The sequence below is a fragment of the Pholis gunnellus genome (genome assembly GCF_910591455.1).
Source record: "Pholis gunnellus genome assembly, chromosome: 9".
Taxonomy (NCBI): Eukaryota; Metazoa; Chordata; class Actinopteri; order Perciformes; family Pholidae; genus Pholis; species Pholis gunnellus.
The window spans coordinates 6,751,781-6,818,198 of NC_136535.1; the positions used below are offsets into that span (position 1 = coordinate 6,751,781).

At 43.8% G+C, this 66,418-nt stretch overlaps 4 protein-coding genes across 11 annotated transcripts; 2 read left to right on the forward strand and 2 right to left on the reverse strand.

Annotated features, from left to right (window-relative positions):
- The first annotated feature begins 1,492 nt into the window (after window positions 1–1,492).
- Window positions 1,493–16,298, forward strand: rasgrp4 (RAS guanyl releasing protein 4). Its single transcript, XM_079166539.1, is given in 20 exon segments — window positions 1,493–1,834; window positions 7,987–8,144; window positions 9,062–9,198; window positions 9,201–9,289; window positions 9,291–9,327; window positions 9,329–9,348; window positions 9,350–9,463; window positions 9,568–9,699; window positions 9,818–9,959; window positions 10,783–10,956; window positions 11,063–11,179; window positions 11,973–12,248; window positions 12,333–12,413; window positions 12,744–12,848; window positions 12,987–13,096; window positions 13,214–13,361; window positions 13,475–13,511; window positions 13,771–13,902; window positions 14,006–14,172; window positions 15,273–16,298. Coding segments are annotated over 20 exon segments (2,304 nt in total). The 5' UTR covers window positions 1,493–1,817; the 3' UTR covers window positions 15,384–16,298.
- Window positions 16,299–16,365: 67 nt separating this feature from the next.
- On the reverse strand, window positions 16,366–27,686 carry hnrnpul1 (heterogeneous nuclear ribonucleoprotein U-like 1). Of its 3 annotated transcripts, none has more exons than XM_079166211.1 (16): window positions 27,619–27,686; window positions 26,841–27,106; window positions 25,622–26,050; window positions 24,494–24,698; window positions 24,255–24,328; window positions 23,911–24,050; window positions 23,411–23,510; window positions 23,188–23,300; window positions 22,811–23,077; window positions 22,434–22,556; window positions 21,565–21,693; window positions 19,394–19,562; window positions 18,303–18,611; window positions 17,973–18,121; window positions 17,641–17,877; window positions 16,366–17,257 (listed from the first exon to the last, which is right to left on the reverse strand). In XM_079166211.1, exons 2-16 carry the CDS (start codon window positions 27,070–27,072, stop codon window positions 17,144–17,146), a joined length of 2,790 nt encoding a protein of 929 aa, XP_079022337.1. In that variant the 5' UTR covers window positions 27,073–27,106; window positions 27,619–27,686; the 3' UTR covers window positions 16,366–17,143. The 3 variants fall into 3 exon arrangements, with proteins under 3 accessions (XP_079022337.1, XP_079022336.1, XP_079022335.1); XM_079166210.1 differs by having other exon boundaries at window positions 17,973–18,124; XM_079166209.1 differs by having other exon boundaries at window positions 18,291–18,611.
- Window positions 27,687–28,708: 1,022 nt separating this feature from the next.
- On the reverse strand, window positions 28,709–36,967 carry opa3 (outer mitochondrial membrane lipid metabolism regulator OPA3). Of its 4 annotated transcripts, none has more exons than XM_079166345.1 (3): window positions 36,895–36,967; window positions 30,956–31,189; window positions 28,709–29,851 (listed from the first exon to the last, which is right to left on the reverse strand). In XM_079166345.1, the coding sequence occupies exons 2-3, from the start codon at window positions 31,095–31,097 to the stop codon at window positions 29,523–29,525; spliced, it is 471 nt and encodes a 156-aa protein (XP_079022471.1). In that variant the 5' UTR covers window positions 31,098–31,189; window positions 36,895–36,967; the 3' UTR covers window positions 28,709–29,522. The 4 variants fall into 4 exon arrangements, with proteins under 4 accessions (XP_079022471.1, XP_079022472.1, XP_079022473.1 ...); XM_079166346.1 differs by lacking the exon at window positions 36,895–36,967 and adding an exon at window positions 32,323–32,407; XM_079166347.1 differs by lacking the exon at window positions 36,895–36,967 and adding an exon at window positions 32,116–32,130.
- Window positions 32,169–46,140, forward strand: ppp1r13l (protein phosphatase 1, regulatory subunit 13 like). Of its 3 annotated transcripts, none has more exons than XM_079166340.1 (13): window positions 32,169–32,335; window positions 38,532–38,594; window positions 38,715–38,830; window positions 39,246–39,831; window positions 40,309–40,404; window positions 40,742–40,827; window positions 41,268–41,640; window positions 41,750–42,201; window positions 42,359–42,496; window positions 43,281–43,414; window positions 43,800–43,966; window positions 44,611–44,804; window positions 44,901–46,140. In XM_079166340.1, exons 2-13 carry the CDS (start codon window positions 38,558–38,560, stop codon window positions 44,934–44,936), a joined length of 2,415 nt encoding a protein of 804 aa, XP_079022466.1. In that variant the 5' UTR covers window positions 32,169–32,335; window positions 38,532–38,557; the 3' UTR covers window positions 44,937–46,140. The 3 variants fall into 3 exon arrangements, with proteins under 3 accessions (XP_079022466.1, XP_079022467.1, XP_079022468.1); XM_079166341.1 differs by lacking the exon at window positions 32,169–32,335 and adding an exon at window positions 32,634–32,757; XM_079166342.1 differs by lacking the exon at window positions 32,169–32,335 and adding an exon at window positions 35,297–35,315.
- Window positions 46,141–66,418: the final 20,278 nt, after the last annotated feature.

Below are 66,418 nucleotides of genomic sequence, written 5' to 3' on the forward strand. Positions count from 1 at the left end.
AAACAAAGACACTGAATTAAAGAGTTACCCCATAAGAAAATAAGTCACATTTTTAAACAGATACATAATGTACTGTAATTAAACGTCCAACTCTCTCATGTCGTCTTAATGTAACGTTCCTTCTACTTTTCGTTACTGTCAATTTACGTCAAAACACAAGACTTCCGTTTTTGCGAGAATTATCAAAATAAAAGACTTTGAAGAAAATGCACAAACTAAACACGTTCGTCACACAACAAAATCACATGTGGGGAGAATGCCACAGGTTAAATTAAAATGCCGTCATCATGATGTTTAACTATAATACAAATGTGGGCCACTAGCCTGTCTGTTTTTTTCAGCATGTGTCAAATGTCTTTAGATTTACCAGCTGAGTTGATTGCAACTCTTCCTGTTTTACAGAACCATTGCTTAATATTACAGTAAGATTACCACATTGCCAGGAAATATAGCATTAAGAACTTTTTTTTTCTTCTCCTGTGACATTTCCATCTTCCCTGGTGAGTTCTTCACTGATCTACTTTCTAATTTGTTGGTGTTTGGGACTCGGCGTGCATTGACTGCAGGATTCCTGCTCGGTGCATCTTTCCCTGCTTTTGAATGCCATGTCGCCCACTCTCTCTGCCAGCCAGTCAGCTTCCTGCAGCGAAGAAGCCACCTCTGCAGACTCGGGGACATTAATGTCCCCTGTTTGGTCGCCTCTTCCTCTTGGTGCGTTAAAACAAGGATGCCATTGAGTCTCCCTGTCCAGCTGCACTGCCACATTCACAAGCACAAACACTACCTCCCTGTGTGATCGCTTGCTCCCCTGAGAAATGACAGAGAGAGTTAAAAAAAAAGAAGAAAATGAACAAATCAGGGTGATGGACGTGATTCAGGGGACGCTTGAGACCCTGGAATAAACTAATCTAGGAGGGGAGACGCGTGTCAGTATTCAACAATGTTATCAGACGTCTGATGATTTCTTTTCAGGAGCCGATTCTTTTGCCAAGTTCAGGCAATGCCCCCACAAAGACTGCATAAAAAAAAAGTGACACTGAGGTGTGGCCTATTTGTTTTGGTTTTCTGTGTTGATGCTCTGAAAAAAAAAAAAAAAAGAACCGCAGATGTCGCTTCCTGGAGTAGCCTACACTGATGGTGCTCAGATGATTGCTCATCACATCTCCCTCTTAACTCTCCTCCTCCTTCCTCTACGGGTACTGCATTTGTGTTCACTATTCTCTCTCTCCCCCCTCTCTCCCCTCCCCCTTAGGCACCCACACACACACATACAAACACCCAAACGCACACACAGAAACTGATGCGAGTTCCCCTATCTGTCAGAGCCAGTTCCTCCATTTAAGATGCTGACTTGTTTTGTTGAGGGGGCAAGTGAGTGACTTTTGTTGGCTCTTGAGCTCAACTTTTGAGGCTTTTTTTTTTTTTTACTCTCAGCATGTTGCAGGCGGAAGGAGCGTGATGTCTGATTTGTGGCTGACAGATACCTCCAGATAGAAGAGAGAGAGAGAGAGCGAGAGAGAGAGAGAGAGAGAGAGAGAGAGAGAGAGAGAGAGAGAGAGAGAGAGAGAGGCTGACTGACACAGAGCGGATTGATAAGCAGTGGAGCGGAGTCTAGTCGATGACCGGCAGGTAGGCAGCCCTCAGCCCCAGCAGCTCTCCGTCCTGTGCCCGCTCTCGCTGCCCGGGGTACATTAACACATAGAGGAGGAGGAGGAGGAGGAGGAGCGGGGTCAACCATGGAGCTGTAGGGGACACGCTCAGATGCCCGTGCGGATTACCAGTGGAGGAGGAGTGCCGCTGAGGAGAAGAGCTCTGCAATGAACAAGACCAAGAGGTAATTAAAAAGAGAGGAGAGCGAACCAAAAGTGAGAGAAGCCCGGCGCACTTGGACCCCCACTTGCAAGTCTTAGCAAGTGTTGAGTCTGAGAATGTGTCAGCAAAGCTTGTGTGCAGCCGAGACGTGTGAACCTGTGAGGTTATGAGAGGCAGTGTGGTTTGTGCAAAGGGCTCCTGGCAATGTGAAGAGAAACGAGGTGCATTTAGTTTGGTGTGTTCTCGGCCACTTTTATGAAACTTGACAGTGTGCTGTGGAGACAAGAGAGAGAGGCTCGAGTGTTCAAAGAAAGGTTCCACAGACACACATGTCACATACGCAGCGCGGCCACAGCTAATGTGTTTGACCTGTATGTCAGTGAAGAATACCAACACCTCAAAATGGTTTGTGTGTATACAACACAAGCGTGCTCTGACATTCAGCAGTTGCTCACCTTTCCATGGAAATGTGTTCTCCATTTACATGTCTGTTCTTGATGTGTATTTGGTTGTGTGTGTTTTTTTGTTTGTTGTTGCAGTAGATCTTAGATACTGATGTGTTTTCAGTGGTACTTTTTTTTCTGTACTGCTGTAGTTTTGACCGCAGCTCTTATCAGATTCCCTGGAATGACAGGGTTGGGTGTCGAATGTTAAGGTAGTCAGCTGCGTGTTATGTGTGATTCATCCACCTGAGTTTAAGGTGGACTTGGCGGAGCGGCCGCGCTGCTGTTATCTTCATACTTTCGTTTTTCTTTAAAACAATTTCAAACGCGCATTTCTCAATACCGAGTTCACTTTTTCAAAAGAAGAGTTCACACAGGCAGCACAGCAGAAGCCGATGCCTAAACGCAAACTGTTTTCTCACTCAAACAAAAAATAAAAACGCTGTTTACATACTATTATAAAACCTGTTAAATGCACATTCAAAACCATAAAAGCACCAAAATAACATGAAATGACTGTCAAATTAGACTGATAAAAAAATATACTACGTAGTGCTACATCTAAAAGACATCTAGAAATTTGATTTAAATTCTCCAAATATAACTTAATTGGGACACACAACACAGACAAAGTATTTCCATTCATCTTTGAAAGACCTGTGCCAGGTGACAGTTCAGGTGGTTTTGTAACCGTATGTGACGTTGCACCGTCCTCCCACTCACAGACTGGTTTACAGCCCTGTGCAGGATGGTGTCACCTGTGCTTCCGCCTTACTCTCCATTCCTCATCTCCACAGAGGAAATATTTTCCTCATGTTGGTGGGCAGTTGATTACTCCCCCAACCACATCATGGGATGTCCCCACGGGACGCAATACATGCTGGATGTCTGGACATAATCTGCTAAAGATTGCCGGTGATGGATCAGAAATATTCTTTCCCGGGTGTTTAGTGAAAGAGGACGTAAGGTGTGGATGAGAACAGGTGGCCCAATGCAAAAGACAGGGATTTATATATCTGTAGTAATTCTATTCAGTCTATATAATTATATAGTTTTGTTGTGCATTGCTGGAAATACTTTTGCTTTTTTTTTTTGCACATGCAAAAATAGCAACCAAAAACAAAAGCCCATTAAAGCATGCTGCAGCATTTCTGATTCCTTTTCTGTGAGGCGGCACAATTCGTGCAATGAAGAAGTGACCCTTTTTGTTGCAATGGAATCTTGGTTCATGCTAAATAAATAGATAAAGATAATTCAATATTGATCCATGTTGTAATGCCACCTGTTGATAGTGGGTTAGTTCATCGTGTGATGAGGGACAAAGGGATCCTGTTTTGGTTGCAGCACTGCATTATGGATGTTTTATTAACTGTTGTGCTGAATTGAATGTAGGTTAAGAGAATCAAGAAATGTGGGACAAAATGGCAAAATGCACGTCCCTATGACATGAATCGTTATATTTAAGGTTGAAGACTTGGTTTAAGGTTGGGTTAGGTTTAGGTTTAGGTTTAGTTTTAGTTTTAGGTTAATGTTAGGGTCAGAGTAAGGCTTGGGATTGACGGTTCAGGTAATACTCCAGGAAATGAATGTAAGTCAATGTAATGTCCCCAAAAGTCATGAAAACAGTACTGTGTGTGAGTGTATGTGATAGTGTGTGATAGTGTGTGTGTGTGTGACAAATGAAAGATGGAGAGAAAGCACACATTGGTACTGATAGCGGCAGAAGTTCCACAGGTATGACTTCATTGTCTAACTGATTGGTGGCTTCAGTGCCAAACAGTTTATACCTCGTGAATGTTCACTGCAATGTTCCTGATGCCAACCACAATGGTTGGTACAGTGGCTTTATTGTTGCACCAAATGCATGAACGGATCGGTGCAATAGATGCAGAGGGAACAAGAACGCAGGTTGTGAGAGAGAGAGAGAGAGAGAGAGAGAGAGAGAGTGAGAGAGAGAGAGAGAGAGAGCAGCTCACAAACAAGGCCTTCAAAGGGCCCTGGCTTCAATTAATCAATTAAGAAAAGAAAGAGAGGAATTTGCATATCCCCCCGCCAGTGTGAGAGCGAAAGAGGGAGAAAGGGGAGGAGGGGACTGGATCTGTAGCCAGGAGTCTTGACACGGATGGGAAAGGGAGTGAGGGGGGGAGGAGGGGAGGGGGGGATTTCCAAAGGGGGGAAAAAAAGGAGAAGCTGTTTCCTGAATGGCTTGAATAGAGCAAGGATGAAGGAAGAGGAAAACAAGTGGCTGAAGTGAGGAAAAAGGAGGCGTGGAAGGTCTTCCTCAAACCAAATCAGTGATATGATGGACCCAGACTCGTTCAGTAGTTCAGAGAAGAGGCTGCTCTGGGTTTTGTCCTCATTGTCATTCACAGGAGGATTTCCCATTTCCACTGTCAGCGGCGATGTGTTTCCGTGGACGCACAGTTAAACATTATTATGTTGTCTTAGGAAAAAAAGGGGAATGCAAATGGCCAGACTCCAGCACACGCTGACTGTATTTACAAACAGCTCTCTGTCTCTTAAGCCGGGCCAGGCTCATTACACAGAAAAGATAGAGCTGCGACCTGCTCGGCACTCTGGGGGAAATTCCCTGACAGACGTCGTGACATCAATAACATTTCCCCATCAGCACTTCTGTTTGTAGTAGCGAGCGTGCGTCCTCTCTTGTCAGACAGACAGATTCACTCTGAGTCAAAGGGAGAGATGACAGGTTGTAAAGGGCACTGAGATAAGAAAGCCACCGGTTTACCAAAAATGTACAGCGATGAATCAATCGTTTCAGTTTTGCACTTTATAAAACACAGACTGGCAAAAAGGTACGCACGGAGATATTCATGCGCACATTTAGAAATGGAAATGCATTCGTCAGTCAAAAATGCAAAATTGTGCACTTGTTCCAGACAAACACATGAGACTTTACCTGGAGCTCTGGGGACATACGATAGGGATGATCACAGTTTGTTGATATTTTGAATCAATTCATCATTCATTGAAAACCTACAGTCATATATTCAACGACAGAAGGACCAGCAGTGCTGCACACTGATGATTATATCTGTCCACGTTGTAAAGACGAGTCAATACATCCATGCATTTCCAACGTGAGCATTTTGCATTGAAAATCTGAACACTACTAATTCTAAATAGAATATAGTACACAGACACCAAAAAAAACATTTTGTTGGTAACTTAAAAGTAAACATGAATTACATTTTCTTTCTATTGTACGCATTTTTGAAAAGAGGCCTTTCGCTGCTCTGTTGGTTTCCATTGTTGTCGTAAAGAGGAACTCACCTGTGGTATTTTTAAAGCGCTTACATCCTGAATGACAAGTCGAAAATCAAGCAATTAGGTGTTCAGGCATGTATTTTGGTCACTTGGTCACGTGTTCAATGTTTTGGAGACTTGAACCGAGGTTTTATCTCTCTGAGTGTCAGTCTCAATAACGGTGCTTTATGTGTCATTTTAGTGTGCTTTTACAAATGACAAAAAAAAAAAAAAAAAATTTGAAATTTCTCAGAAACGAAATCCGTTTTAAGGAGCTCAGGAAAACTACAAGCTTTAGGCGTCTTAAGCCCTTTTGACATTGTTTACTGGTTGGCTAATTCTCTCAACTAACAGAGGAGTCAAGTGAAGTCAATATTATTTACACAGCCCCTAAAATCACATATTACACATTAGCCTCAAAGGGCTTTACAGTTGGGACAGAAAACTACAAGGTCTGAGGTTAGAGGGGTCTAACTAGTCCTTCCTCTCATCCTAAAGCATGGACATCACCAAGCATGCCATGAGATTCAAGAACACAAGTGTAACAGGTGGCCGAGGTATAGACAGAATGAACCAGGTCACCTCCATGTGTCGTGAGACTCGCCCTGCTGTGTTGTTTAGTGTTTTGAAGTCAGTAGCCAGCTGATGTAATGAGGCGAAGAGGAAGAGGAGGAGTTTGTGTGGTGTGACAACTGTGTGAAACGACGCGTACAGGCAGCGGAGCGGCTCGTGGCACACACAGTTCAAGTCACCACGTACGCCTGCACACACAGGGTGTCCATGTGATGAGCATGTAAAGCAAACCGTGATGCTGCATGTGTGCGATGCTGAGTTTAGGCACTACATGTGTGACAAACACACGCACACACACACACACACACACACACAAAAGAAGGGGATGCAGGTCTGGTCATTCAAGGGAACTCGTCTCCAGTTCTCTGAAGTCAAAGTGTTTCCTGTTACTATCGGGACAGTCGGCCACAGTTTCACAGCCGAGATACAAGCTGTTTCTACAAGCGCACACTGGACGCTTTTTACGACGGTTACGATGATCAGGTTTCATTTCAACTTTGGTCTCGTTACCAAACGTGGCTCACGTTTCAGACCTCTTGCCTCAAGTCTCAAATGTGCAAAAGTGAGGCAGAGATAGTTTTGAAGTTTAAGAAGCAGTATGAAAAGGGCTGGTTACTGATTATTGTGAAATGCTGTCAGATGTTGCTAAACTGAGCCCCTGATCTGAAGAGGAAGCAATCGCATCATGGAACAAAGCAGTCTCATTTGTCTTTTTAAGGGCATTTGAGAAGCCCTTAATTAAAAGAGTCAACACACTACAGGAAAGAAGCGCTGCTCCCTGATCTTCATCGGCTGAAAGTTGTTGTTTTTTTGTCCTGTCTGACCACAGTCAGCATCAATCCAGCTGCAAAGGCGTGGTCCACTTGCTATGCATGACTTTCCATCACTCCTTAGTCCAGGCTCTCCCTGTTCCCAACCCTTGAGGACTTAATATAGTGATCCCTGGGAGTTCAGCCGAGGAGTCATCGTTCCTTCTCGGATGGGCTGTTTTTAGACACCTGAGGAGGTGAAACTATATTCTGAAGTAGTTTTATTTCTCATTGTTCAGCCTCCAAACGTGCTGAGCTTTTACACGCTGTCATAGTTTTGCTTTGTGCAGCGTGTGTGTTCGTCTCCTGTGTCCTCCATGCTGTAAATCACATCGCCCCACCACGTTCGCCACAACACTCTCTCGTGTGAGCGCACGCAGGCGCGAAAAGAAACCGTTTTTTTCTGAGAAAACGCTCGAGAAAAGCAGTATCGGTGTAGATGTGTGACATATTGTAGCGCTGACCTCAGGTGTGACGCAACATTGTACTTTTTCAGCCTGACTACAGATTTCTCGTGGGTGTAAAGCAACAACTCTTTAAAGGCATGCATTAACACTAGTATCTAGTAATATTAGTACGAAAGTATCGGCAACTTTGACCAGACATTTTTCTGCTATTATCTGCTATTTCAAACCACTTGACCACTCGTGGTCATTATAACCACGTATACCCTGTAAACTAATCGCATATTGCTGTGCTCTGCACTCACATTGAAAGGAGTTTAAAAACAACAAATATATGGGCTCCGTGTTCCGAAGAGGATGGGTGTTTGTGTTGCTAGCACAGCATGCAAGAAAGACAATACACCTGTCCGTGGCCGGGCCTATTACTTCCTTCCCCTGCAGTTGTTTGCAGTTGTTTTGCCAGCGCGTTATGGTCGAGGCAGCTGCAGCGCTGCAGAACAGCTTATCAGATGTGAGGGAGCTGCGTTTCCTCAGATGCTGACCTGCACTACCTCACCACACTCTGCTCTACTTATTTCTAGGCTACTTATACTCCCTGTCTGTGTCTGACTCTCTCTCTCTCTCTCTCTCTCTCTCTCTCTCTCTCGCTCTCGCTCTCTCTCTCTCTCTCTTTTTCAGGAAGCCCAATGGAGAGAGCAGGAAGCTGGTCCAGCGGAGGAGGAACACATGTCCCAGTCCTCAGGACATCACCCGGGCCCTGCAGAGCCCCAGCTCGGCCCCCAGCGCCAGCGCCGCCAGCCTGGATGAGCTCATCCAGCGCTGCCTGAACTGCTTCGGTCAGTCTCTGTCCCAGCGTGTTTGTATTTGTTCCCAAAGTTTGTCATGTGCCTTTACCCTTTATCACAGCCAGGTTATATAAATGAGGGATGAGGGAGAGTGAGGGGGGGGGGGGGGGATCCAGGGCGAGAGAGACTGACAGGGAGGGAGGGAGGGAGGGAGACAAAGGGCAGTCTCATACAATCAAGCTTTGTTTAGTTGGGCTGCAGAGGCCAACTAGCTATTCCCATGCAATGGTAAACTATACAGATCTCTCTCCTCTCTGCTTCTCTTCACTTGGTCTCACTCTCTTCATTGGTCAGGTCATCCAAATCCCCCCAAAAATACAAAAAAACATCTAGATACCCTTAGTGGTGTCCAGCACATATGTAGTGTATGTTTAATTTGCTGAAAAATGCGATAATATTAAAGAAAAGAAAAGAAAGAGAATAATAATAAAAGAAAGTGATAGTAGAGATACCAACAGCCTTAAGACAGTGACGAACACTTGGTTGCACTCTTCAAGTCCCATTATGGTACAGTGTATGATGAAAAGGTTCTTTGTATATCAAGTAATTTAGACACATTTGTCTAGACCTTTTTTTTTTCTTTATTTGCTTATTTCTACTCTAGGTCACAGTTGGATGTATCTCATACAGTAGGCCACAGGCAGGAAAACAACCGGGGCAGGTTGTCATTTCATCGCAAGGTTAACACAGACAGACACTCACACCTACAGGAAATTAAAAACAAACAAAAAACAAACAAAGCACCTGCAGAAAACCTCGGTGAAAATCTAAAACCCACCTCAAATAGAACTAAGCGACTGACAGAATTGAACTGAAATGAACTGGACTGAGCCGCCCGACCTGAGCCGACGGTGTTTGTTGTTGTTTTTGACCGCGTTAATCCCGTTGCTGCTGTGCTTCGCTTGCAGATTCGGAGGGGAAGCTCTCCAGCTCCAGAGGGACCCAGCTGGTCCACATGACCCTGATGATGCACAGTTGGGTCGTGCCGTCTCAGATGTTCGCCCAGAAACTTCTCGCCCTATATCCTCCACTGTCGCTCAGTGCAGCGCCGCCGGTCCCCACCGGTGCACTGCTCCCCCAATCACATGTCCGCGTTCATTAATCAGATCAGGGAACAGGCATGGCTTTGTTTTGTCGGGCAAAAGCAGATTTTGAAGTACGTGTCCCTGCTGCTGGTGTTTAGTGTAACGTGCTGCCGTATCTGCACACCTTGATTCTGTGTTTGGATCCTTGACTCTGTCCCTCACTTATAAGGACTGTCCCTCGGACAAGAGGGGGCCGAAGCGGACACAGATCTGCCAACTCATCAGGTGAGTAAAGGCACCGTGTCTGTCGGGACAGAAACTGCTTCTCCTGTCTCCATCTGCGGGGTTAGTAAGCCTATTCTTTGTGTTCTGTCCTGCTTCGTGGAAAGGCAGTGGATCAGCCAGTTCCCGGCGGTGTTCGAGGCGGACCCCCTCCTTGAGCAGACCATGGGGGACCTGTGGGCGCTGGTCCGCTCAGACGGAGAGGAGACGCACTCGCAGCTCATCGACACCTCCTGCTTGTGAGCCGCGTTTTGATTTTGATTCCCCGTCACGCCCCGGAGGAATTGCACTTTGCTTATTTGGCCACAAGTCAAACAATGTCTATTTGTGTCCTGTTGCTTGGCTTTCTTTTCCTAGAGGCCCTCATGTGAACATATTCCAGGCACCCTCGCCCTCTGTGAAGAAGAGGAAGGTGTCTCTGATCTTCGACCACATGGAGCCGCACGAGATGGCCGAGCACCTCAGCTACCTGGAGTTCAAGAACTTCTGTAATGTTTCGGTGAGTTTAGAGACCAATTTCTCACTTATTGCTTTTCTTTCTTTGCTTGAAGGTGCAACGTACACATTCAGAGCATTAATGTAGCAACAAACAACCAGTATCTATGTGTAGATATATAGTGGAGTAATGTTTACCTGCATTCCTCACGGTTACAGCTGATAACGCCGTCCCTACCGTTGGTGTTGTCGCGTTTGCTCTTCCAGCACTTTTGCCGTAGTTTGCACCGTTAGCTCTGTTCGCACCGTTAGCTGCAAGTCGCCGGCTCAGCCATCGCCACGTTGAGAGGCAACAGAAATGTTTCCCAATGTGGTAGTAGCACCTCTAATGAGGCTTCATCGTGTTGCCATGACTTGTAGAGATGTTGCTGCTCTCGCAAGAGGTGACTGTGCATATCATGAAGATTAAATATCACGCTTTATCCGACCAAAACAAACTTAAAATGCCAAATGTTATATCGATATAATAACCGACCCCCTGCTGGTGACAGAGCGTTTAAGAACAACACCTTCCATTGAGTTCAGTATGATATAATAATATGTATATTATATACATCTGCACCAAAATCCATTTAGCTATCAATATTTACATGCCCAGACTCGAACCCTTTATAAAGTACATGTATACAGTACATATATTAGAAAATAGCATCCTTAAGATTCTCCTTCCAGATGTTCCAGAGAATTGTTTTCTCTTTCAGTAGAAAAGCAGTTAGGAGTAGAAAATATCATCATTTGGTGACAGATGTCCACCCTGCTCGTACACCTGAGTGAAAACAGTGCTCGAGTTGTTTTCCCTGTCTGACCGCTGCTTTCCGACCGGGCAGTTCCTGGACTACCGGAGCTACGTGGTGCGAGGCTCGGTGAGGGACAACCCCGCTCTGGAGCGCTCGGTCATGATGTGTAATGGAGTGTCCCAGTGGGTCCAGCTGATGATCCTCAGCAGACACACGGCCCAGCAGAGAGCCCAGGTCTTCACTAAGTTCATTCACGTGGCCCAGGTAAACGGGCTGAGGGAGGCTCACAGGGGGGATTTTGGTTTTCGCTGCCAAGAACTATACTCGTCTGATTATAAGGAGATAACTTCATGTGTTCTTTGCTCCGTAGAAACTCCGAGCTCTGCAAAACTTTAACACTCTAATGGCAGTGACTGGAGGCCTCTGTCACAGCTCCATCTCCCGCCTCAAAGACACCTCCAACCTGCTGCCTCCTGACATCACTAAGGTTTTTCAGATATTACACATAACCGCGAGTCGGTCGGTTGATGACTGACTCACCACAGAGATTTCGTGATTACACTTTTCTTTCTTGAATCCTTCTCCTTCTTGAACTGTGACTTTTCTTCGGGGTTCACTGACTTCATGTTTGTGGATTGAATGTATTGCATTTATTCTATCTTTTCACCGAAAACAGTGTTTCTGTTTACTTCCACCTTCTCTGTCAGTCAAGATATATCTATAGATATAGATATATCTATATATATATATACGTATGTATATTAACATTAACTGTGAAACTAGTGCAGCGTGTGTGCAGGTTTCAGAAATCAGTTAAACTTAAGGGAGGGGGATAATTCAGGTACAACAGCATTTGGTAGAGGTTTCAATTCTTGTTTCCTTTTGGGTGTCAACACTTTGTAACTCCCCTCTTGAAGTTTCTTTGTCTTGTACTGATATCAATTAGTTGTTGTAGTTGCTTTGTTACATTGTTACAAAGAATAACACCATTCACACCCTAAAAGACATAATTAACATCTAGCTTGTACCAGATTCAAGACACAAATTTGTGACTTTTGACTCAACTTGAAAAAAATCCCAAAATAAAGACTTGCAACTTGACTTGGACTTAAACACCAATGACTCACGACTTTACTCAAACTTGATCTTTGTGACTTGAAAATACTCCTTATCGTTCATATTTGTATTTGCATGGCTGTACTAAAGTCCACGTAACTTTAGAGACAAGTGGCCGCTGTCTTTATTTATCGTTTCTCTCGTGGTCTTCACCCTCTTTTCAGGCCCTGAGTGAGATGACAGAGCTGCTCTCCTCGCGCAGCAACTACATCAACTACCGGCGGATTTACAACGTGTGCAATGGCTTCAAGGTGCCCATCCTGGGCGTCCACCTGAAGGACCTGATCTCGCTGAACGAGGCCCTGCCGGACTACATCAACGAGGACAAGATCAACCTCAGCAAGCTGGAGCACCTGTACAGCAACATCAGCGACCTGGTGGCCGTCCACGGCTGCACGCCGCCCTTCGAGGCCAACAAAGACCTTCTGCATCTGCTCACGGTATACGAGACATTTTATTAAGACATTCGATGAAAGAGATTCCCACGAGGGACGTCTTTAAATGATGTTCTTTTGGTGTTTCAGCTCTCTCTAGATTTATACTACACCGAGGATGAGATATATGAACTTTCGTACGCCAAGGAGCCCAGGAACACCAAGATCCAGGTCAGTAGAGCCACATGCTCCTCTTTGAAGTTGTGCTCCATCTAACTCCGCCGGACTCACACTTGTTTTGACCTCTTCTTACGAGAGGAAGGACACTTGTGTGCTCTACCGTGTGGGTGTAACTTATTTTCTTCAACACAAAAGCACAGACTCGGTGCTGTTATACATCAGAATCGGCCACATCAAAGCGCTTGAACGTTAGAGAAGCGTGTCATGTGGTGGGCGTGCCCTTTTTTCTTCTTCTTTCCCCTCTTCTTCTTCTTCTTCTTCTTCTTGTTTCTCCCATGTTCAGTCCTTTCGTGTCTCATCCTTGCATCTGTCTGTCCACAGCCCGTAGCTCCGGTTAAAGCACCCGTAGTGGCAGAGTGGGGTTCAGGGGTCACCCCCAGGCTCGACCCCAACACCATCTCTAAACACGTCAAGCAGATGGTGGATGTGAGTATTTGACACTGTAGCAAACCCTCCCGCCTTCTTTCACTTCCTTATTACTCGGCAGGCCCAAAGCAGAACTAAACCAACCGCTCTCTGACGAGCGGGCAACCGCGTATCTGATTGCTCTGTCGCCCCCTGCAGTCCGTGATGAAGAACTACGAGCAGAGCCAGGACGGCTACATTGCACTGGAGGACTTTGAGAAAATAGCAGCCAACTTCCCCTTCTCCTTCTGCACTCACGAAACTGACAGGTGAGGAAGCCGCCCACACGCACGGAGGCCATCAAATAAAAAAAAAATCACTTACTCACTTTTTGTTGTCGCACTTTTAAAAAAAAAACACAAAAAAAACCCTTGTTGTGCGTGCAGGGAGGGACAAATCAGCCGTGAAGAAATCACGTCTTACTTCATGAGGGGAATGTCTATATGTGCCAAGCTGGGCTTCAACTTCAACGCACACAACTTCCATGAAACCACGTATAAACGGCCGACGTTTTGCGAGACGTGTGGAGGCTTTGTGAGTATCCGTTGCGTTCATTCTTATTTTTTATATATATATATATATATACAGTATATATTAATGGGCAACAAAGCTGCAATATCACATGTACCATGTCTGTCCTCTTGTAGCTGTGGGGAGTCATCAAGCAGGGCTACCACTGTAAAGGTAAGACCACATGTCATTTCATCCTGCAGCGCAATCAACTTCATCAGTTCACCTGTTTCACAAACCCGTCTTATCTGGCACGGCAGATCATTTAGGTCCAGCTTTGAGAGATATCTGTCTCTCAGGTTCCTGCTGATTTGTTTTTGCGGTGCTCCGAGCGTTAAATCTACAGAGCCTTTTGTGATTTGGGGTGAACTGATCCTTTACGTCGCAGCGCTTCCTTTAAAGCCTCAGCATTTTTGTTTCTTCTGTCTCTCAGACTGTGGGATAAACTGTCACAAACACTGCAGAGATCTGGTGGGAATGGAGTGCTTGAAGAAGCACAAAAACACGACGGGGTCCTGCCCGTGCACCCCGGCCCCCAACTCAAGAATCAAGGGTAACAGCTGGAGTACGTCCTTATCTCCATCACACTGCAGAACACACAACAGCCCTAAAAGCCCCTGCTTTTGAAATGACCCTGAACCCCTGATGTCTTACCGTTCCCCCGTCAGGTTCAGAGGAGGAGGCCTTTGTTTTCCCCCAAAGCAACGAGACAGAAAACGACGAGGGCGTGTCGGACCGCTCCACTCAGACCGATCCTGGAGTGTGGACGCCGGAGAAGAAGGACAAGAGGGGAAACCACCACAACTCTCTGGTGCACGCATCGCCGGAGAGAAGGGTGAGACAGAACGCGAGTCCCTTCATAGGGGATCACACGGGAGGACAGAGCAGCTCGACCTCTTCTGGTTTTATTGTATCACAAATGCTCATGAGCTCAGCGTCTATGGAAATATCTGTGGAGAAGCTACAGAGCAGTGAGTCACTGTCCGGTGCTACTACAGGAGCTGATCAATGAGTCTATCTAGCCTCAACGTGTGGAATCTTTCTATGAGCTTAGGATCTTTCAAAAATGATCTTGATAGCATAAGTTTGGACACATTCGACACACTGTGTCTTTGCCCTCTTAAAGCTCCTGCAGCACACGTTTTCTCTTAGGTTGGTGGCTTTGACCTCTGGTCTAAATTCCCGAACACAACACAGCAAACTAGGGCACAGAAATAATCCTTTCTGTACCCTGGTTGTCCTTTCCAAAAGTACTGATGAGTATTAGGGCCAGGCATAACCACAACAAATACATGAGCGAAGGAAGATGTTTCATTGTGTGTATTCACCCTAATAGTTTGATTTATTCACAGAAGTTCAAAATGTGTTCTCGTCTTCTCATCTTTATTCTACAAATGGTATTTCAACTTTATTCTCAAATAAAAAATATAAAAGTTTTCTTATGCCTGGCACTAATCCTGTAAGGTCAACGTTATTCTCGACATTTCCACTTTATTCTCATAATGCAAAATAATGTTCTCTTTATGCACTGCACTTATAACCTTCTATACAAAAGTCAATCTGTGTCATTTACAGTAGAGAAGCTACTGAGTCTATCGAGTTTTTAAGTTCAAAGGAGGTGAATGGAATTTTGTCTTTGCTGATCTAAGAATTGAAGAATTACATTTGACAAATTCCAAAGCAGCATCTCTCTCTAGAAACACTTCGGTAACCCACAGAGCTCACTGTCAACAGGCTTCAAAGAACTATTTCCTCCGGAGATGAAACAAACTTTGCGTGGCTCCCAACCGCCACTGTGACGTCAGAGATGAAGCAAAACTTTTCAAATAACCTTTCGCACTAGGAAGTTAAAAAAGGGGTTTTCTTCCACGATAAAACATTCTCTCTTGAGTTTGAGAAGAACTCTCTTGATTTTGTCTTTTCTCTGTCGTCCAGGTCAACACACTGCCACACAGAACCCGAGGCTGCTCCATGCCCGTCTCCTTCCTGCAGGAGAAGATGGAGGAGCTGCATCTCCACAAAGACAAGAGCAGAGAGCCGGACTGAGCGCTCTGACTGCCCCCCCCCCCCCCCCACACATCATGGACAAAAAACGCCCCAGACACCACCACCTTATCTGACACGCGCTGCCTCTGACTGGTGTTGGACTGATGACATTTTACTGGCCATTCGCATCAGAACGCCGGCAATTATGTGTATAGACTCCCTTGTGTTTCAAGTGCGATTATGACGTGTTATTTTATTTTTGTCAGTCTTGTGAGTTCAGCTGAATGTTTAGGCTTCAAGCACCGATTGTCCTGCTGTAATTTATGAACACCTCACTGTGGGTTTTTAGAACAGGTGCCTTTGTTCTCTGGTGCTAAGACTCAACCTCAATCCATTAGGTCATTTATGACCTCAGACCGGAGTTTCCTGGTCCTATTTACACATCACACATCCAGGGTAGGAAATAAACACTAACCGTTGAAATTGTCACTTTGGCAGCTATATGACAACTCTGCTCATGGATTTGGAAAGTAAGCCAGCAAGCTTTTAGAATTTCTATTTGTTTGGCTTAGTGTCGGGTGATTTGAAGATATAACATGAGACAACTTGTCGACCAGTAGATATCGCTATACTGTGTATGAGGTATCTGCTCCTTTATTATCTCTGGTTACATCAGGCCTGACAATTCAGTAAATCACTGAAGCCCTTTAAGGGCAATAACGGATTTACAGCATTCTAGCATGTGATGATAATATATGACGTTGTTCATATCGCCCATAGTGAAGTTTAATTCATAAGCCACCCTAGCTAGCAGTGGAACATGTTAATTTCCTGCCCTGTCAACATTTGGACTTTCACACAGTTCAACAGGACTGCACTGGAACGATACGGCTTTTTAAAAGCTAAATGCTTGTTTTGTTTTATCCTTTGTCTACAATGTCGATCTTGTTGAAAATAAGAAAGATACACCAGCAACGATAAATCACGCAGTTTGTGTTGTGTTTGAGTTCACATTCAGAGGGAAAAAAACAAACATCTCCAGGCGTATACAATTGCATTTATTGTATAAAGACAAGAAGACAGCTCGGGGTAATGGGTCATTATCAGATTTTCATTTTCAGGTAGAAAAAAAATGAGTTCGACAACTGGATTTAACTACATGACTCAATGAACAGCAATCACAAAGGGATAAAAAAAACTGCACATACAACTACTCAGTGGCAAAATATTCGATCAAAGACGGAATTAAACGCTTAAATACTACAGTATCAACACCTATAAAAAAAAAAGCTTCCATAATGGTTGAAGTCTATTTGGGAGTAAATAAAATGTGCTCACTCGGAAACTGAAAAATAAAGAGCAAAGACATAGGAGAGGGGGGGAGGTAAAAAGCATGCATTTTGTTCTTTGTTAAGCTTCTCAAAACAAGCAAATGTATTTAGGCCTTGCTGTATTTTTCCTGCCCCGTCACGTTTTCACACTATTGCATCCTAGAAATATACAATAACCTCTTCAATCTGTAGGAAATGTGGAGCCCACATTAAATGCATAATAGATAACATTCATTAGATGTTCTGATACCTATCATCTACCACCTCACGGTCACTGCGTAGAGTAAGACTTCATTCAGTAAAAAGAAAAGAAACTACAAACTGGCGACAGTTTGTGTGTACATTGATTGGTGAGGAATGAAGGCTGCTGTGTTAACCCAGACAGAGACGGTTATGGTTGGGGGCTTAATGTGAGACTGTACAAAAATGGATTCGCTGCAGAGGTCAGTTTAGGACACAGGTGGACGCAGGTACAGATGCAGACCAGAGCTACTGGGAACCAGATGAGCCTTGGCTGCCCTGTCCAGGGTAGCCGCCGTACTGGCTGTAATACTGGTTCCACTGGTTCTGGTTCTGGTAGTACTGCTGCCACTGCTGAGCGTACTGGAGGGAGAAACAGAAAGCAAGCGCAGCGGTGAGGGCAAGTTTTTTTCCCCCCATTTCTGTAAACATTACGGAAGACTTGGAATTTAAACACGACAGCGTTTTACGTTAATCAGAGTATATACAGCACATGCATATTAACAGGAATATGCATTTTTATTAGCCATGGTAATAGTTCAGAAGGAATGTGGAGTTTTCCCACAATTGGGGCATAAAACCGAATCTTTGAAGCATGTAAAAGTAGTCTGTGTAAACAGGGTTATCAAGCCAACTGGGGTTCTAGCAACGTAGCCTAGCGCTGATCCACAGGCCCACTGACGGCTCCCCAACTCCCCCAGCCCCTTTCACTTGATTATCAAATGTGTGTGAGAGGCATTCACTACCTGCTGATATTGCTGGTTGTAGCTGCTCTGTTGTTGCTGCTGCTGCTGAGGCTGAGGCTGCTGCTGTTGTGGCGCCTGCTGCTGCGCCTGCTGCGGCTGTTGCTGGTGGTGGTTGTACGTCTGTGCAGTGGTAGGTGTAGGTGTCTGGCTGTAGCTCTGGCTGTATCCCGGGTACTGACTGTAGCTGCCGTAGTAACTCTGGTTGTAGCTGCTCGGGTTGTACCCTTGACTGTAGCTCTGGAGGTGAAGCAAGTAGATCAGAAGATTACATTCATTCACTATTACATTCAGTCTACATTTTCTCCAGTTTCATACATTAAAAGAGTTATTACCTGGCTGTAGGCTCCCTTGTTGTAGGAGGCCGGGCGGTTGTAGCTTCCTCCTGACGGCTGGCTGCGGTTATAACTGCCGCGTGCATCAGAGCCTCCTTCGCGGTAGCTGCTGCCCCAACGGTTCTGGTTATAGCTGCCACGATTGTAGCCTGCTAAATAAACAGAAATGTTGGGTTACAATAGAGATATACGTAACTTTACTGTAAACTATATACCAGCTTTAGTTTGGGGTCTTATGCATTATTACATTCAGATCACAGAACTAACAGAAGCTATGGATTTACACGATTACGATAAATATGTAGGAGGTATGCTGACCGCTCGGCTCACCTCCTCTGTATCCGCCGCCTCCGTCCCCACTGCGGTTCTGGTAGCCACCGCGGGCTCCATCGCGGTTGTCGTACCGCTGGAAGCTACCGCCGCCTCCGCCGCCACCTCCGCCGCCGCCGCCACCACCACCGCTGCCGCCGCGGCCACGGAACCCGCCCTGCCTGTTGTCAAAGCGTTTCTCAGGGGGCGGGCCGGCCTTGCGGCCCTCCTCATTGTACTGCTTCAGCAGACTTTCGGCCTCGTCGAGCTGCAGCTCGGCGAACGTCACCGCCTCCAGGAAGTCGCAAGCCTCAGGGAGAGTAAAGTTGGCTTGGAGAGTGACAGAGGTGACCACAGGAGGAGAGAGAGACAGCCCATCCAGCGAGAGAGGGATGGAGAGGCAGAGAGAGAGAAAGAGAAAGAGGGGGAGGGGGTTGTAGTGAGGACCAGAGCAGCCACACCACCAGAAGACAAAATGAAAAAAATAATTACAACCATACAGAGGCATTGGAAATCATAAGAGAAACTAAGGTCAGATAGATGAAAGCTGATGGCAGGGTAAAAGGGGAACAAACGCCACCTCCAGGGGAACATGGAGGAAACATTTGCTGAAGCAGACAAAGGAGAGGGAGGAGTTCAGTAGAGGTGGGGAGAGGGACAAAAAGGGACAACTGGAAGGTTGGTGAGAAGAGGAAACAGCACTGCAAACCAAGGACAGCTGATGTAATGCTGTTACAAATTAACTTCCGACAACTTCAGCATGTGACTGCTTGTAAGTTTTGCTATTTGGAAACATCGTTTTCGGGGAAACAAATTGTGCAATATTATCTCTACTGTTACATTGACCTCGACGAGGCCCACGTCTCAGTTTGCAGTGCATTAGAATTAAGCTGTATGGCGAGTGGCAGATAGAGGGCAGAAATAAGGAAGAATCAAATTCATGTGGACTTTAAAAATAAAATGTCCAGGTCTGATATCTGACCAAAGAATATGATGGGGGAAAGGGGGGAGGGGAGGGGAGGGGCATCTTCCAAGTTTGATTTTAGAGACAACACATAGAAAAGTAAAAAGTAGATCTGGTGTTTTGTTTGTTGTTTCCACAGCGTTCCTACCTTTCATTTCTAAAACAGCATGATCGGGCACATCCTTCCCCTGCTCATTGGTTTGCTTTAATGTTCGTTCTTTTAAATCCTCGTCCGTGGGACAAATTACAATAGCCTTGCGTTGAAAACCTTCAAAAGGACGCATTTTTCGTCTCCTTGCTGATCCATATACATTTGTCTAGCAATGGTGACAAGAAAGAAGTAGAAGCTTGTTTGTTATTGTTTACTTGTTATGGCTTTCCACTGGAAGGAAGCTGGAACCCTGCAATAATGAAGTGAGAGAGGTTTGTCTTGGATGTCAAGTCTACGCTTTTACTCAAGTTCTAATGGCCTCTCGTCACTCCACAGACTTACCTCACGGCCTGCACATCCAGGTGTCCTAGTGGCTGCTGAAGGAGGTTAATTATCCACACAATGGGGGACCCAGCACAACCTGACTTCACTGAACATTCCCGTAGTTACTTAACAACATAGACATACGAGTTTCAGATCATTAAGAACAATAGAGCGTTGATATTTAAGTAGCTGTTGTGCTGACTCAGCTTGTAAACCGATTCTATCTGATGTAGGATGTGTGAGCATCTTGTCCTCAGTTTCTATAATCTAGATTATCATCAATGCCAAGACCTGCAGAGTTAGGATGATGAAGCGCGTGCTGCCCGGCTGTATTACCGCTTTCATGAAGTCAATATTGATTCCGCTTATTAATTCCACTTGAGAACCAGAATACTGGTTCAAACCCACTGCATATTGTTAAATTAAGACAAAAAATACGGCGAAAGCAAAAATACACCAAATTTAGGCTGCCATCATAACAAGATAGGATTTATGATGTTTACATGCTGAAGAATATTCTATATCTTGCCATGAAATGCATAAAGTAGCTACCCCAGTATTAGCCTTTACCATAGCATCATGGGGGTTGCATAAAATGCAATATTTGCCAAAAAATAGATTTGGTTCCATCACTGCTGACATTTGTCAAACTTAGCCAAACTGTCTCTGGTGCAGCGTATTGTAAAAACGATTCATATTCACCGACGCATCTGTGGTAGGTCAACGCTTTGCTTTAAGAAATCCAGAAGTGAAACTTAACGAATCCTCAGCTGTTTTAAATATGCAACTGGTTGCAATTCTGAACAGGACGTTAACAACAAACCTATAATTAGGCTAGTTTACCGGTGAGACTCAAAGTGCCACACATCTTCAGTACAAACCGATAAGAATGAAGTTAGCGTCATACTGTGTGTCATGTTATTCAGGTGAACATGCTTCATCACTCATCCCTGTTCACTTAACAGCAACCAATGATTTCAATAACGACCAACAGATAATAACATTATGCATTTCAGTATTTTAGCGCCACATCCTACTACTCTCATTCCCGATCAATTCCATAAACAATATCTACAAATCCACCACATGCGTGTTACAACTCTCTCTTTACAGAATGATCCTTTCTGACGTGAACTCACGAGAGCTAATCTGCCGGGTCCCCCCCCCCCCCCCACTCACCTGGACTCACCTGGTCTTCATACGCACTCTAGTCCCGGACAAGACAACAGACAGATATATATAACCCACCTGCACATACTCACAGTTTCCACGGAAAAGACTGTCCGCCATCAGACCCACCTACCTTTTTATACATTTGCTGAACCAAAGGATCTAAAAATCTAAAAACTGTTAGTCATTACTTACCTTCAGGGTCAATTCATTAATAAACACACTCAAAAGTTCCAAGTATCTCACTTAAAAATAGCTTTTAAAAAAGCTATCAACTCTGTCTTATGAAATTAGCAACGGAAGGTGTTTTTCTTACTCACCAGTCAGAGCTTACTTGTTTCTCAACATCTTTACAAAGTCATGGTTTACTTGTACATTGTTGAAATTCACAAGACAAAACAATACTGTATTATGACAAGAAATAGCAAGTGCAAATATACTGAGGGATGAAAACATGAAATATTCTGTCACTTATGAGAGCCATTAATCATTCGCTTTTACAGTACATGACAAGCAAGAAACAAAGAGGGTGATCAATGCTTCTTCTACTCTATAATACACAGAGCCCCCCTGAAAGATAAATAGATAGTCCATTAGAGAGAGTGATCATCAGGGCACATTGACTGACTGTGGCGAGTATCAGAGCAGAATGTGGGTGGGTGGGGGGGCAGTACCTGGTCTAGGATGTAGTTGCGTCTCTTGCGGGCAGCGATCTCGATCAGCCGGTTCAGACACTGGGTGGCCTGCTGGATCAGGACGTCCCAGCGGCCCGAGTAGTTCTTCTGGCGACGTAGACCCATGACCTGCGGGAACAAATGGTCAAATAATAATAATAGTGGTTCCTCCAGGTTGGTGGGGGGAGTTACGCCACAGCATGGAAGACTCTAAGTGTCAACGGGACATGATGTAGTGAACACATTTCTACCGTTTAAACATGTATTTGACCTTGATAATAGCATTCGTACCACAGTGGTAATAGTAGCAGTATTTTTTGGTTTTATTAAACAATTTATTCTGTTTGACGTAAGAATTTAATTTGGATTAAAGATTGTGAATAATCATCTTTAGTTTAGCTTTGAAACAATCAAACCTTCAAGCGTTCTGTAAGTAATACACTCATTTAGGTGAATAAACATTTATGAGTGTGAACAGGATATTAAAATATTTAATAGCAATGTTTCCTCTCAAACAAAGACTTCCTCTCATGCTTGTCTGTGCTTGGTGAGACAGTATTGCAGCACTGTGTTTCATTTAATACTTTTATCTTATAATTTATATTACAATCCAAATCATATCCATAAAGTTAACTACTCGTATGGAACGCAGAGCAAAGTTTTGGTGAGCAGGCATTTAGAGAACAGAGACGTCTTCATGGAAAAGAGATGACAAAATGGCTTCTGCTCCACCGGAAACATCTCTAGATGCATCTATAACATCATAGTCCTGATAGTAAGATGGCTCAAATTGCTTTAATATTGGTTATATCGTTGATATAGAAAGCGATCACCAACAGGCTGAAGCCTAGCGTGACTGTTTAGCTCACCTTCATCTTGTCCATGATGGCGTTTGTGCCCAGGATGTTGTACTTCTTCTCAGGGTTGCTCACCGCATACTTCATGGCCCAAGTGGTCTTTCCACAGGCAGGCAGGCCGACCATCATCAAGATCTGAAACACGTTAAGAAGAAAAACAGGTTCATGCTAGTCCACACCTGTTCCTTTTAAAACCAACAAAAAACGATCTGATCTAAAATGTATTTCCTGCTGATCAGTGTAATCCAATTACATACACTATGATGAATAATATAAAAGTGAATATCTTTGGCTGCAGATATACTACAACCAAATCAATCCCAACGTACCTTTTAGTGAGTGAAAAACAAACAAACGTATATTGTTGTAGAAAGTCAGCGCTGCCCTACCTCGCATTCAGATTTGATGGCGGGTCCCTTGGTGCCTCTGATCTTGTCCTCCATGCCAAGATTGTGGATGTAGGTGTATCCCTCCGGTGGGGTGAAGTACGGCTGCGGCCTCTGGCCGAAGTTGAACTCGACGGCACAATTCTTCACCAGGACGTGAGGGAACAGGGCGCGGCCTGCCAGCGCCTCCTTGGTTGTCTGGAAAGCCACGCCCAGTGACACGCCATTCTTGGAAAAGCTCATCTCCACCTCATCGCCACTGTCAAAGTCCTATCGCAAAACATTAATAATAGGAAAGCATGTTAGGAAACTGTTTTGTTATATTAAGGATGATAAATAAAAAAAATCCTGACATGATGCTATTAAAAGCAATTACTTACAATGTAACAGCCGATGACGTCGTTTTCACCAAACTTCTCCCCAAAGTCTGCAAACTTGCAGTCTGCGGATTTCTTTCCGGTTCCTCCATATCCAAAGGAAAAGGGCTCCTCACCTGAAACCAGACGGGGTGAAACGCATCGTTACTACTTTAAGCCACAGCTCCCTTTTGTTTCTGTCATGTTAAAACATCATCTCCATTGTTTAGGCGACTGCTCCTCTCACCAAGCTGAGTGCTGCAGTGGTTGAGAGACCATCCAATTCTGACTACATGGGGGTCCGGCTCACTGCTGGGAAGGTGCTTTACAGGAATCTCCTCATTGATCTGAAGAGCGAGGAGACAAACCAGGTGAAAAACAAGCCGAGAGAAGATCAACGGCAGCAAGGCATCACACTGGAAGTTATCCAACATTAATTGGTCGTAAAACCTCCTAAAATAACAAGACTGAGTTCAGGTTAGGCAATGTGGGATTTTAATTTCCCACTAAGTGTAAGTTTTCAAGAACTAAGTAAAACATTAATATGGGGTGCTGAAATGTAAAAAGATACTCTTTGTTAATATGATAAACAAAAGAACCGGTAATCCACACAAAGTAATAAATACACGGAGCCATCTCGCTCTGTAAGAACACTTGGCACCATCCTCGTATTGGTTGTATGAAGCACACGTCTGTCTAGCTTTAAAACCACCGTGACATTAGAGAAAGACACTTTCTACTCATTACCTTCATCTCATAAAACACGCGGCCCTGCGTGACCCCGTGTGTGGCTCGGGCTCCAGCCCACAGGTAGGCAAAGCCTTCGATGGTCAGAGGATAACCGCTGTAGCGATCTCGGGACACTTTGAAATGCAGATCACAGTTGTCTGAAAGGAAAGAGAGTTTTAAATGTGTCTGTGGAATCCGACAGGTCCAGGATATTAAATAAAAAACATGAGACATGCAAGGACACAATCTCAGCTGGCAACTGTATGAGGTAAGCAGATGAAGTGTCACTGCAGATAACACACAATCATGCTGTGGCTACACTTTTCACAAGTTATCGTTCCCTGGCTTATCCTCTCACTTACACGTATCGATTGTAACAAGGGTGTCATCTATGTTCTCTTCCTCGTCTTCAGCCGGGGGCTGTGGTGTGCGGGATCTGTAGAGCAGAGTATGAAGTTAACAGCCTTGACAGCCACTTTCATTGACTAAATTCATACAAACCAGACAGTGACATAACATTTCCCTCATTCTCCTGTTGTGCCGTATTGTGCTACCTACTAGAAGCCAAACGGAAAATAAAACACTTCTAGGATGTGCATACCTCTTCTCCTCGCGGTGCTCATAGTAGCTGTAGCTCCTGCTCTCCTCATAGGGTCTCTTGCGGCCGGAGTGTCCACTTCTGTCACCTTCCACTTTGATTTGCTCGGCCTGACTTTCACCGTCCTGGTGTTCTGTGCCCTGACGATCCTGCTGGGTGTCTTCATCGGCTGCCGGCTCCTCTTCCATTTTGACTTCCACTTTGATTTCTAAAATGAGAAATGACAGTGAGCTCGGGCTGGGCAATATATTGATAATATATATAAATGTCGGGATTTTGGATGTCGCAATATGGCACGAGTGTCGTCTTTTAATGGTTTTAAAGGCTACACTACGGAAAAGTGATGTAAATGTGTGAAATTATCAGCGTGTTCTAGTCTTTACCCACTTTGTCATTTATCCAAAAACCCCACTGTGTAAATATTTAGTGAAAGCACTTAAAGTCAACCCTACAATACTGTTGCAGTATCAAGGTAGTTTCAAAGCATGTTTCTATTATTCTGTCCCCTCCTGCATGTAACTTAACATGAAAAAACATGAACACCACAGCCAGCTGTGGTTGAATGAAGACCTCACGGACCGCGTCACCAAAAATGTGATATTATAAACCACCAAAACTATTAATCACTGATCTACTGCCATCCTTTAGATTTTACCTGCAACGTTACCTAATCAATTAGGATATTCAGAGTTATCACCATACACATTCCATATCAAGTTAAGAGCCCTGTCCTTGTCTCCTTTCCTGCTGACACCATATTAAAACACACACGCTGCACGAAAACACCATCATGGCAATTTAGAGGAAGCAGGCAGCCACAGAGTAAAGTAAATACCAATCAAAATATAGGCGACAATACTAACCACGGAGTCATTGTTCCACAGATGAATTGATGCGAGTCACTGTTAAATACTAGTAAAACGTTGCAGTGACTGCACAGTTCATCTCTCTCAACTGTATTTATATCCTCACTACTCTGGTGGTGAACACTTCATGAGATAACCATGAAATCAAGGTGATACTTTATAAAATAATTGAAAGTCCAAGTGACTTTACAACATTGCACAAAATGTATCAATAGGCCTATCGGTGTTATATTGCATGTCTCGCTGAAACACGTTTGGAAATCACCTGGTTTGTTCTCCTCTTTCTCCACCGGCTCTGGCACAGGCCCGGCCTGTTCCTCTGGCACAGGCCCGGCCTGTTCCTCTGGCACGTTGGATTTCTGTGTGTCGACATCTGCTGGGAATTCAGGCATGCTGTGACCCGAGTCTGAAGTTGGGCGACTCTCAAAAGGCTCGCCTTCTGCCTCCTCGTCCTCATAGTAACCACCCGAATCTCGACCCTCGTCTTCCTCTTGAGGGGCGTCATTTTCACCAACACCACCGGCTGCAGCTTCAGCATTATCGCCTTCAGCTTCATCGCCTTCATCGATATCTCCTTCGCCTTCATCGATATCGCCTTCACCTTCATCGATATCGCCTTCATCGATATCGCCTTCACCTTCATCGATATCGCCTTCGCCATCATCCTCGCCATCGTCTTCGGCTACTTCTGCATCTGAAAGGGGGGAGATCCAAAACGTTTAGGCTTGTAAGAACAGAAAAACAGAAACTCAATGCAGCTTAGAACTTGCATGATTTTTTAAAGTTGAATTTCTCATCTGAAAGTTCACTTTGACCTCTTTAATACACAGAAGGGGAAATTCTACACAACATCAGTTGGCACTTCTTTTTTGTCAAAGACGGGGTCAGAACCCACGGAATATATTGCGATGGGTTAAATAAGCTTTGTCAATAATAATTTAGTATATTTAGATTTAAAAGATGGCCCTGTTGCAAGTTACTGTTTGTATACAGATCGGACTTAACTCCAAAACATGCATAAAATGCAGGCCCCATAGTTGATTTAATGAAGCTTAACTTCAAAACAGTATTTAGATGGAAGACAATGACCAACTATTCTTAAGTTTAAATAAAACATCTGCACATGAAATGTCCCTGCCCCCAGGCTGCTGGCTCACATTGAATCAGCTGTCTATACTGCCCATATCATACCTGCTGCTGATCATTCTGTACTAATGTCTCACTATTAGCATTACTTAATTCTGAATGCACACTGGCATATTCCTTGCATTCAGATGATACTATATATATAATGGATATTCATATCCACCCCTTACTGATCACTCTACATTATATGAACAATACTGTTTTATATAAACTGCACTTCGTTGTCTCAGTACCTGTACTCTGTACAATGGCAATAAAATAAGATAAAATCTAATAATTTACTAAAGTCAATGACCGATAGAACTAAATATATATTTAAAAAGATGAATGGGGCTTACCCTGTTGCTCTTGTTCATCCTCTCCATCTCCATCCTCTTCGTTTTCTTTGAAGTCCTTGCAGTATTCATCGTCCTGCTTTCCTTGGTCTGAGGCATCCCCATGAGCATCCGCCTCCTGAGCGGCTTTCAGCCTCTCCACCAGCTCTGCCTTCAGGCCTTTGGTGTCCAGGCCGCGGCGCTGGAGCTCCTCTTTAAGTTCGTTGACTTTCAGTTTCTTCACGTCAACACTCATCGTGTCTCAGATATCGGTCGTCTTAATGTATTTGCTAGAAAACAAGAAAAATACAAAACAATGGTAAAGTAACGTTGCAGCGTACAACACTGTGTTCAACTTTCAAATCGATGACTGATGGCGCCAGAGTGACCCAGTCAACCAGGCTAACATCACATTAGCAGGTTAGCTAGGCTAGCAGCGCTAGTTTATACCTATAAGGCATATTTTACCTGGTTCCACTAATATCTGTATACCACGTAACCTTGGTTTATTACTGCCCTTACGTATATAGTTGTTTGAAAGGACATATCATTAGAATATTTGTTAAACGCTCCAAGTAGTCGCTTCGTAGCTATCGTTGGTAACTAGCCTAGCCTAGCGCTTGCTAACGTACCGACAACCGATGCAGAAGAAGTAACATTGGGTTACTTTTAACCTTGAAAGTATGCAAGATGCAAGCGTTTCTATGATTTGCACGCAAGTCCTGTAGCCAATGCATAGTTTGCTTAATTTATAATATGGTTATAATGCAGAATAAGAAAAAAAAATAAGATTGCGGCCTACCTCGTCTCACGCGAGTTGCGCGGGTCAGTCGTGATAAAAGATTGAAAGCGTCGCTGCTGCCCTCTGTGGGTCGGAACACAGACCGAAACCTACAACCGGAAGTGAACCAGACCTGCGCATATTCACAGGTTTATTCTACTACTATTTAAACACCAATGCGCATGTGTTGTGTCTAATAAACAACATGTTAGTTTATAATAATGAGTTATATTTGAACCACAGAATGTGAGGGAAACAGTCATATTAGCTTAGTTTGCGTGTAGGTTGCTCTTCATGCACTTGGAACAGTCCAAAATGGGAAGTGACGTGTATTTACATTTTAAGAGTTCTGGGTAGTGTAGTTTCAAAAACCTACCACTTCACTTCGGCCTACACGTGGAAGTAGTACATTAATGCATTATAATTATAGTGCAAACTTTTAATAAACATTATTCAGATATGAACCATTCTGTCTAACCATTACTTTTAGTACTTTAAGTAGGCCTATATATATATTTTTTTTTTGTTAATCAAATTTATTTAAAAGGGACCATGTACAGTTTAAACATAAATGTCTCCATTCGATGCACTGTACCAGATTGTAGCTTAAGCTAATTTGCATCTGCAGTCCCTTGGCAGGTCAAACAAGGACAAGACAATAACACAGTAAAAGGAAAAGACATAATACAAAGATATACCATAAAAAACATAGAAGACACTCAATACAACACTACACACAAATAACATATCAAAAATTAATGTTTGTCAATAATATATATAGGCTTTTTTCAGTGCTTTTGACACAAGTTTTCTGATAAACACATGAAGCATTTTTGGCGGTGTTTAGTGAAACTAAACTGACAAATGTGCCTAAACAACAGAACGCAGTGGCAGCGATCATCAGTGATGTAGTGATACTGTAGCTAAATATTAAATGTTTCATCTTTTCTGATAATATAGTAATTAAGTAGGCCTATGTAGACTCTGTGGCAGGAAAACTACTCGGATCTTTTACTTATGTGCAGCTGAAACAATTAAATGAATGGATTGATAGAAAATGAATGGGCTAGTATTTTGATAAAAGTGTCATCCTTTTATTTTATTGGGAAGGTGTTACTTTGGGCTCTAGGTAATTGTGAAGCCACATCTCACTTTTTACAAACCAAACCATCAATCGATTAATGAAGAATATAATAAGCAGACTAATCTATTATGAAAATAATCATTTGCAGTCATATACAAAATAGTAAAAACAGTAAAATCCTGCTTTAGCATTATTGGAAGTAATAATAATCTATTGATATAATAGCAGTAGTCATATGGGACATTTTTTTGCATCGAGTAGTTTTTTTTCAAGGCAGGCCCTTTGTATCAGAGTATTTTTTCACAGTGTACACTGCATGTGTGTTAAGTGCCAACAACTCTATTAACAGACAGCTTTTTATTTTACACCATCCTTATTACAGTTGTCACATTTAATGTACATGAACCATAAAGAAGATTTACAATGTATTTATGACATAACATGTCCATGAAACTGTAGGGGCAGACACATAACAATAATGTCCATGTTTGGCCCTCAATCAAGCGCACCAAGCCGTTATAAAATATATTAACTTCAATGTGCCATTGCATTTTATTGTAAATCCTTGTATACAGCCAAATGTATTATGAACATGCAAGATCAAGCTTAGAAATACACTATGAATATCATAGCACTCCCCCTTAACAACTGGTTGCTCAAAACATGAGCTAATGACAGCACCCAAATCCCCAGCGCACTGATTTGTTATACAAGCACCCGTTCCAGCCAACTTAATGTGCTGTGTGTGAAGCGGGGTCATTATCAAGCTGCACACATGGCAGTACTATGGGTGTGCACTCTTGTTCTTTCACACACAGACCAACACACAGGGCTTATTTCATCACTTTTTGGTGGGGACAGGATAGGACAGCAGTAGCCTATTGACCTCTCTCAGCTGAGCATCTAGAGTCTCTGTGGTAAGTGCTAGTTCTCCTAGTTGAGTCTGTAGGCTTGCGATGGTCTCGTTCTGCTCCTCTTCTTTGTGGCGAGCGTTAGCGGCCTGCCTGCTGTACTCCAGCACCATACATCCACCACCAATGATGAAGATGATCGCCTCTCCCAGCAACTCCGCACCCAGCTCTGCAGCCATATCCTCATTCAGTGGCTTGATGGTGGAGCCCCGAAAGCCCATGATCCGCATCTTTGTTTTCATCTCAACCCAGTGGTAAACTGTGAGGACAGAGAGCATACACAGTTCCAGTTAGACTTTCAATTGGACCTTTGGGTGTTGCTCACGTTTGCATTTTTGCTTCAGATGATCTCCAAGGGAACAGTTTGAAATACATGTGAGAATGCAACGAGATGAATGTGTTGACATACAGTTTTTATACGGTTTGCAACGTAGAATTGACTCAGTAGTGAGCTTAGAGCACACTAAACCTCTTAACAGTTTGTTGCTGTTCATTCAAATAAGTCAGTGAACATTTTGAGGTCTGCACCTGAGGCCGAGCCCCTAACAACCACCACCAGCTTCTAACAAACACAAGATAAGATGAGATAAGAAAAGATAGGATAGGATAGGGCAGGGCTGTATTGATCTCCAGCGGGGCAATTCGGTTGCTGTGACAGCAATACAGATAAATAGAGAAAGCAAATAAATAGTAAGAGGTATATTCCACTAATATAGGAAGAAAAAAAAATAGAACACAGGAGCATTGGAGACAGTGTTAGATGATGCAAAATATCTGTAACACTAACATAATATTGTATAGTATAAAATGGCAAATTATAATATAGTTAAAGGTGAAAGGTAGTAACAAGAAAGATTCAAATAATGTGTCTCTTCTTAATGTGCCATTGTGTCCTATTCTTTGTGTCGTTTCATTTTGTGTGAATAGTGTAAATGTTCTGAAAATGAACGGTGACCAGTTTAGAGCTAGGTGGGCTTTTTTCAGTGCTTTTGACACACGTTTTCTGATAAACACATGAAGCATTTTTGGCGGTGTTTAGTGAAACTAAACTGACAAATGTGCCTAAACAACAGAACGCAGTGGCAGCTCAAACATCTTATATTGTGCGTCAGAAGCCATTCAGACTACTGTCCTGTGCCGACACAAACGAAAGGCTACACACTGCCTGTTCAATGACACACAAAACCCGCCCTCTTCGACCTTGCCTGACTGCCATTGGTCGACAAGGTAAACCCATGAACATGATTGGGTAAGCGCTCTCGACAAGTACAATCTCATTGGTTACAGCGGCTCCTCGCCTATCCCTCGGGTGTCTGACACTGCAATCTAGCGGTCATAGCTATCCGTTAGCTCGGTTACTCACTCTGTGCGGGCGGCAGGCAGATGTACGTCTTAAAGAACTCGCTTCTCCGTGCTCCCGCTTTTATTCGGTTCGCTATAGGCTTGCCCATCTGCCTCACTCCGAGGTAGAGGAGCTTGGCGATAGGGAAGGCTCCGACAACCATCTTGGCGGAAACGCTTGACAAGCGCGGGGCGTTGCACGTAGGGGTGACGTGATTACGTTATATGATTGACACATACGCCCACGTGTTCATGTCTGCGGTTAAAAAAAGAAAAACAGTAAGGTTATCGTAATAAACATCCTTTAATTATCTTTGTTAAATGTCACATTCACAAAAGTACTTTGTATTAAATAAAGGCATTTTTAAAATAAATTAAATGCAGCAGTATACACAAACAAATAAGTAAACAATACAGCCTACTGTATGGCCCTGAACTTTTCTTTTATACTTTATTTCATTTTCTTTTTTTAAAATACTTTATTCATCCCTTAATCCTTGACATATGCCCACCTGCTCACGTGTGCAAGTGACGAGGCAAATGCTTTATTAATTGACTCTCCCTTAAAATAATGTGAACTTCTGCAACGTCTAGAAAACTTTGGTAATAGACACGTTTCATTGGAAGAGGTCAATTTGTCAGCGGTCATCATCAGTGATGTGGTGATACTGTAGCTAAATTTTAAATAATGTTTCATCTTTGTCCAATTTTGACACCACCAGCATTATTAAATAAAGAATGACATATTGATAGTTTCCCTTAACGGTCCCACCTTGTAGGCCTACAGGCATTAATGTAGAGGTCTCAGGTAAAACTAGAGCTGCTGAAACTACAAAAAAAACGGTAGTAGGATCATTAACACATAAACATCAAACATCCATTACAACCTGTAATTTGTCAACATGTATAATGCAGCTTACCATTTGTAAATCTAAATTTAGAAGTAAACATGTAAAACAACATTTGTCATAGAAATGTAGCCTGGAAAACCGTAACATTTAAGATTAGCCTACTTAGGTGTCTGTATACGAAAGGAGGTAATTGACTGCTGGGGTTATAAAGCTGTTATAAAGCTTTTACGTGCCTGTTGTAAAACATGCAGCTTGTAGGCTACCTGCTCTTTACAGAAGACGTCTAGGAAAAGAGTGAGCCCAGACGCAGTGGCATGTCTGGAAGGTTCACCTGGAACACCTGGCTCGGGTTACAGCGGCGGAGAAGGAGACAGAGGGGCAGGACTCTGAGCCAAAATAGCTGAACTCAGTGAGTTACGCAGCTATGACTACATGTCTGGAGCAATCGGCGCAAGACAGCAACACAGTCAGAGCGACCCGACTTCTTCAGGAAGACAAGAGGGCTCCGCTTTCCTCTCGAGCAGAAGAAGAAAAGTACCTGTTGGTTTGAGGTAAGGACGTTTTTATAATCGCGTGTCCTGCGCACCTATCTGCGTGGGGAGAAAAAAAAAGTTTTACAACAAGATCGCGTCTGTGTTGCGTGCGTCATTGTAGCTCTTTGAGTCTTGGTTTCGCTCCTCGAAAGTGCAATCGCGTGAAACGCCTTTTTTTTCTCCCCCTTTGAATGGTTCTTTCCATCGTTTTTCTCGTTTTTTTGGGAGAGGTCTTGGATGCGAGGAGGAGCTTGTTCTCAAAGTAATGAAAATCAGATGTTGCCACCTCTGCCTGGCATGCCTCCCAGTCTGCATCCACATAGGAAAGCTTCGGTGCAGTAGCCAGCTGCTGGACTTTGGTAGACTGCTGTGCAGCCAGCAGTAGAAGACAATAACAGACAGGCATATATATACTCTACCGCCAGAGTCACTATCTACAGGTAGGACTGGGCAAAAACTCGTTCTGATCATATATCCTCTTTTAATGGAATCATGTCATGATGAAATCATATGTCGAGTTATCGCGATATAAGTTGTTTATTTTAAAGTTCATACCATGGGGTGATTTCATATAGACCATTTATCTATTGGATGGGCAGGAAACATGCTATATCGTGATACATATCATTATCGATATCGAGAGAGAAGATTTTGGCCATATCGCTCAACCCTAACTGCAGGACTTATGAGATTTTGTGACTTCATTATTAGTGATCTTATCAGATTGAATGGTGTTTTTATGATCCATTATGTGATATTAATTACAGATGATCACCATATTGCATTGTAGATTAGCTATGATTAGGTTAAGTGTCGCTTTGATACACAAAAGCAAAACCATTAGAAACTCAAATGCGTCAGTTATTTGCTGAACTGCTAATCTAAAACATAAACCTAACCTTCCTGTCAGAGCAGGATTTAAATGGCATGTCGCCAACATGTTTGCTCCGCTCTGGGTCCAAAACCAGCTGGGCTGCATTGTCTGCTATACTGGCCGTAAAAAAAAAATGTTACAGTCACCAGCTATTCAACTTTCTCCCCAGTGATCGACTGCATGCATGCTCACACATGAAAGCAGATCCACTTGTCACTCCTTGGTAAGTAATGGCCCTGCTCTGTGCACTTTGCACCTCAGCATGAGCATGACACACTGCGGGCGTTAGACGGGTCAGTGTAACTTGTGAGAAATGTCTGTTATGTTGTGCGGCACTGACAGATTCCTGAGTCACATGCTGCGGAGAACGGCGTTGCTCTAGAAGTGAAGGGGCTAGCTGGGCTCATGCTAGAAGCCATTATCCAAAAGAAGAATGAAGGCAGGTTCAGGGATTTGTCTTTACCACCTCAGAAATATATTTTTGTCAGCGCATGAATGTACACTTCTGCACCTTGCCGAGACTGACCGCTTATCCGACGTTTGAGGAGATCGTTATAGCTGCATTGTTAAAAGGCTGTTGTCTTTGGCAATGACTTAAGCTGCTGTGAAAGGAATGTGCTATGCATGCTCGTCAATGTTTTTTGTGTCGGCAGATAGCATTTCAATCACTAACTAGGTCAGAGGTGCGGATGTCATAGAAACAAGTACTTTGGGTGGAGTTTTGTAGCTGAGGAACTTACAGTTGATGAAGTCTGTCATTATACGTGATTAATCTATGAGCAATGTATGACAGGTCATCGTTCAGCGTGGAATTCAAATGTAACTGAACAACTCATGCAATTAGGGTGAAAAAACATCAATAAAGCTTATTATAGTATATCTGTTTGGTCATAGTTTTCTATCTGAGATGATATTCTTCGGATAAACTCTTTCTGTGGTTGTGGCAGCCACCAAAGATAAAAACAACGAACTCCACAATGAACCGCCATTGAAGCGCATCGAGTCACAATGTTTTACACAATAATTACACAATACCTCCCACTTGGATTTGCGCCATGAGCCTTAATCTCCAGTCATCATCTGGATAAATTAACACCTCATTTCAAATGACTCACACAGCATGAGATAGTGATAGTGTACATAAATTTGCATGTTACCTTTGACGTTGGCATGAAACTCTGGCATCAAAATACCTTCCAGAGAATTCAGACAGATCGACATTCCGGATATTTCAAATCAAGCTGTGTGAGCCACTAAGAAAGCTTGTGGGAATAAAAAAAAAAAATGCAATCCCAGGGGTTATGTTTTTCACAGGAACCTACGAGAGGGTCTCATCATCAGCAGGTTTATTCTCCTGTGGGACATCATTTAGTTTATGATGTCTGCATGAGCCAGATTTAGCTTTTAGGACTTCATGGCAAAGAGAGATGAAAAGCAAGCCACAAAGGGAAGCGTTTAGTTGTGTCAGAGGATTTTTATTTTTTTTTTATCAGTCAGTCTCAGCCAAGTTCCCTGCCAGTGGACTGTGGACAGAGACACAGCCAGAAAGATCTGAAGGAAGGGTATGAAGGAGGAACCAACAGGAGGGGGAGGAAACAAATGGATGCCTAAATGAAAATATGGCGTTCAGCATCAACAAAAAAATGGGTTAGATGCTTAGTCTGGAATTGTTGGTGAAGGACTTAAAAGGAAAGGAAAGAGGGAGGGCCCGCTTGTAGTCTTGGTCAGACACACCCTTGCATTCTGCAAAGCTTCTGATTATTGTCTTTGAAGCTTTAATCTCCCTGCTGCTTCCTACAGGATCTCTCTGCTTATTTGAGTGTTCGTTAACAAAGTTGTTAAATTGTTTTTCAAATTTCTAAAGCTTGGTTTGCAGAGGTAGCCAGGAGTTTAGTTACTCCTTCGTGGTTTCATCTTGGCTTTACCACTTGAGAGAGCTAATTGTTGTATGTTAAAATGGTAGAACCAGCTAGTAATCATAGAACCATCGTAATCACAGCAGTGGAAAGGAACTGGACATAAAGTGCACTTGAGTTTTTCCAGGAAACTTCTCCTAAGAACGCAACCAAAGTGCCACAGCCGATCCACAAGCCTGGAATAGCAGCGCTGCAGAGGCCACAAGCTGTCAGTCCACTTTACATTTTCAGATGATTAATGTTTCTGCGCTTCAATACTTCAAGACGAACGCCCCCTTTCTACTGCGTTTGTGCTTCAAGGTGGAACAGCTGCCTCATTTGTTACTCTATGTGATGACCTCATGAATGTTGCCTGTTTCTACAAAAACATTTGTTTACTAAATGCTTCTCTTCCTGAAACCTTCATGTTACAAAGTCTGGCCATGGCTGTTGAGTTTACCTGAAAATGTATTTGCATATGCAAATTACAGACAAGATGCAAATTACCAACACTAGATGCCAAGATAAAAATATGATAAAATACGATAAAATACGATAAAATTAAATAATATTAAATTAAATTAAATTAAATTAAATTAAAAAATAAATAAAATCCACGATCTAAATGACAACAGAACACAACATGGTGGGAGGATTAGAAGGTCCTAATGGAAGTTGGGTACCGTTGGTTCAGTCTATTGTCCTGTAAATGAATAAGGCTTGAGTAATGAGAAAAATAAACATAAAGCAAGCATTACACATTCATTAAGAGGTCCAAAAGTATGTACCAAGTAAATCTAAAAGTAAAGGAAAAATGTAGTTTTGATGGTGAACTGACAGCGTAACAATAGAATAACACAACCAGTAAAAGGGTGGGATTAGGGCTGTCACAATGTCAGATTATCTACTTATCGTGGCCAAAAGAATTCACAATAACAATATTATTGCGATATAGAAAATTTGAAAAATAATAATAGTGTTAATGCTGTCAGTAAAATGAATCTGCAACTTTTATTTTTACACCCATGATACGGTAGTGTAGGAAGGTGGAGAGTCTGTAACCACAACTGTGTATCTCAAAGGACTTAAGAGGCACTGGATTACTTTCACGATACTAAATGGGTATTATTAACAGGATGTCAACCTTTCTTTGAAAACACCACGGCCATTGTCATTACTGGTATATTGTGTCACCCCTAGGCGGGGTGAGTGAATTTCTGGGCTGGAAGGGGAGAGCTCAGTGAGTGATCGACCTGACATTTGTGAGTCAATGAGTCTAATGAGTCTAATCTCTTTGTGTGTGAGCTGTCCTTGACAGAGTTACGCATCCCAGACTGTGTGTGTGTGTGTGTGTGTGAGCTGAAGGCCTCACTGGGAGGAGTGCTGAGGAATGTGAGCCTATGTGACCAGGCCTGACTCCAGTACAGTGTAGCACACAATGTGAAGAACAGCTATTATCTGGCTGTGCTGTACGCTTCAGTTTGACAACCTCACATAACACATGCTTCCCTCCGGGCCTGGCTCATGTTTAACTGGTGTTGGGATCTCATTCAGAGGTTGGTCTGATTTTAAAGGTGCACCTTTTGTATTAGGCAACAAAGATAAATGTCCCTCCCCTCTCTCTTTCTGCCAACATTTTTGAAAAGAAGCTAAAGGGAACGCTTTAGCCTTTTTCCTTTTTCTTTTGCAGTCTTTCCCAAAGTAAGATCAAAACCAATTTGAATCACTCTGTTTGTCCTGTACAGATACAAACCAAACAATCTGTGACATATTTAACACAAAGAGTGGGAGCAGGAAGAGACACTTACCTCTTAGTTTCCGGGAAATAATACTTTTCAAGCAACTACAAAACTGTCTGGAAGTTGAAAAAGTACAACCTCCAACAAACGGATGTTACTCTGTATCACTGCCTGAAGAACAAGGCATGTTAAGGGATAGCGGGCACATGCAAACAATGAATTACTCAAATATCTGAGTGATGTCTGTAAAAGCATTACACTCAACACGTTGATGGCATGTTACAGATTCAAAGTGAGTGTTGTTGTTGAAGTAGAAAACATACCGAAATAGCTCTCGCAGAAATGTCGAGTGGTCGCACAGTAGGCCGAGCACTTGAATCACCAGTGACAGTGGATTCCTTGTTTTTTCACAGGCCTATGAGAAACTGACCTCACTCTCTGTCTGCGTGTGAGGCCGTACGTGCACGGCCATTAGTAGTTAAATAGGGCAGGCTCGTAAATGTGGGACAGGTGTGTCAGGAGGGCTCAACACACTTTTATGAACATACGATTTATCCAAGACATTTTATTATCCCCAATATGCACATATTTACTGTCTAACATATTAGAATTACATGGCTGGTGTACATAAAGGCTTTCAGGACTTACTGTTGACTTTAAAAATGTATTTGCTTTACAGTACCTAAAAGAGAAAGTTGCATTTATATTGTATTATATTGTGTTTTAAATTCACGAAGAAGATGCCATGGGGTAGTTGGCTTTTCTTGTTTTATTCTAATATGTCCCCTTTAAGGAATAACCACACTGGAAAATGAATCACGGTACTGCACTTTATTTTAACGTCTATTACAATTCTTTTAATTTAACTTTTACTGACATTTGTCGTTCTTACTGCAAGACAAACAGAAGCTGACAACGTATCAGCTATTGTTGTCACACATGTCAATGAGCAGAAAATCAATCCAGAAATGTTTCATGACAAAGAATGATTTCCCGTGCAGATATTTTAAGGGATTATTAGGCATGCAGTGATTCTTTGGCATTAACACATTGTTTGAACAGCTTTGCATCCAGTCTGCACTAATTGACCTGTTGACTGGAAGTATTTGTATAATATGTCATCCACCTGACTATCAATGCACTACACCTGTCTGTCTGTCTGTCTGTAACTGGCTTTCAAACAGACCAGTCATATGTTACGTTAAGCTGGAACACCTGGCATCGCACGTAATGTGGATTAGTCAGCAAAGCAGGACAGATACTGCGAGAGAGGGCCCCACTGTGATGTCGTTTGGTGGTGTGACTCGCTGTTTCAAGCATGCCTGCAAGTGTCTGATTTGCTGTATCCAAACTAACTTGTTTGGACATGAACGGCGTTCAGGTGTGTGTGTGTGTGTGTCAGAGAGCCTGAGGGAGTGAAACTGCTTGGGAGCCCGCAGCAGGAGAGAAAGGGTAGGGTTAAACACTCAAATCTAACTTTATTGCATCAAGTAAGAGTCAACGGCTCAGTCGAATGGCATGATTGGCAACCTAGAGGGCAGACGGCAGAGCCTGTTCGTACGAAGCTGTTGCGTTTCTTTCTTTGACGGGGGGGCCCGCCGAGCCCCATACAATGGGAATCAATCCCACGAGATTGTGAAAACGTCAGTTGAAGGTGTTGTGACACTTTCCTCCTAACAGGTTTGGTGTGCTTCCATTGTTTTCAGGAGCCGAACGCTGCTTCCTCGCAGCCATGAGTTCTGAAGCGAGCATTGGCAGCAGCATGCTGTGTGAGTTTCCACAAACCTTTCACGTGTCTTCGTGTGGCTCAGTGTGTGTGTGTGTGTCGGTGCACATTGGGGTAACACGCTATGCTAATCGTCCGTGTTGCTTGTGTGGTGTGTGTCCAGTCCAGACTATAAATGACGACCTGAATGCATCGCTGGCCACAGCAGATGAGTTATCCAGAGAGTTCAACTCCCTGCTGAAGGAGGCCTCGTCCGACGACAACAACACAAAGTCTCAGGTGCGCACATACACACACCTCCAGCAGCGGTTTCCTCTTCAGTGAAGTCTCCCTCCCTCTCGTAGCTAGTCACAGCATGCCATTCTGCATGCATTCTGTCTTATGAATGTGCTCCTGAGGTTTGCCCGTCCATACTCTAAGCTGAATGGGTATCTACAACTGCACTAGCCAGTAAAGGTTAAAGACCTTGTTATATTACTTAAAATGAAACAATAGTAATGTCGTTGATATTCAAAAACAACATATTCCACGAGTCTTAGCCACTGGCGCACTGTCAAATCAGTTGTTGAATGATGACAAAAGAAGTTTTTCTTCACATCTTAAACATAAAATAAAACAATGTGCATATGTTGCTACCCAGCACAGTAGTCCTTCCTTATAATATTTATTGATAACAATTACATTTTCCCTTTAGACCAGGTCTGCCATCTTCAGAGAGTCCCCCCAGTACATCTCCACTACGACGGAGACGAGAGCCGGCAGTAATGGCAGCGTTAAGCCTTTCTCCCCAAGCACAACAACGTTCCACTCCTTGGACTCCATCTTCTCCAGCAACAAAGAAGCACCGTCGCCCCCCCCTATCTTCACCACCAGCCCACTCCCATCCCCCAAGATCCACAGGGAATCACGCTCTCCTCTCCCTCGAGCCGGATCCGATAGAACCTCGTACGGCCAGCCGAGCCCCAAACATTCGCCTCACACTCCGAAGCGCCATTCGGGTCACTCTCCGAGGCGCCATTCCCCCTCAAGTTACGACAGGAGCCCACGGGGCTCCCTCGGTTACGCCGATAGAAGCCCCTCTCCGAGCCGTACTGCTGTTTCTTCTGACCTGTCGTCTTGGTCTGCCTCGCTCCAGTCCTCCTCCAACAAGCTGAGCCCTTACGACAGCAGCACGGTGGGCCGCAGGTCACCTCGCCCGGAAAAAAGCCGCTCTCCTTTGTCGTTCAATTACCCCATGTCCAACACGCTGCCTCGGAACTTTGCCACGTCCAGGAAATCCGGTGAGTGGCTGCAGTTAGACGGAAGTTCTGGTGCAACTAAACCCAACAGAGATATGGGATTAGAATGGGATTAGATAAACTATATTCTCATTGTTGTCATTTTGAGGTAACATCACATAGATGGTGGGAAACTGAAGGAGAGGTACTTTTGGAAACAAGAGCAGTCTGGTCTTGGGGTGGATGTTTTAACTTACAGATAATAATGGCACTACTCAGTCAACATGATGGGAACGCACCATTTGAACCAGAAATTCTGAACTCTCCCTCAGTGTTGATCTTTCCTGATCTGGTGATGAATCAGGTTTTATAGATTTGGTATGAGCAGTTACAGTCAGCAATGCTAAAAATTACAGAATTACTTCATAAATAAGTCCACTGTTATGATAATGAACCCCAAAACTTTTTTTTGTTTGTATTTCTCTTTTTCTCTTATTTTCTCTCTCTCTCTCTCTCTCTCTCTCTCTCTCTCTCTGCTAGACGAGGGTGTGCAGCAGCAGCAAAAGAGCTCTGGCAAGTGGAATGAGACAGATCTGGACGTGTCCTATGAGAAGAAACCTCACCACACCTATGACAGTTGGTTGATTCCTACTACTATCTCCCAGGGCTGGGCAATTCATTCTATATGATAATTTATCTTAGTTGTGATAAAAGTAATTGTTGATTGAGTGAAGAAAAAAAGGCTTTACCATGTGGTGAATTCCATATGGACTATATAGACTACCAGAAAATATTCTATATCGTGATGTATATCGTTATCGAGATATCGCCCAGCCCCACTTTCTCAACCTTTGTTATGTATGTGAAGGTGTGGAATTAGTCCAGGGCAAACCATTTGAGTACAATACCAGAGGAGCAATGGCGCCGAGACTGTACTGTACTGTTTTCTAACTCAACACTTTTCCTGTTACAGAGACAGAGCGGCTGCGACCGTCTCTGCCAAGTAGCTGGAGAGAATCCAACCTTGATGGCCCTCCTCCAGCCCCAAGTCCCAAAAAGGTGGGTGGAATTAACAAAGAGGCTTTAGAGTAGGTACCGTGAGAGAGTGTTTTTTTTTTCTTAAGCCATTCCCTCTGGTTTGTTGCGAAGCCATAGATATCCACGGAATGGGAGTTACTGCAAGTAACAGGCTGAAGTGGGCGGGGATGAGAGTTTCACAAGCCTTGTTCAATCAAAAACTCAAGTCATAGCATTTTTAAAAAGATGCATCAGTCCATTTTGGCATCTATGGGACAGAAAACGATGCAATGCACAGTCAGCACCATAATGCTGGCTTGTAAAGTTGTCTGAAAATGAAAACAACAGGCTAAAAGAGGCTCGAAAGCTCCTTAAAGCTGCAGAGTTAGGTTATAATTCTCCGACACTTCACATTATACGGTCATCTGATTCAGTGCATTGGGATTAGATTGAAATGTATCATTCCTTTCTTTCTCTTCCAGGATTCTCGCTCTCCAGCTCACATTTATTCCCACACTTCTCTGCCCCGTAACACGCGCATAACCATGCCTCCAGATGTTTCGTCCCCAGCCCACTCCCCTTTCCACTCTCAGCCCATCATCTCCCGCATTTCCATTCCCCCGACTTCTACTCAGTCCCGCCAGCGCAAGCCCATCCCTCTCTCCGTCATTATGCGCCTCCAAAACCCCCACTGGGGAGCAATGTCAACCCGCCACCCCAGAGTCCTGGGAGGGGAAGACGACATGGCACCGTACCAACCACCTGCACCCTTCCCGAAGGATTTCTTCCACCCACGTGTGCCCCAGCCACTGCAATACCCTCCTGAGCTGAGACAGCCAGCTGTATACAGTGACGGTATAACACATTCGACATTTGCACACACACTCTGACGCTCTCTCTGTTCACAGGAACTTCGTTCGACTGACTTTGCTTAACGAATGTGGTTTGGTGTTTGTCTTTGCAGCGCTGAACTCGGGGGATATCGACGCAGAGTTGGAGCGGCTGGACTTCGTTCATAACATGCCCGTGATCTTGGAGAAGCCCAGCGTGGGAGAGGGCAGAAGGGAGGGCGTGCCCCCAGCTCCCCGGCCCCTCAGCCCCACCAGGCTACAGCCAGTGGTGGCCCCCGAGGCCCAGAGACATGAGATCCCTAACCTCGAGGAGGTGCTCCGCATGAGGGCAGAAATCCCGCGGGCCCTGAAGAGACGGGGCTCCGTGGACCAGTCCCAGCCCCTGAAGAGGGCCTCCCACTACCAGCCCAACCAGTACAAGAATCTCATCGACAAGCTCTTTCACAGGAAGGCCCGGCGCCAGAGGGGGGAGCGAGGTAGCGAGACAAGCAGCTCCTCAGACGGAGAGGAAGCTGCTCCACCTCCTGCTCCTCTACCTGCACCCACAATGCAACCTGATTTCAGAGTAAGAAATGGGTTTAGACCAACCGATGATGTAATAGAAAAGCAGAGATTGTCTAATTGTAAATACAAAAAGGCTATTAGTATGCATTCAGCGCTATGTAAAGGTACTGTACATTTCTTTCACTTTATGCAAGCTGGTATCCTGTTTGTCTCTTCAGAGCTACCATTCCATTCTGCGGCGGTCCAAGCGGGATCACAAAAGTTCTGGGAGGCGAGCTCGACTCAGCCCGCTCGTCCTGCTGCTGGACGGAGCGCTGGTCGGGGAACTGGAGATAGTGCAGAAGGCCGTGCAGGAGGTGATACCTCATTGTATATACTGTTACTGCCATGGCAACTACTGCTTTACTGCAGCCACACAACGACTACTACTCTGCAGCTGCTGCTACTCACAGTAATAGTAGTCATGCCTGAGATACTAAACCCATTACACCAATAATTACTTACAAATATTATACATATTTGAGTGAACATCAAGCTTTGATTTAATAAAGGAAGCAACACCATAAAAACTGTAGAGTGATATTAATTCACAGGAATTTGCCAAAAAATGCCAAATGTATAGACTATCAACGAGCCATAAAAACATAAACTATTGAGAATATGTAATTAAAAGAAAAGGTTGAATTAAATTCTTAAATTAAAGGCAATAATGCAGATAGTTACAATGTTTCCAATAGTGCACTTTTCTTTCAAAAACAATACATTTTTGAAGAATTACTTCTTTTTAGCTTGGCAGCCTCCATAAAAGAAAAAAGATCTATAGGGTAAAAACTTGGTCTGCACTAAGACGGTAAAGTGTAGTGCCAAAGTCTGCTCCTGGTCTGGATTTACACTTAAAAGAAGCAGAAAAAGATGTGATATTTAACTGCTGAGCCTGCATTTAGCACATCCCTGCTGCTGCTTCTTCACACAGGAATACATTTGTCTGGAAGTTGCTCATGCTGCACAACAGCTTCCAACTACATTTTAGAAGTTTGGGGGGTTAAGAGTTGTCTCAAGGTGGCAGTAGTTTTTATCTCAGAGCAGAAACTCTTGTAAGGTACTTGATTACAGTTTAGCTGTGTTAAATGTCTTCCGCAGATGAACGACCCTAGCCAACCCAACGATGAGGGCATCACTGCCCTTCACAACGGCATCTGCGGCGGCCACTACAACGTGGTGGATTTCCTGGTTCGCATTGGAGCCAATGTCAGCGCGCCAGACAGCCACGGCTGGTAAATATCTGCTTATTCTTTGCCCTCCATATCTTCTCTCCAGTGGTAGAATGTAACTAAGTACATTTACATAAGTATTGTACTTTGAGGGAACATTTACTGCACAACAAGTGCTTTTTTATATGTTAAGTGCATTTTGTAGTACGGGTTAGACTGCAGGACTTGTAGTATTATGACAGTGTGATATATTTCGCCAGCACTGCCTCTCTCCTGTGATGGATCCGTGTAACTCAGCACATTAAAGGTTGCATGTTAAGCTTAGATTTTGCCAACGTGAGGGTTTTGCTACCAGTATTGTAGTATTGTGTCTCGCAGTAATGGGACATTTTCAGCACAGCTATCTTGTGCTCCCACATGCGTTAACCGCCAGTTCTTTGGGCCGCAGGACTCCGCTGCACTGCTCCGCTTCTTGTAACGACCGTCCACTGTGTGAGTTTTTGGTGAGGAATGGAGCCGCTGTCATGGCCATGACGGAGAGCGACGGCGCCACCGCCTCCCAGAAGTGCGATCCTTACGCGGTGGGGTTTGAGGAGTGCGAGAGCTTCCTGAAGGGTGAGGTTATTACACCTACATATCTACACACACACACACACACACACAAACGCTATACGGTACCATAAAAGGCTTAAAGTCAAACAAATCATTGAATAGACACCATTTGACAGTTACTGGGGCTCTGACCTTTGCTCTTTTTACCACTTGTCTAATGTGACGGTTTCAGTTCAGTCTCCCGTCAGTCGTTCACACCATTAAACACAATATAGCTGCAGCTAAAATACCATCAGTTTACATTTATGGCTCTTAGCCAATATCCTCATTCAAGGTAACTTAAAGGGAGCAGATATGTTTCTGTTGCCTTACGCAAGCACACTGCAGCGAGACACACTGTGGTGGAAAACTTTAAATCATATGGGATTTTTGGGCTAATCTGTTGGTAGCCTAATAAATTACCATTCCATACTAAATCTGCATATTTGGCAGGCCGGAAAAGCCTTTGCAATTCTGTATAGATCACATGACACTAAAACCTTTCATGTACTGTATGTTTTTTTTTTATGTAAGAAAAATTAAGTAGCAACGCAGATAAAATACAGATTCCAGGGGTTCAAAATAAAGCTATGATTTCGTCCATATTCAGTATTATGGACTGATATTTAAGTGCAGAAAGTTTTAAACATGCATGCATATACATCCAGGTGTGGAGGCGGCGATGGGGACGGATAACGGCGGGGTGCTGTACGCTCTGTGGAGCTACCCGGCTCAGGCAGCCGACGAGCTGAGCTTCAAAGAGGGAGACATGGTCACCATCCTGCAGAAACCCGAGGGGTCGGATTGGTGGTGGGCCTCACTCTGTGGCAGGGAGGGCTTTGTTCCAAACAACTACTTTGGGGTAAGATACCAATCTCTAAATGAAGGGTTGAACAATTTTGCCCTCACCTCCTGACTACCTCACCATAATGCTGAAATGCTTTTGTTTTCTTTCCAGCTTTTCCCAAAGGTTCGACCAAAGTCTCTCTGCTAAGTGGTCTCTTGCTGATGGTCAGAGTGGTGCAGAGGACTGTGCCGAACACGAAGCTCTACAGCGTCACACTGTTGTTTGACAGGAATGTGTCTGTATGATTATGAAAAGCCTGTGTTGCTGCAGAGCATGGGAAATGGTTTTGATCTGTCAGTCAAGGAGGGTTGAAGGAGAAGTCTCAGTATTCATTTTTCGCCACACTGACAATGATACATCTTTCTAGAAGACATCATTGGTAGTGGCTCTGCTGCGGGATATATATATATATATATATATTATAGTAACGTTACATCTCTGTACTGAGCTAAACCTCTTCTATCTTAAAGGTTACAAAAGGTTCATATTACCTGCTGTGTTCCAGTCAGACGCTGACATTTGTGACTCGTTGGTTGGTCGGTAATCAGAATGCAAACAGTGGCTGTTGGTTGTTCAGTGCGTTGAGGCCAATGTAGCTGTGTGCTGTCAACAAACCCGGCCCGTGATTGCTCAATTTAGAAAACGGGCTGCTCCGATCAGAGCAACATCAAACCTACTCATTACTGAAGCAGAGTAGTGTTTATTCTTTCGTCATATTTCTAAAGTGTACTCTGTATTTTTACAAATAGTTTTATCCGAGGGATCCTAATAAAAACCACACACTGATTTTAGCAAATATTATTTTTGAAGAGTGATGTTTAAGTGTTTTTCTACCAATGTGGCTGCAGACTTTACTTGTTTTTTTTAAATCAGGCACAGCAGGAACTTAACTGCATCTGGCATGTTTCTGCTTGGCTCTAGTCCTTAAACACAATGTAGGTCTGTCATGCTGCCTTTATGAATTGACCTCTCTGGAAGAGAAAGTGGTCTCTTTTTGTGTGTGGATGTGTTCGTATTTACAGTGAATGTTTGGTGATGCATTTGTTTTTAGTTTTTTTTATCAGTTTTTAGTTTTGTTGATAGGGACTGCTGTGCACTTAACCTGTAACCCTCTAAAGGGACACACAGTGACCAAATGTTTAAATACTCAATAAATACATGAGTCATAAGTTTTTGGTTTCCAGTGAAATCGTCTGTTACAGTCGTGTGTTTGTGGCTCAAAATGAGAAATGTGAAATGTCCCTTACTGACCAGCAGATGACACTGTATAATCAAATATCAACTCAACCTATTCACATTGTCAACGCTACCGGCGAATAAAAACTAATATATAGTAAAGAACCATTTATTGAGGCTGTTTTGTGCAGTATCAGCCCTCTATGTTATGCGTTACATTAAACCTCGTTAATACTTTGTTTCTTCTTCTTTGAAGTTATATTTATTCTCATTTTCCTCCTCCCTCTCCTCTTCTTCTACACCACCGGGCACCCCGGCGACTGCTGTGATTCTTAATGAATCAATTAGCCGCACTATTATGCATAAGGGTAATTACAAAAACTACACACATGATTAATATTTTTTTTAATTAAGTCTGACTCAGGCCTTTTGATCTGCAGACTATCTCTACCCCACTGGTATTAAGAAAACACCTACGCCTGTGTGCTCCATCACAATCCCTGAGGAAGATTAGTGACAGCATTGTTTGAAGCGGTTTAATGTTTTTTCTTTTTTTTCCAATTTTATGTAGATTATAAAACGTGTAATGATGATGACATAGACAAAGACACACACACACTCACACACACACACACACACACACAATTTACTGTGGTGAGCTAACGCAGTGTTTCACATTTTCTGGTGAATAATTCAGATGGTTTAAAGTGGACCGAACTGTCCACTGGTCCGTGGCAGAATACATAATGTTGGGCTGAAACAGATCTCCTCTTGGCCTTGGCTAGAAGGCCATGGCAAAGAAAAGGAGCATACCCTGCAAAGTGCCATGTTGAGTCTCATCTTTATTCATAAAACATTATATTTCTTTAACAGCGCAATCACGGAGGTGAGGCAATGCGACTTATACCACTGTAATTTAATTCAGCGGGTTTCAAGGAAGAACACTACCTCAAAGAGAGGATGAGTCATTTCATCAGATTGAATATGATCATTTGCATGGAGGGAAATCAATTTCTTTCATTTTCATGATAGTTTTTTTTCACATATTCTGTAAAGTATTTCTTTGGTTAAGATGCTGAAAAGAGTCGCAGTCATTTGAATCAGTGGTTCCCAACATGAAGGTCACAAGATGATTAAAAAGACATAAGCAATTTCCAAAACACATAAATACATACATACAAATTATGCTCATCTTTTCTGACTTTTCTTTCTGAATGTAATTGTGACTGGAATAGATTTTGAGAGCATTTCTATTGCCTCTCAACATGGCAATGGCTGAGCAGGCAGCATGCAGCTAACAGTGCTATCAGCGTTAACAGTGCAGACGCCGGCGAAGGTGCCTGACAGAGCTAACAGTGTTACGGCTGCCGTGAGCCAACCGATGGGGCACGCTCACACACACGAGCATAAGTATGTCAAAGAATGGAGAAGCTCGGATTACAACACACACAGAGGGAGAGCGAATTCATTCTCTGCTCAGGTAGACATTACTCCACTATATCCTTACTGAGACAATAGTTTTTTGCTGCTATATTAGCACTCTGAATATCGAGTTTAGCACCTTTAAACACAGTCTAATGGAATCGACTACAACACTGTGCTACAATAACTATGTTTCTTGTTGAAACATTGCCTCTCTCCGAGAGCTATCGGAGTTGAAATTGGTGTCGCATTCGGGTTTTTTGCATCGTTTGCAGGGGTTTCTATTTTTCCGATCACCGAGTCTCGGACACGCTCCTGCCGGCAAACCACAAATGCACATTTTCCTTGGGCCCCTCTCTCCCTGTTGCCCTTTTGACAGCTCTGCCTGCACTGGAGAAAGAATTGCAGCGGTGAAGAGTTTTGTGCTGAACAGTGATTCTGTTCGAGCAGAACTCATTTGATGCCTCATTGAAACCCCATTATAACCACGGTGGAGCAAAATGAACTGCTATTGACGTCTGCAGCCAGCTGGTTCGGGGTGAGGTTACTCGCCCAGTCTGCGGCGTGGCTGCACATTTTCATTCCCATCTTATTCTCATTCTCCTCGCTGTTTCCAATTCTGCTTCACTGCCCTCCTCACACCATCACCACCAGCCCCACCTACACACATACACACTGCGATTTCAGCAATGGTGGCCATTATCGGAGCCAGACTGTTTGGCCCATCAGGGTCTGTAAACCTTCACTTGACATGACGGGCCGGCCCTCGAACGCTGCTGCTGTCAAATAAAAACATAAGAGCGCTGCGAGCAGATGGGCTTTACAGACATGAGGAGAAGAACAGAGCTGGGGAGGCTCTACAGAGAGATAGGAGGGCTGAGACAACCACATAGCAGGATGGCAAAATTGAAAGAAGAGAAATAAAGAGTGTGATAGAGGGAATGGAAATACCTTTTCTGAGCACCCCTCGCAATTTTCTGTTTGGTGAGATACGTGCCAGAGGAATGCAAGGATAATCTATAAACCACTCAACTGTGTCAAATGTGCTCCATTACACCTGCCTTGGCTGACAGCGAGTAGAATAAACTATTACGACCTGAAATCTCTGCTGATGGTGACAAAAAGAGGGAGGAAGATTATTTAAAAGGAGTTCATTTCATTGAAATATACAAACAAAATTGGAAATACCCTGGTTATATCCACGCAGATATTGTTGCAGACATGACTGGAGGTTTACGATGCCTCTGTGTTAAGATGGCAACCAGTGGACCCACAAGTCATCAATGTTGTATGTTTTTTGCTTTTTAAGTATTGAACAGACTCCCCTCTCAGTTATACTTCTGAAGAGATTGGTTCTGTCAGACCTGCGGCAGGAAAGTATCTTCTAATGTGATCTCAGCATGGAGCTGTGCTTCTATATCATTTAGGGACAACAAACAAGAGTGTGTATGTCAGTGGTGGGCCGTCAGAGCCTTCTAGGCCTTCTCTGCTGGCCTAACCAGAATCACAAAGTTATAGCTATTTTATAATTTAATAATTTTTCATAAATACACTACATGTATTATAATTTATAAAAATATTTTTCCCATTATCTTATTTTCTCATTGCACAGCTATTGTCTCTGCTTCCAGTGCAGCTTGTTTTAAGTAGAGCTTTTATCCAATCAGATTTCACCTCTGTGTCTCTAGGTAAGAATTGAGGCCCGAGGCCTGCAGACTCACAAGTGAATCCATGTGCAGTTTAAGTGAATGGGGACGATATTGTTGATTGTCTAGTCTTTAGTTTGACATGTTGGGCATATTCTTTGACGTGTCAGAGCCTGCTAGCTGGCCTACAAGTACGTCAGCATTACTCGCAGCTCAGTTTTCAGGTGCAGCTCTGCAGTGAGGTGCAGCGTGTGCTGTGATTGGTCAGTGGGCAAGACGTGACTATTGTGAACCGAAACTTAACTAGCCAGCAGAGCTTAGTTGGAGGAGTAAGAGTCCAAATGGAAAGATATGGAAGAAATTATAACATTTTAGCAACTGAGCTCTTGGTGTTTGGAGCTGTTTGGAGCTACGCTATGCTAACCAAGGCAGCTACACGACAGGACACGCACAAGCTACGTGCTTTTGAAAACTTTTGGTGAGACCTGAGTGGATCTACAACTCAACGCACACGTTCGCAGGAGGACTCTGGCTGGAACTGACCCGCACTGATGTTCTGTACAACCACGGTTTTAAACTCTTTGTTAACAAAGAAAGGAGGATGGACTTTGTCTTTAAGTGAACAGCATCTGTTGTAAGTGAACTACTTTTGCGTTTCTACTGTGTTCATTTGTCTAGCGTGTCGTTTTTATGAATAATATGAATGGCTCGTGCTCTAGCGCTGCAGTGCTGCTGGATTGATTTGTTGCTTTGTTGTCATATAAATCTATGCGACCGTGTATGGCTCAAGTGTTGTAGGACAGCACAGAAGGCCCAGGTATAAAATGCACGGCCCGCCACTGGTATATGTGAGTTTTTATGTGGCTCGACATGGCTGCTAACACAGTTGGGCGACGGATGCGATCATGCTGCATGTCTGTTTTGCAACAGTCCAGACCAGAACTGGACTGATGTCTCGCTATATTTGAGAGCATCGTATGTGACAGCCAACAAACTGCCTTGAAGGGAGATCCTGTGTGTGTGTGTGTGTGGTTTTGTTGTGTGTGTGCCTACATTTTTTGCATGCATGCTCTATTCTCGCTCAGACACTGAGGTGGGCAGACAGATCCGTGGCCCTGCAGAAACAGAGCTTTACTGAGCGAGCCTTGCATCAAGGGCAAAAATAGGGAAATTAAGCAAACTACAAAAGAAAGGAGGGGGGGGGACCAGCCGACAAAAATGTCCACTCCACTTCTGTTTCTCTCTGTCTTTCCCTACTACGGCTATTCCAGCCCTCTCTGTCCTCCTGTGGAGTAATGAATAATAGAGGAGTGCTTGTCCTCCCTCTCTCCCATAGTTAATCAGAGCTCGCCTGGCTGCCCTCTTCTCTGCCACTCCTCACTTTAATAAATCATTCAGGCCTTCAGGACAACAAGTCCGCCAGCACGAGGGCCACGCTGGTAAAAAAAACAAAAAACTGCCATGTCCTCTCACTACAAGCAGAAACAGCCCTGTCTCACTGTCAGCTCTTTCCTCTGCGTCCTTCACTTTCTCGGTTGCCCTGTCTCTTATGTCCTCCTCTCACTCTTTTCTCTGTTTTGGAGACAAATCAGACTGGCAAGAAGTCCCACTCTCTGTCTCTCCCAACCCCTCTCTGTCTCCCTCCCATGGGGAACCATTTCACTTAAGATTTCCCTCTGCCAGAGTTCGACCAAATGCGTAATGTTCTCATTCCTCATCTCTCCCCCTTAACGCCTCCTCTCTCTCTCTCTCTCTCTCTCTCTCTCCGACCAGAAGTTCCTGTTGGGGATGACGTCACATGGATGTGTCCCCAATGGATTTTGCTGCATGGAGGGTCATAAAAGGGATGGATACATAAAAATAAGAAAGAAACACTGCAGGGTGTGGGGAGAAAGAGAAAGATCCCCACAATTTTGAAAAATGCAACTACAATTACATTTCATTATTCAAGGATTGAAGTTGCTTAATTTGCACCATTATGGTAACTTTAAGCAAAGCAATGTAGAGACATAATCAGTATTCCAGGAGGTACTTTGTGTCATGATTTGTTGCAGGGTTATGGTTCTCTCTTTGCTTCAACCTGCTCCTTCAACCACTAGTTTCAGTTAGTGAACTACATTTCCCAGAATTGATTTTCTCCTCTTTTGCATGCAGTTTTGCGGGTTACACATCAAGCATGTAAGTGATACGACCAATTTCATATTATACTAAGGCCAATATTATCACCTGTGGCTCAAAATGTGTGTGACAGAATTGCATTCTGGTCCACAGAGGCTGTTGATGATGAAGAAAAAGCAGAATTTTTTTCTGTATGACTGCTGAGTATCTGTGCAAAAATGGTGGGACCAGAATTAAACTAGAAACTAGCAGCAGAACTTTAATATACTGTTGATGTTTCAGAGTCAGGAAACCGCCACCATGCAGGAAAAAAGTACAAGGACTTCAGTCAATGAAACACTCGTAGAAAGACAATACATCCAAGAGTCAGTTGGAAATGGTTTAAAGTTATGAACACATTGCAACACTGCAAAACCTCAAAGTATTTTCCCCATGCCTACATAATATGCTTTGTTAAACATATTATCTCCTAACTTGTTGAGACGTATGTTGCATATTTCACAAAATGTTGACCTATCCCTTTAACAAGGAGCTGTACTAAGTATTCCGGATCAAGGACAAATACCAGAATGGATTTATGGGGCGGAAAAAACACACAGGAGCAAGATTTGGATGTTTCCACAAAGGCCTTTGTTTGCTCCCTGTAAATGCTCTGTTCTTCCTCTCTCTGGTCGCCTCAGGGTATCATCGCCCAACGACCTCTGCATCTGACTCTCTGTCTCTTCCTCTCCTCTCGCTTGTGGGTGTTCTCATCCTCTCTGAGTCCTTTATTCTTAATCTGGCTCCATTAACTAAAGCTCCCCCAACTCCCACCACCACTACCATCTCGGCGGGAGGGCATTAATCACTTTAATTGGCAAAAAAGGATGAGACCCCCATCCCGTCCTCCATCTCTCCTCCTCTCTCCTTGGATGTTTCTCTCTCCCTCCTTCCCTCTCGCGCTGTCTTCCTCTCTTCCCATTACAGTCATGGTCGAATGACTCAACCTGAGCGCCATTTCCATTAAGGCTTCCCTCTCACTTTGCACATCTCATCCCTTTAAATGGCCACTCGAGCATTTATTTCATTATTTAACACAACTTCATTACATCACAATCCAGCAGAAACGCAGTGTAAGTGCATACTCTATGTGTATGTGTGTGTGTGTGTGTGTGTGGTATTTTCTTGCTGTCTGATCTGATTAGTGGCACCGTCCCTTTTTAAATGTTCATAACAAGGTGCAGTTTCAGTTCACTGTGAGGTTAATGAACAAAAGGAGGAAGATGTGGGCAAATGTGCTGCATCTGGGAAAAACCTATTACAGGGCACCGAATGAGAGAGAGAGAGAGAGAGAGAGAGAGAGAGAGAGAGAGAGAGGACAATTGGCTGTGGAGTGCGGAGAGGAGAGTTGTGTAATATCATCATTTTGTGTGGTGACCTCAGTTAAATAGTGCGGTCTGCCTTGTTGCTGTGAAGCGCTCTGCATCAGGCTGCTCTGTCCATGGCTGTCCACCGTGCTAGAATGTGGATGAAACTTCAGATCAACTATGTGCCCATGATGATACGTTTAAATATATTAGTTACATGCTGCAGGGAACAATTTCGTCAAGCTCTTGGTGGGGAAACCTTACAGAAACCCTCTGTGAGGCTGCACCAAGCTAAATGCTAACGTCAGCATGCTAATGTGCTCGCAGTGACGATGCAGTGACGATGCAAACATGCTGACGCTAAGATGTTTGCCAGGCTCAACAGTGTGTGATAGCATGCTAATATATGCAAATTGGCACCAAACACCAAGTACAGTGCAGGCCGATGTGAATGTCGTCCATTTTGCAGATATTTGGTCATAAATCAAAGTTCTGGATGAAGTCAACATCATCGTAGGAAAAGTCCCGGGTTCACCATAATCAGTAAGATCTATCCTCAGGGGAGCTCAGATTTCTCTGCAAGATTTCATGGCAATCAATCCTATCGTTTGTGACCATAGTGGAGGATCGACTGGCAGACTAACAGAGCCAGCGTGGCCAGAAAGCCATTTGTTTTTTGTTCTAAAGTGTGCTGACTGAACCTTCAAGTCTGAATTATTGTATCTGTGCATGTTTTTGCTTGTGAAAGGGCTTCTCCTTTTGGCTCTTTGGCTTTCTTTAGTTCTATTTAACACAGCTTTTTCTATGTGTAAGCTATAATCAGAAAAAGATAAACAAAAAGATTAAAGGTGCACGATACGGGATTGGGAGCATCTCTGTTGCCTCTCAACGGCTCTCAACAAGGCGGCGGCAAGCCGGCGGCCTACATACAACGGTGCAGCGCTAACAGTGCAAACAACGGTGAAAGTGCCAAAAAAGCTAACAGTGTCTACTTGAGGGGGAAGCGGAGTATGGGTGCTACGCTTCTGCAATGAGAGCATTGCAGAGGAGCGACCGTGAGCTAGCTGGTGGGCAAACTGACAAGTACTAAAAGCACACACGGCCGGCCCAACAAAGAAAGGAGAAGTTCTAGGCTAATGTTAACAAATATGGAAACAAACTTATTCTATGTTTCACAAATACTCCGTATATATAGCATATATATATATATATTTATATGACAGAGAATGAGTCATAAACATGAACCGTTAGGCTTATATTGGTGTTAAAAAACATTTTCTTCACACTGTGAAAAAAATGACCACAGCTCAGCTGTTTATAATAACACTAAGCAATCTAAAACCTTTGTATTGACATGAAAAAATGTTTATTAGCTTGAGAAACTAAACATAAAGTCATCACTTTGCCTAGCGTGTCACTTCAAGGTAAAGTCACTTGAAGTGATCTGCTTTGTTTGTCAGAAGGAAGAAAATGGAAGAAGGTAAATGCAACATTTCATTTATCGTGCAGATTGCTTCAAGCTTTGCCCTTTGTGGATGGTGTTGGCACCAATTCTCTGAATAAAGTTTTGCTCTTGATGTTTCATTTGTTTTATTAAAGTTTTGCTAAATGTGCATGTTTACCGTATCTCCAGAAGTCCACCAACCATCTGGTCGAGGTTTGTTCCACGTTTGGTGTGTTGTCTGCCGGCACATCCCCCCCCATCGATGTTGGAGAGGAAAGAAACTGACTGTGACTGCACAAAAAAGAGACAGAGGACTGCAAATAATGTGAACAGCATCGAGCTGCTGAAGCAATCACAGGTATAGCCCGAGCCGGGGGCAGACATCTCATCAATAAAGTGGACAGGACTGTTACTCTTTGGGTGGTCACTTTCATGAACACCCTTCATACCTCTCCCTCGGTCTCCCTTTACAATCGCTCTCTCTGTTGGCCGACCGTTAAAGTGATACTCCACCCAAAATCTATCTTCTGACACTCATCGCTTAGAGACTCCAACAAGTTTTGTCCTTGACAAACAAAGAGCTGTGAAAGCCTGAATCATGTCAGTTACTCTTAAACAAAAAAATGTGAATGAAGATGGGCTCTTTGGGTACCCAAGAGCGTCAATACTTTATGACAATCCAATGCAGTTTTGGGCAAAAACCACTTGCACACAGCACAAATGTGTTATTTTCTCCTATTCTAAAATGGTGTCTTTGAATATTTTTGCATAATGAGGCCCCTAAACAGTCTTGGAATTGCATGAATTGGGTATGACTGGAAAGCTGAGACTCTTGTGGATCCGATGAGACATCCTTGATGTCACCTTTTAATTAATTAATAATGTATTCAGTCATTCATTTTTATTCATGATTAATGATTAGAACCACTGCAGAACTGCATTTCAACTGCATCTGTGTCTGTCCCCTTCAAAATGAGAAAAGAGAAAAGAATGAGAGATCCTGTGAGGAGATGGGAGACGCTTCCAGAGGGACAACCATCAGTGAGACACTCCACCGACGGCAGACGGAAGCCTCAAGTCAGTGAAAGACAAGTTTGCAAAACCAAGAGAAAGAAAAAAAAGCACCTAAAGGCCTCTCAGCCTGTCAGAAACAAGATTGTCTGGTCTGATGAAACCAAGAGTGAACTGGTTGGCCTCAATTTTGAGCGGCAGCATAACACAATGTGAAAGGAAAATGAAGGAATGCATTCTGAATGTACTGTACAAACACACACCAAACACACATCTCAAGTGCAAACACACAATCAGTGTCCTTTGTGTACATCACAACAAGCTGCTGTTTTGACTTGTTGGTCCCCCGAAACTCTACTCCTCAACAGGGTATCACTTTGTGTCCCCCTTCCCTCACAGCTCACTGTGTCATCAATTCACTGGTACATTAATCTCTCTCTCCTCCCGAGACCACCTCACCCCTTCTCTCTCTCTCTCTCTCTCTCTCTCTCTCTCTCTCTCTCTCTCTCTCTCTCTCTCTCTTCCCTTAGGTCTCTCTCCCTTGTTAATTCAGACAGACCAGCACTCCAACTATAGAAAACCAAAGCCTATCTCCGATGTGAACCGTGCATCCATATAACTATGCGTGTGTTTGTGATTGTGTTTATGGTTTATGTAAACCAGCCTGCATGTGTGTGGGTTGGAGGATGATGGGGGGGGGGGGGGGGGGGGGTGCCTGACATGTGAATGTGTGTGGGTGTATTTGTGCGTCTCACGCTGAGCTCTCTCCATTTTTGATCGTCCTTGTATCCCTTTGCATTTCTTCCCCTTTTTGTACGATAAATAATTCAGCCCCTCAGAGCTGAGAGAGCGGCGGGAGAAAATTCGTGGAAAAAAAAAAAAAAAGGGAAGAAAAATGAAAGAGCCATGAGCCCGCCGACTTCCTCCATGTACTGGAGCACAAAGGCTGCATTTCATAGTGGCGCGTAAAACCCCAGCCGTGCTGCAGCGCGCACACACACACACACACACACACACACACACACACACACACACACACACACGCGCGCAAATCAGCCCTCATCAGCTGTGTGCAGCCCAGACGGGAGATTGAGCTGCAGCATTTGCATTTTGCCAAAGATCTCTTGTTAGCCCTTGTCTGTAACGGAGATAACAGATTACATCTTACTAAAATATCCCCCCCCCCCCCCCAACGGCTGTTTCACAACAAAAAAACCACAGCAGGCTTGAGAGAAGAGCATCCTACTTCAAATGTTATGAGACAGCCACACAGATTCAACACTTGCTTGCAATACTTGTGTTTCAGAACTCCAAAGTGATTGTGTTTCCCCTCAGTGGGTATTGGATTAGCTGTGTTTTCCCTATAGATCTACTTACCACCCCAGGCGTTCTACTATACACTCCCCCTCCTCCCCCTCCTCTCCCTCCTCTCCCTCCTTCATCCTCTCAGGGTTTGCTGAGGTGGCCGTTCACGTTGAGGTGTTGCAGCCCCAGTGCCCCTAAAAGAAAGACAAAAAGAAACACAAGCTTTCCAACAATATGAAGTCTTGCTCCATTTATTTGCCCGGAGCTTTTTTCTTTCTTTCCATCTCATCAAGAATGTTGTAATTGAAGTTCTTTTCAAGCAGTGTTTCTGCTGATATAACACCTCTGCATGTGACCGTCCGTCATCTCAATGCGGGGTGAGTGTTGCCTTTTCACCTATAAATCGTCTCAATCCCCCAGTTAGCTCATTATTCTCTAATAATTTGCTTCTAGAAAATGACTGACGGGCAAAGAGATGAGAGTCTTATTCCCACCTAGCGACACGTCCAGTGGCGGCTGGTGGAAAATGTTCTAGGTAGGGCCATCCAATCAATTTCAGCAAACATCCCAGAATGATTTAATGCAAAAAAATTAAGGTATCAAACACGCATTACTACTTTACAGTTAAATATTTAACATTTATTCCAACACGAAAAAAAGCAGTAAATAACACTTTGATTAACACGTCAGGACATCTTATTTTATATATATATATATATAAGCTATGATTTTGGGATTGTCACCGCCCAACATGTCACGCTAGCCCACTGACCAATCACATACATGTAGGCCAGCTAGAAGGCTCTGACATGTCAAAGAATACGCCCAACATGTCAAACTAAAGATCTGATTGGTTGAAGATATAACATCAACAATATCATCCCCATTTACTTAAACTGCAAAGGATTCACTTGTAAATCTGAAGGCCTCCAGGCAGATTTCTTTAACCTAGAGACAACATAGGGGCGAAATCTGATTGGATAAAAGCTCTACTTAAAACAAGCTGCACTGCAAGCAGAGCAACTGAGGAACACAGTAGCTGTGCAATGAGAAAATAAGCTAATGGGAAAAAATATTTTGAATACTTGTATTTATGAAAAAGTATTAAATTATATAATAGCTATAACTTTGTGATTCTGTCTAGGCCAGCAGTGAAGGCTTTGCTGGCCCTGACGGCCCGCCACTGGCATTTTGTTAAAAATGTTGGCTACATTTTTATAATTTCAAAACCAGAGTCTAGGTCATTATTAATTCAGGGGCCCCCAGAATTCTTACAGTGCAGTACAGTTTAAACCAGGCCATAATGGTTGTTTACTGTTTCAATTTACTACTTTGACCACATGTTTCAAACTGTTTCAAACTGCAACTATAATCAATAAAATCAGGAGTGTTTAGTTGTAAAGTGTTTAGTTGTAAAGTAAAGTAATTGGAATGAAGTCACCAATATATAATATGATTTGCCAATATTTATTTTAAAATATTGCACTCGTAAGTTTAAAACAAACTGTGAAAGTGAAATGGTCCTGCAGGTTTCCCAGGCTGTTTTATGCCTCTGCGGTCAAACACTCGATCATATATGATAGGTGGCGTTGCTTTATTGTGCGATCAATACAACAATATCTGACATTAACAAAGCCATACATCGCTATCACTCTATGTAATATCATTAGTGCCCTTGTCTCACTCTCCTCACCAAATCAATCCACCCATCTCCTTCTCTGTCCTTTACACCGAGGGAGGGGGGGGGTGGAAAATAGAGAGATGTGAGGGAGGATGTGCTCAGACTAAGGAGAGTGTATTGATCCCTGCTTCATGATGGACTGAGAGGCCGCTTGTCACTCTCTGACAGCCAAAGACAAATGGAGCATCAGAGAGGCAGCTTTGCGGCTGTGCTGACCGGCTGGAAAGACCTGAAAAACAACAGCAACAACAACAACAACAGCAAAAACAGCCAAAAAGGTTAAACCGCTTCTGAGGGGAGGGGGATTCAAGACTAAAAGCAGTGCACCTCATTAAATACTCAGCGTAAGCCCTGTGGATTTCATTGATTGCTGGTGTCCAGCGATGCCCGAGCTTTATCCCACGCGGCCTCCCCTGGAAGAGGCGAAATGAGCATGAGCCACGAGAAGCAGGGATGATTGTTTTTGCATCTTGGGTCTATTTTTTGACTGGAAATCTTAATGTGGGCAGCTAAAGTGGGTCACGGGGTGAAGCAGACATGGAAGGGCTGACACGAAGTGGAGTCATCCTCGCTGGGGGGCATCTCACTGCCTTCGCTCTGGTACACCACATACAGCACACAAAGCCACTGCATAACCCCCCCCCCCCCCCCCCCCCCACACACACACACGCTTTTTCTCCACCTCCCCGCAGCAGCATCGATGAGATTCTCATCTCATTCTTGCACCTGGCTGCACAATGCGGATATTGCATTTGCAGCTTTTCTACAATCCAACCATCCACTTGCATCCCAATGCAGACACACACCTACACTCACACACACACACACACACACGTGTTGTTGCTGAGGCAAACATTACACCCTCCCGCTACAGTCTTAACCCAAATCCCGATTCCAAACCAAAATCAAGCCATGACCCTGTAATCCTCTTAAACAAGTAAGGAAAAGCAAAATGCCCTCACTTTGCATGTGTGTGTTGTTCTTCCTATCCTTACGAGGACCTCAGAGGAACACGCACGTGCTCCAACAGGCTTTAGGACCCAGTATCTCCGCCGCGATAAGGTAGTAGAGCTGAGGAAAGGCAAACAGGAGAGGGAGAGAGAGAGGTGGAGGAGGAGGAGGATGAGGAGGAGGAGAGGAAGAGAACTGCATTTGTAAAGTCAGAGAAAAGCTGAGAGTGGCAGAAGAAAGTTGACACCACGTAAGATGCGCTGCGACCGCGACGAGGATTAATGAGATACCTGCTCGTGAGGATAGGAGAGCGCGAGCCGCGCGGGATGCGAGAGAGGATGCTGTGCAGGGGGAAGGGTCTTTGACAAAGCATGCACACCGCTACTGCTGCTGCTGCTGCTGCTGCCGCACAGGTGTGACAGGCGCATCCGCGTGCATTCACGGCCGCATCGGCACAGCCTCGACGGAGGGATGAAGACAAGTTGGATTCCCTGTGACTCAACGCTCTCGTTCCCTCTCTCACACAAACACGCGTAGGATACAGACAATCTGGACACACACAAACACACACACACACACACACACACACACACACACACACACACACACACACACTCTGCACATGCCCACGCTGAGCGCGAGCAAATCAGTGTGGAACAGCATTCAGTTGTGTGGATGGTTAGAACCGGGACGCTGGATTCCCCCGTCTCTTCTCGGAGGACTCATCCCGAGGACCGGACCGGACGGGTCCGAGTTTAACGTGGAGGTGAGAACACATTTTAAAAAGAGGAACAGATTAGGAACGCTGTGTTTTGATTGGGTTATTTTTCTTTCGTTGACAACCTTTTATTAGCTTTCACGTTGCTTATTTTAAAAAATGGGGCTATCCCCCCCCCCCCCCCCGCACACACACACACACAGACCATTTTCTCTGCTATTGTTCCATCACCCTTACTCCCTCCGTTGTGAAACAGAGCTTTAGCAAATATTTTTATAAATACAAATTAATTAATTAAAATATTAAACGTGAAGCATTGCTGTTGAACTGCTAGTCTATCTACAATAACAATACATAGTATTTTACCTGTATAATGTTGATATCATAACAATCACTCTATTATTCGCTCTCTTTATATATTGCAATTATTATTGTTATTATTATTATTTTACTATGCTAACATACCCTGAGCTAAGCTTGTTTGAAAGCATATTTAGGGGAGTGTTGCTGTTATTGTGCGTTTTGATCTCTTACAGTCAATTCAATATTCTATGGCAGAGTTCATAAAATCATCATTATTATCATCATCAAATATGATGAATGCTAAAAACTTGGCACATAGACATAGTTAAATTCATTTTTTCATGAAAGAAATGGGTGGTGGTATGGGAGAGTGCATAAAATAGCAATATCTCAAATGCTTAGCAATACTTAGGCGACACAGGTGCTCCATGGGAAGGTGGTTTACCTATGGTGCCAACAGCTGCACTGTGCTGCCATTTAGTGTAAGCTAACCCTAATTAAGCAGTTTTTGGCAAACAACTGAGGTGTTGACAAAAGATAGCGCCACCATGTGGCTAGTCAGACAGCTCTTAATGGGTCTATAGAAGCATGCTTTCACATTCAACTTGTTCAGCACATTGAATCTTTCTGCAGATACTCAAGTTTGACTCTTTACGTCAGCAGTAACTTGTCAGAGTAGGTCTTGCATTTTAATCATCTCTGTTTTGAAATTAAACATTTCACTATTGATTCAAGGTGAACTGAGAAGGTGATTTATGAATAATGATTGTGTTTCTGATGTCAATACATCTGTCCCTGCTAATGAGACACATTTTATTTTACTGTCACATAATGAAAAGGAGGATGTGATCGTGGGAGCTCCTCACTTTTCATTGTTATTGAAACTAAACTTGCCACAGCTTCGTTTCTGTGTATATTCATGAAGATATACAATAGAGATGCCGCTTCGGAGTGTAACCGCAACAGCAGCAGAGCAACCCCCTCTTTTACAAACACGCACAGATTGGCTCCATTGTTCATGTTTGTGTAGCCGTTTGCTGCTGTAGGACAGGCCTGCTGTGCAGCGCTATACAAACGCGTATAGCACACTCACGCAGCATCCCTAAAAACCTCAGGTAACCCGACACATCCGCATCCCTCAACACATTTTCATCTTTTGTTCAGGTAGAAAACAAAAGAAATGTGAAAATGTGTATCGGGGGATACTTTTCTCCACTGACTGTGCTCTGTGTGTGTGCGTGTGCGTGTGTGTGTGTGTGTGTGTGTAGGTCATTGTCAATTAGAGGCCAACAAATATGCCCTCCCTCTGTGATGATGATGATGAGGCCATATAATACATCATCGCTCATGTAAAGATCTGTGAGAGGCTAATTACCCCGTTGAGCTCACTGCTGCGCACCAATACTTGTCTTAGTTACTTGTGAGGACATTTTTGTTGTTAACTGCTGCATACCATAATGTAATCCTTCCCCTGAAATTAGCCCAAGTACAATTCTAAACTTAACCAAAACCCAAGTAATCCTAAACCCTCCAATGGTTTATCTAATGTGGACCAGCGTTTTGTCTCCAGACTGAAAGGTGTCGTCACATTAATATTAATACACATACACACACACACACACACACACACACACACACACACACACACACACACAATAAACAAATGCATGCACATGCAGGTCATTACGCAGATGTAAACACAGTCTATGACATCTGCAGCCTTTGTGGCGGTTCTCAGTGTTCACATACATTTGCACAGGCGTTACTATAACAAATTACTACATTTAAAACAATATATTTAAACAATAACAGGCTTCTGTTAGCCACTATTAAGAGTTTATGCTATGAATATAAACTCCAACTCCAAAAATACAATTTGGCAGGGATGAAGCTTTATTTTGTTACCATGTCCTTTGTTGTAAATCAGGTGAGCAAAATGAAATCCTGGCCAACAGAAATAATGGCTTCGTAAAAAAAAGAAAAGCTTATAAATTGAGAAATGACTGCCAATTTGAAATATGTGGAAATGACTTGGGAATGTGCACCACAATAATTAAAATAACCTTGTCTTTCATGGTCAAATGTTTAGTCACACAGTAACATCCACATACCGGTAAACATGTACATGTAAACCCTGGAGGACATATCTGTCAAGGAACAACGAAACATACTCGACATCATGAACAACATAACATTGCGAGCTACAGCCCTCCGTACAGTGTGTGTCCCGTTGCTCACAGATGCACATAACAGAACACTGAGTGCAACATGCAACACGCTCTGCAGAGATTTCTGGAGCTGTTCGCAACATATTGCCAATGGGTAACTTCCCATTCCTCAGGCCTCACTGCACACAAGCACCAGCTGTGCGAGCAGTGTGTGTGTGTGGGGGGGGTAGTTATGTATGTGAGCATGTAGGAGGCAGTTCATGGAGAGCTTCAAAGGGTTTGTTTACTGCAGTTTGTGTGTGTCTAAAAGGGCAAAATGATGCAAAGCTGTAAGGGACTGCATGTGTTTGTGTAGCCATGTGAAGGGAATGAGTGTGTGTGTGTGTAGGTGTGTGTGTGTGTGTGTCGGAGGTTAGAGCGGGGCTCACCATGCACCTGATTAATGAGCTCACACTGTCATGCACACATTCGGCACAGGAGGGGTTCCAGTAAACCGCGCGCCCATGGCGTGACTGCGCTCATTTGTTAGAATGGAGTAATTCCGTGGAAAGGATCCATCCTCGGCGGTGTAATGTGATAGAAACACATCCTTACTGGAAGGCACGGCTCTACGCCGGAATGATCCCATCCAGTTATTATCAAGCCGAGCAGAGGAACAGTACTGAAATGGCAAATTAGCCCCTGCTTCATTTACCCTGCAGTGAGCGCTCCACTCCGTGGTGAATTCGTTTCCATAGGAACGCGGTGTTACTTTGGGCTTTCACGAGCTGTGCGACGCGCTCGACGCTGCCGCCGCCTGCTTTTTCTTCTTCTCTTCCCTCATCTTTTCTGTTCGGTTTCCTCTCTGCTCTTGTCAAGTCACTCTACACAGATCAGGGAAGAGAGAGAGAGAGAGAGAGAGAGAGAGAAAGAGCGAGAGAGAGCGAGAGAGAGAGGGGTTTGGAAATGAAATCAATAGGGCCATTTAACCGCCACTTGGCTTTTCACATTTTTTGTTTGGCACATCACGAAGCCTGCTCTGGTCTTATCAGCCTGACATCGCTGCTCTCTCTTCGAGACGTCTCTTTTTTTCCTCATTAAGAGCCTTCGGGCGTTTACAGCTCCCAATCTCCCACTAGCCTCTGTGCCGTTTTCTTTACATGCATCGCCTCAGTCAGCTGAAATATTACAGCCATCACATCCATCCGTTTTTTATCTTTTCTTTTCTTGCGTCAGTGTGTTTCAAAACGACTGCGGAGTTGCTGAAAATCATCAGAAGGAGTCAGCAGCCACATTTCTCCACTTTTTTTGTGACAGGGCCTTCTATAGAGCAATATTTCACTTTGGTTGCACATGTCTTAAGAACACGCTTTATTGTCATGCGGCAAGTAGAAACTGTAGGCTACGGAGGAAGTTTTGCACGGAGGCAAAGTCTTGGCTGGATTATTATGAAGAGGGGGGAGGGGGGGTCAGATCAGGGGGACCGGATGGATGGGAGCAGAGTCGATGTGTAGTCGCGTGTGTGTATGACGAAGCACCAGACCGAAAAGGAGAGAGAGAGAGAGAGAGAGAGAGAGAGAGAGAGAGAGAGAGAGAGAGAGAGAGAGAGAGAGAGAGAGAGAGAGAGAGAGAGAGAGATGGGGAGGGCGCGGAGAGGAGCTCTTGTAAAAGTGTCGCCGGTGATTTGCGCCGGCGTCCTTGCAACCTCCTCCCCTCCACCTGACTGGATGTTTTATGAGCGTTGCAGAATCAGGAGCGGAGGCAGGCTTATAATACAGCTGACAGAAGTCTTTTTTATGGTGGCTGGGCAGCGGTGCAACGGGGGAGGGAAGGGGGGGGGTGTAATAAAGCTGAGTGCATCTCTCCTGGAATGAAGCTGCGGGGGAGATTGGGAGGGGGCAGAGGAGAGAGAGAGAGAAAGAGAGAGAGAGAGAGCGAAAGAGAGAGAGGGGAGGTCGGGCGAAGTGCTACAAATATTAGTGCGTGCGAGCGCGTTGCGAGGGGAGAGGGGGGGGGGGCGGTTTGCTCGGAGCCGTTGCTGACGTCAGTGTGTTGAACGATCACTCAGCGTGTTCAGTATGAGAGGTACTAGCCCTCCATGAAAGGGGGGGTGCACGGAGAAGCGGTGTCAACGCACAGGAGCAGAATGCAGCCCTCAGCGCCACGCCAGCCCAAAGACACCCAATTATTCTGTGTTTTTTTCCCCCCTTTCTTTTTCTCTCTGTGCTGTGCAGTGAGGCGCGCAACAACGAGTCATTGAACTGATCTGGAGCCTGTGAAGCACTCTGCCATGCAGAATGACTTACTTACTTACTGATGAGATATTATGTGGTCTGTTGAAACGGCACATTCTTATTCCATTGGGAATGAGAAGACCCTTACCACTAAACACAGAGATGTTTTCCCCCCTCATCTCTTCTCTCAGCAGCATGTCTCCACCACTCACTTATGTGCTAATTTTAGATTTTTTTTTTGAACATAAAGTCAGTCGAATGGGGGCTTAGCACCACTAGGTAATGTTTTGAAGTCACTTGTCACCTTATGGGGCAATCAGCTTCATACGTCCAACTATTCATATTTTCTTACTGGCTTATCCAGTGCAGTGTTGGTGGGGGCCGGAGCATATCCCAGCATGCATTAGGTGAGAGGCACATTAACGTTGCCTACACATATGTTGAGACTAAGCAGGCTAGATTCAAAAACAAAAAGTAGAATGACATGCATCCACACTGTCATTCTTGTAAAGATCTCCATCAACACTGAAATGCCTGAACAGTATGAACACAGCTAAAGCTCCCCGTGGTCCTATTTCAGTCTATAAACAGTCTCAGCTGCTTAAACCTCCCTTTCGTCTGCTCTGGCTCTCTGTAAATACCCATTTCAATACAGTCTAATTCACTCTTTAGTTCTAAATCCTTTTTTAAAATCTCTGCTGTGAACAAGTCTAAAACTTTAATCTGTTGTTTCTGCTTTCAGGGTGCCATTTTAACAACTGGCCTTTAATAACTAATGGACTGACCTTATCTTTTAAGCTAACTCTGGCCATTTTACAGTTTGCCTCTGTCGATCATAGTGCACTGTCCCTGTGAAACAAGCAAAAAGAAAATAAGTTTGATTGCAGCTCATAAATACATGTTATCCAGGCCAATAGTACTTCCTGCACTGCTGCATCGAAATGTCGATCAAATCAATATGTTACGAACGTGGAGCCGTCAAGAAATACATTAACGCAGCTGATTGACAACCGCTGTGCAGTATGATTGACTGTCTTGACATTTAAAATGAGAGATCACAGAGAAAGGTAGGTCACGGAAGGTTTACGACACAACAGCCCATCAACATGTCTGGTACGGCTTACGTCAGAGTTTGACGTGTCCACACTAAACCGCAATTTATATGCTACAGACAAATCAATGGAGAAACACGCTTTTCAAGAAGGAACATGTCCACCTTAGTGTGAAACCGAGAGAGAAAGATTTTTTCAAACTAGTGTGACCTCTCACCATTTCTCTACAAATCAATAAGAGCAGACCACTTTAAACATAGCAAGAAATACCTATTTAGCTTTTACTGACAGGGAGAGACTCACGTGCAGAGACGGGACACAAGGAAAGTTCAAAACGGCCAGGTGTTTAGTGAAGAAGCCATGCAGTCACACATGGAGGGTCAGTCCAAACAGAGCAAACAAATCCAGATAGGGAGTAGGAAGAATGTAGGGAACAAGGCAGAGTCTAAAAAAACAAACATACCCCAGAATTGCTGGAAAACAATGAGCAGACAAGGTAGAACAAAGACTATCTGGCTGGGGGGGCAACAGAGTAGACTGATGGTAAAATCAGGGTGGTGGGAAACACACAAGGGCAAGAACCGAAACCACAGGACATGTTAGTGCAGAGGTGACCAACCCGCGGCTCCCGAGCCGCATGCGGCTCTTTGCCCGGTTTCATGCGGCTCTTACGTTCATATCGAAGTTTGTATTTGTGTTTTTTTAATGTGCGTGTTCGCTTCGCTTCGCTTGAGTTAAATACGGTATTTTCGTCAAACGCGCATGTGCGGCCACAGATTACGTTCCTCGTCGACCCATTTAACGCCGAGACGGACTGTTTGAAAGCCCCGCTAGTCACAGATGAGGATGCGGCTGAGTTGGAGATGATCGATCTTTGTGAGGAGGATCAACTCAAACCTGCTTTAAGGGACGGGACCATTGAGTTCTGGAAAAGTGTGCCAATGAAAAAATACCCCAATGTCAAACGGGCTGCGCTTAAGATACTGTCAATGTTTGGGTCAACATACGTCTGCGAGTCTGTGTTTTCTACCCTGAAACACGTGAAATCAAAGCATCATCTGTTCTGACTGACACC

What these genes read in the sequence shown, in the direction of transcription:
- hnrnpul1 (XM_079166209.1), bottom strand. Translation starts at nt 27,072, where the DNA reads ATGAGTGTTGACGTGAAGAAACTGAAAGTCAACGAACTTAAAGAGGAG. An exon ending in GGATGAACAAGAGCAACAGG is followed by an intron (nt 26,051 to 26,840) that starts GTAAGCCCCATT and finishes CCCCCCTTTCAG; the next exon opens with ATGCAGAAGTAGCCGAAGAC. An exon ending in GCAACTACATCCTAGACCAG is followed by an intron (nt 19,563 to 21,564) that starts GTACTGCCCCCC and finishes CACCATTGCTAG; the next exon opens with ACAAATGTATATGGATCAGC.
- opa3 (XM_079166345.1), bottom strand. Translation starts at nt 31,097, where the DNA reads ATGGTTGTCGGAGCCTTCCCTATCGCCAAGCTCCTCTACCTCGGAGTG. An exon ending in CTGCCTGCCGCCCGCACAGA is followed by an intron (nt 29,852 to 30,955) that starts GTGAGTAACCGA and finishes CTGTCCTCACAG; the next exon opens with TTTACCACTGGGTTGAGATG.
- ppp1r13l (XM_079166340.1), top strand. Translation starts at nt 38,558, where the DNA reads ATGAGTTCTGAAGCGAGCATTGGCAGCAGCATGCTGT. An exon ending in ACAACAACACAAAGTCTCAG is followed by an intron (nt 38,831 to 39,245) that starts GTGCGCACATAC and finishes TTTTCCCTTTAG; the next exon opens with ACCAGGTCTGCCATCTTCAG. An exon ending in ACCTCACCACACCTATGACA is followed by an intron (nt 40,405 to 40,741) that starts GTTGGTTGATTC and finishes TTCCTGTTACAG; the next exon opens with AGACAGAGCGGCTGCGACCG.